The 72,089-nt window shown below is 37.5% G+C and overlaps 4 protein-coding genes across 4 annotated transcripts in view; 3 read left to right on the forward strand and 1 right to left on the reverse strand.

Moving 5' to 3' along the window:
- Positions 1-16,613: 16,613 nt before the first annotated feature.
- Positions 16,614-29,735, forward strand: LOC131992488 (nuclear receptor subfamily 5 group A member 2-like). Its single transcript, XM_059358089.1, has 6 exons — positions 16,614-16,736; positions 17,051-17,192; positions 21,029-21,669; positions 23,358-23,477; positions 25,616-25,763; positions 29,414-29,735. Exons 1-6 carry the CDS (start codon positions 16,635-16,637, stop codon positions 29,665-29,667), a joined length of 1,407 nt encoding a protein of 468 aa, XP_059214072.1. The 5' UTR covers positions 16,614-16,634; the 3' UTR covers positions 29,668-29,735.
- A 4,526-nt stretch (positions 29,736-34,261) lies between these two features.
- psmb7 (proteasome 20S subunit beta 7) lies at positions 34,262-42,695 on the reverse strand. Its single transcript, XM_059358552.1, has 8 exons — positions 42,559-42,695; positions 41,061-41,154; positions 39,993-40,090; positions 38,981-39,121; positions 38,715-38,830; positions 36,895-36,953; positions 35,941-36,092; positions 34,262-34,483 (listed from the first exon to the last, which is right to left on the reverse strand). The coding sequence occupies exons 1-8, from the start codon at positions 42,618-42,620 to the stop codon at positions 34,372-34,374; spliced, it is 834 nt and encodes a 277-aa protein (XP_059214535.1). The 5' UTR covers positions 42,621-42,695; the 3' UTR covers positions 34,262-34,371.
- A 4,462-nt stretch (positions 42,696-47,157) lies between these two features.
- Positions 47,158-57,323, forward strand: derl2 (derlin 2). Its single transcript, XM_059358627.1, has 7 exons — positions 47,158-47,325; positions 50,884-50,949; positions 51,690-51,763; positions 52,018-52,111; positions 54,057-54,252; positions 55,038-55,128; positions 56,839-57,323. Exons 1-7 carry the CDS (start codon positions 47,233-47,235, stop codon positions 56,942-56,944), a joined length of 720 nt encoding a protein of 239 aa, XP_059214610.1. The 5' UTR covers positions 47,158-47,232; the 3' UTR covers positions 56,945-57,323.
- Positions 57,324-63,041: 5,718 nt separating this feature from the next.
- LOC131992492 (SWI/SNF-related matrix-associated actin-dependent regulator of chromatin subfamily B member 1-like) overlaps positions 63,042-72,089 on the forward strand; it is a 20,362-nt gene continuing 11,314 nt past the window's right edge. Inside the window, exons 1-4 of the mRNA XM_059358095.1 lie at positions 63,042-64,514; positions 67,179-67,290; positions 68,189-68,297; positions 70,993-71,130. Coding sequence (XP_059214078.1) covers positions 64,425-64,514; positions 67,179-67,290; positions 68,189-68,297; positions 70,993-71,130 — 449 coding nt within the window. The 5' untranslated portion in view covers positions 63,042-64,424. The remainder of the gene's footprint in view (positions 64,515-67,178; positions 67,291-68,188; positions 68,298-70,992; positions 71,131-72,089) is intronic.

The following is a 72,089-nucleotide window of genomic DNA, read 5'->3' on the forward strand; positions in this document are numbered from 1 at the left end:
AATGATTTTCAAATCATTTTCACTATTTTCTGAGCCCACTAGATGGTGCTCTCTGTTCAACAAAGAGCTGAAAGCACACTCAATCACCATAGCTTCAGCCTTTTTCTTTAAACCAATAGCACCATCTAGTGGGCTCAGAGAATAATGACAATGGTTCATGAGGCTTCATTGGCACATCACTAGTATTTGGACCCTGAACTAAAATGATCACAAGGGTCACAAATGACTGGTTGGTTGAGTCTGTCGCTATTCTCAAATAATGTGAATGTTGTCACAATTATGTAATGACGCTTCCTAATTTCATAAAGTCCTTGATGTAAAAAAAGACACAAAATAAAAAATAATGACATGTCCTTTCATTAATCCTGATAGTTTCTTAAATATTTCCATTATAGTATAAGTAAGAGGCTGCCACTCATACTTTTGGCCACTATAGTAATGTAGTTGTAAATTAAAAACAGTAATTGGATGACAAATTATTTATTTCCCTAAAACCCCAAAAGCTTCTTACACCAAATTTTTTTGAAACATCTTCTAAGTTATGTACCTGAATTATACCATTGAGGTGGATCAAATATTGACTTAATGACTTCAGAAAGCTATAATAAAATATATATGTATAGCATGCCATTTATATTTGTATAGATAGATGAATTTATCTTCTAATGTGATGAATACAAGACAAGCTCTTAATTAGTGCCTTAACTTATATGCCATTTGTATAAACTTATTTCTTTGGCAGAAAGGTTACATGTCTGAAAAACCAATTTCCAAATCAGATGTTGGCTCATAATTGCAATGCTGTTTTTCTCAACTGTGGATACCTTACCATCACAAATAAAGAAATGAAGGGGAAACAAAGAAAAACTGCAAGTGGTGAAGCATTCAGTTTTTTAAATTTATTAAACATGGTTTATATGTGTCCAGTCTTGGCTGGGCTTAAAGTTAACTGAGCAATGCCTTCTATTTGGCTTTTGGGCCATTCATTGGTGGGTAAGGTGGAAAGAGGAACTTCCAAGATTCCTCCCAACCTGAAAGTGACTTGACAGGCATCTGCTTTTTCAGACCACCAGGTCGGACTGAGAACCTCCAAGATTCTGCCCACCCCTCAAAGAACTTGTCTGTGGTTTTGTCATTCATTTTTAAATTCTTCACTGGAGCAGAGCCTCTTTTTGGACGTGGTTGACTTTTACCCAATAGGTGACAGCCTGTCCACATCCTCTGTGATTGTTTCTCCTTCTCAATGTTAGAGAATAAATGCATCTTTGACTTGGTCTTATTTGTTATAATCACTCTAGGATCAACAGGTTTCTTAGAAGTAGTTTTGTTTTGAATCTGAGCACTGGCTCCCAGCAGGAACCTATGAGAGTTTTCCCAAAGCCTGAAGATTGCAGGGTTGTTGCTAAAGTTGGTGCTGATATTGTTTTGTGTGTTCTTTCCTCTTGACCACATCACTGTATAGTGACATGGGTTAGGAGGGGACTCCACCCAGGGTTGCTCTAATTGGGGCATGGGGTTGGCAAGCCTGAATGACCTTCCCCACTTAGATCCATGTCCATTTTCTGTGGTATGTTCCTGTAGAGACGTGCCACTTTTGCTTTTCTCAGGTGTCCCTGAAGATCCATAATGACTTGGGTGAAGGTTCAGAAGTGACCCAGCCCTCCATGAAATGTTCCACTCTTTCTCAGGATATCTTGCCCTGAATATCTGGTTGTCAAAAGACTGGCTCATTTTAGCTTTGGCTCTCTGCAAGGACATCTTCTCACTCTGGGGTTGGATTTCCATTACCACAGCCACATCGTTCTCTCTAGGCACTTGCTCAGTCCAGTTCTCTGTGTGGTATATGCAGCACCTCCAGGCTTCCCTCCACTGGGTAAAGGAGGGTCTGTCATGATGAAACTCAGTTTCTGAGACCATCCAGGCCTCCTGCCAATCAGAAACTGACCTAGGATGCCTCCTCTGTACCCTTGAATTGCTAGGATGGTGGGAAGCCATACTTGACCTTGCTTGACTGGTTTGTGCCGTACCATGCCCAGATTCTGGGCGCTGGTGCCTCAAGGACCTCCATGATTCTGCCCAACTGCGTTCTGCAGTTGGACCATTCTTAGGGAGTTCCACAGGTGCAAAGTGGTTCTGGTTCCTTGCACGATCAACTCGAATTTGGGGTGTAATGGACCAACCCTGCTGCCAAGATTCAGGCTCTTGATGCAGGTGCTGACTGGTGAATTTCCATGAGTCTCTCCACTCTGAGGCTGTGGGCTTCATGTTTCCTCTCTGCTCAGATGCCCCAAGCGTCCTCAAAGGGTCAGGCCTCATTCTTCTTCTCTCCATTCTCATTCTGTGTTTCAGTGTCTTCCAGGACTCCCTCCATTCTGGGGCAGACAAGACATTATCCAGTTGTTTCAGATGAAGCAGTTTAGATTGGGCAAATTCTCTCTTTGGGCGATATAGCACATCATGTTTTAGTTGCTCATAGCGAGAGTCTGCTTTCTCTGATACTGAAAAATGTCCCTTTGAGTTGTTCTCCACTTTCTGAGCCTCCGAAGCAGTCGGCATCCTTGGTGGTGCGACTTTTAGCACTTTCTGTAATTCTTCGCTTGGTTTTGAGTTGTTTTTGGTCACTTGCCAAGACTTGTTCCACTGAGATAGAGCCTCATATTCATTGTAGATATTCAAGTACAGCTCTCTGTGCTTCTGCTCATGAGACACAAGCATGATTTTGTGGAGATTTAACTCTCTCTGCTGGCTGTGATAAGCATATGTATCACTGTGATCTTGGCTCAAAGAGGGATCAGAATTCTCACTCTTGTTGAAGACCAGCATGGCTGCTCTCCATGAGTTAGCCCATTCTGGATTGTGAGAATTTTTAATTTTAGACAACTTGGATTTGTTGCAGCCAAGGTGGTTGACAAGCTTCCAACAGTCTTCCCACTTGGAGCTTATCTCTCTTTCATTATCCTGTTTTTTAGCATTTGACTCACTGATTAGACTATCATTTGGAACATTAAAATCATCTTGCTGACCTGCTGGCTTGGTGGATCTCCATGACTCACTCCACTCTAATGAGCACAAGGCTTCATTCTGATGTTGAGTTGACACCAGCAAGGCAAAGAATCTGGATATGACATTTTCTCCATTTACCAGAGATGCATCTTTCTCCTTGTTGTTTCTGCCCGAATTTTTCCAGGAAATCTGCCACTCCTCGGGGGAAAGACTGAAGTCTAGCTCTTGTGATTCCACCATCCTATAGTCCGGTTTCTTCCAGAGATGATGGCTGTGGGGTTCCACCAAGTTGGGTCCATTTAGCCAAGGCTTGCCTGGTTCAGAGTAAGGCTGCTGGGTAGCAAACATCCAGCACTGCCCCCAGTTTGATCTAGCTTCAGCACCCTCTGCTGGTAATGGCAAAGACTTGTTGTACTTCCATGACTTCCCCCATACCATAGTAGAAGGTTGAGTCTGGTTGATGTACATAAGTAACTGTAACCTTTTAAAATTGTTGTCCTGCCCCTTTTTGTCCTTGTAGTTGGGGCCAGGAGTGGAGACGCCTCTGCTTTGGCCTCCTGGTCTGCCTAGTGGACCTGACCCTGCGCCACGAGGAAGAGTAGGAGGAACCTGGGGTAACTTGCTCTTCCAGACGTTGTCGTCTGTTTGATTCTCAACAGGTTTCACTTTCCTCTCAACCCTTTTGTAGGTTCCCTGTCTGGCAGCCAAACGATTTGCCCAGTCCTCATTGATGCTGTTGGGAAAAAAAATATTTAAGAAAAAAAGGTGAAAATGCACACATAAAATCTGAATACATACAACAGCAACATATCTTAACAACATAATAATAATTCTTGCACTAACAAGGCTATCGTTTCATGTAAGTACTACATCAATAGTAAGGATTTGTAGGTGACGCAGGTTCAGAATGGTCCACTAAGGGAAAATATATGAATTTCAGGAGCTATTATCAGTCACACCTTTATACATTTTAATGTTGTGTTGAGTTACAGCTGGGCAGGTGGAGTTTGTTGATAGGCTACATAATGTGTGAGGTATTACTATCTACAACAGAACTCCCAAGTGTGAGGAGGGCAGTATGTATGACTGTACTGTTTATATTTAGACTCTGAAAAGCGTGAGGTAATGTTACTGAGTGATGCAATGATACTTTTACATTGTGGAGAATGCAATATTCCTGTTCATGCAGACAGCAATATTACTTTACTAATATATATATATATATATATATATATATATATATATATATATATACATACACACACACACATATATATATATATATAGTGAATCACATCTTAATTTGATGGCCACAAAACACAGAATCCTGGAATCTTGGTCTTTGATGTATGGACAGTAATGGGTCATGTATTTGTCTGGAAGGACAGAAATCTAGCTTTACAGAAATCTAGCTTTACAAAGTGGTTAGCAGTTGTATAAAGCAGTAAACAGGCTTAAACATGAAGAAGAAGAAAACTACTGTACTGTACAATACAGTACTGTTGGGTTTAAAATGTCTTGTGTTTACAGATTTACATTAATGTGCACAAGTCCACCAGCAAACCTTATTTGCTGTCCGATGCAGTGGTCAGTGTCAACTATACAAACACTATTTGTGTTACTCCAGCTATTAATTTATCCTCTCAGCAAATCAGCTCAGCTGCCAAAGTACATATAGCTATTGTCTGAGCTTTCTGTATGACGACAGATCACCCTCCCAAGACACCTTCATTTTCACCTCTTTCAATTCAAGGGGAAGGTTATTGAAAAGTGTATTTAGCAATAATAAAGTAATCTTTGAGATATTTCCATTCATGTATGATGATTTTGGGGAAGAGAGCACAATAATCTGTGTAGATATGTAACAATTTACAATGTCAGCTCAAGGCACTACAAATCAACAGCATAACAAACTACATCCTCCAAAATGATCTTACAGTTAAGTGAACACTTCTATAAAGCAGTTTAAACCAAACCCGAACATGAAGGAAGATTAACTGAGGCACTTCATCAGACTTCATTTTGTTTAGCTAGATACACCTGATTAACTTTCAACAGAGTGTAGACCAGAGGGCAGTACCACAAAGCAAGATTAGTTGGTTAGGGAGGAATGCTGAGTTTCCATGTCAAGAGGCTAGCTCTCTCTTCACCTGGTTGATCACCAAGGTAACTCATGCAGCAAAGCTAACCTTGTTGGAACCAGTTATGTTTTGAGTTTCAGCTTCAAAACGGCTTAATAGCGTCTTTAACTCATCAACTCCTTTGGTAGCAGCATCGCTATGTAGTCAATAGTCAATCTATGATCCACACAGATTCTCAGCTGAGAGAATAAGATGTAAATGTAAACGTGTTGAGCCGTAACATTACATTAATGTCACTGAAAGAAGCAGTGCAGTTACAGTAGAGTTTAATGTATGTATCATGTTTTTATGGAGACTTAACATTGTAGCATGCAGAAAATCAGTTTTATTTTATATGTCAGATTGTTTCTCTCACTGAACGACTGGATATTTTTGTAGTGTTCTGTGGACATTTTCCCACACAGACTCTAAAATGACTCAGGTAGCATACATTAATACTTCACTACGTTATTAGCAGGCAGCAACCTCCGTGTCTGAGCATGGAGGCAAACCAGGAAGTGCCTTAAGCTGCATTCTACAGAAAATTCCAGCAGGGGGCGCTAAGTTTGTATGCAAAAAAAATCTGTCTATTCATTTCAATGCAAAATTTTAAAACTTATTACTTGATTTATTACCTCAGAATTGTTTTCAGGACAACACTATGGTCTCAATCACTAGTAAAACATCTTCTTCAAGACAATTTGATGTTAATAGTTCAAATAATGGCCCCATTTAGAAGAAAATAGAAGATAAAGAATCGTATGATTTGGGGCGTGGCTATCTTTGATTGACAGGTCACTAACAAGGCGAACCGTCATCAGGAGAGCAGCAGAGCAATGCATATCCACGGCAACGTGTCAATTAAGTTATATTAAATGTTATATAGATATAAAAAAGGACGTTTAGCGGTTTGGTCACATAACTTTGACCCTTTCACTGTATTTTCACTTAATGACATTTAATTTGAACTTTTTTCATTAAAAAATGTCTTGTTGAGAGTTTGGTTGGACTAACAGACACTCCAAGAAGCTGCTCAGTTTTCTGAGGTCAGTAACATGCATTTTGTTTTTGTTTTTTGCTAGCCAAAACCAACATCCCAGTTAATGCTCCAGTTAATGCTAACATGAATTAGCAGTGACTTCTCTCAGTCAGGTTGAGGTGTAGAGAGGCTGTAGTCAGTGATCAGATCCCTCTCACTCTCACCTCTCACTCTCAGTCCAGATATGGTCTGCTCCCCGTATCGGAAACAAGATGGCGATGCTAGATGGTGACGAATGTAACGCTGAACTCGATGCTTCCAACGGGCCACCAAAACCAATGGGTGACGTCACGGTGACTACGTCAATTATTTATATACAGTCTATGGTTATTAGTCAATATGATGTTTACTTCACATAAAATCCAGTATAATTCTTTTAAACCATAATGTTATCACATTATCTTTTATGCCTGGTCCTGCTGAAGTTCATTTTAAACTGCCGGTATTACAGCTATATAAGGGTATCCTGCCTCATGCCGGGGCACCAAATAATGTAGGGGTTCAAAAGTGGGTTTAGATGGCTATTAGAATTATTAATAATTATAAATAATTATTCCTTATAATAAATGATACCTTGAAATGGGGCACCACTCTGTAAAACAGGTTCTGTGTCTCCTGGGAGAGACTGCAGGGGTTTGTTTGACCTTCTGTCCTTAGCAGACCCCATTGAAAAGAGCAGCTGTTGTCCCCTTGAGGGAGTGGAAATAGAAGAAAGGGTAGTAAAGGAGGCTTTTATCTTCCTTGTCAGACTTCCTGTAATTTCAGTGGTACTAAAGCCCTTGCTCAAGGGAACGTCAGTGACCCATCAGTCCTGGAATTCGAACCAGCGACTGTCTGGTTACAAGTCCAAATCCTAACCTCTAGGACATGTCTGACTGTTGTGATCCATTTGTTTGGAGAACAAAGGGAAACTCCTTTTTAGAGGGACTTTTAAGGCCTGAGAAGGAGACATCTGCATTCTCTATGAAAACCAGCTCTCAGATCTCAGATCTACAAATTAACCAAAGGTCCACTTGTGGCATACCTGTGGTCCCTACACCTAATAGACTTTCAGGTATCGGGACAATGTCAGACCTAAATGCACTTTCTGAATACCAAAGTGAAGCCATCAGGTTTGAAATAAACAGCTGGCATAGAGAGTGCATGGAGTGGTAAAATCAATATACTAAATCATGAATTCAGACTTGTAATTTTCTTACAGAATCGGTGCATGCCTTATTTGCAGCAACCCCTTATATGAGAATGTGCACATAGCCTGGAGAAGAAAGTCTGGGTTAACAAGAAAGTTGAAAAGCACCCGTTATCTCTGATCGGGACTTCAGACTTGAAGCCAGCTATCTTGCCACATTTCCTGTCACTCTAGTATTATCCAATCCTAATGAAGGCAAATGGCAAAACAGTATTAAAAATTCAGATTTCATTCATTTTAAAAAAAGCTCCTTTTGGACATGCAGACACTCTGCACAAAGACAGATTAAGAGTTTTGTCCTTACGTGAGCAGCGCACTTTTCTCCTGCCGTTCCTGCTCCATCTGCATTTTCTGTTCATACTCTCTCTCCCTGATCTCCCAGACATTCTTCATGATGGAGGCATCGCAGCCGACTACCTCCGGGTTCTTGTCATTAGACATCTTCGAACTTGCTCAAAACTCCTGCAGACACAGAGAAAAAGATGCTGAAATTATTTCCCCCACATCTGTTTTGGACAGCAGTAACATTTGTCATAGCCTGAACCCTGCAGAGGTGAATGTGATGCACCTTATAGTGATGATGATCGTTGCTGGGATGCTGCAGGCAACTCTGTCCCTATATACTGTCACTCCCGGAGTCATTAGGCTCCTGTTGGATGCCTGAGGGGCTGTCCCAACTAAAAATATAACACCCTTCAACATAACATAGAAAGGGAGGAATATCAAATGCCTTCTCTACATATACATGCATGTAACATTACTGTTAGAGGCCATTACAATCTGTGATGAAGGTGTTGTCCCTTTAAACTGACCTATATGTATTAACTATCCTATAACTCATAATACGTGACCTTACTCACATAGGTTCTATATACTAATCTGCTGAATTTTGAAAGTAAAATTGATCTTTTCCCTGGGTATTCTCTCTAAATTAAGCTTGATTTTTAAAACAGAATCTCAAACAGTGAATCACAAAATAAAATGTACTCTAATTTTCTGATTTTGTCACAGCAGTATTGTAAGCTGGCATATTAGCATGAAACATAATTAGATGAAACCACTGCAGCTGAAAAGTTGATCCAGCTTAATATTATTCATGTTGTATCCAATTAAAGTCACTTTTTAAAGTTATTTTACCACTTTACTTTAGTTATTTACCAGCTACTGATGAAAAATACATCACTGTCTATAGCTACTCAAGGCTCCACATAATAATAATAATAATAATAATAATAACTTTATTTATATAGCACCTTTCAAAAACAAGTTACAAGGTGCTATACAACAGAAATAAAACATATCAAATACAATAAACTGACAACAACAAAATAAAACCACAAAAAGAAATGACATTGGACTTAAATTAAAATTTTAAATTTAAAATCACCATTCACATACTTCTTCACCAGGATTGGTGAAAATGATCCGTGGGTTCAGAACCATTAGACACACTTTCATGCTTTAAGCGTAAACAGTATGTAATTAGGCAAACATTCTATTATAATCTTTCAGCATATTGAGATTCAAGCAGTCTGATAGAAAGACACACTCCCACAACTCCTTCTTGACTTTTCAGTCTTAACAAAATCTATTCCTAATGGCTGTTTTACAAATGCAGACACACATGCATTTGGTGAAAATCTGATTCTTTACACTGTAAAAAAAGTCTGTAGATTTTACGGTGAAAAACTGCTAAAGTAAAAGACCATAAAATGATAAATGGGTTAATTCACTTTCAGTAACAATGAAACACTGCAAATGTATATATCAGACAAAACAGTATTTTTTACATTTAAAAAATAAATAAATACATTACTCCACTGTAAAATACACTGACACCGTGTTTGAAGCAAAACATAAACTGTAATATAAATACAAGCCATCATTTTTGCATTTATTTTTTGTAAAAATACTTTTTCTCATTGTTAAATGTATTAAACACCATATCTCTAACAGAAATATATAAGTATTTCCTTGTCAATTATATGGCAGAACAGCGTTTCTTTGGATGGAAAACCTTTTTTTTTTTTTTTACAGTAAAAATTGAATAAAATGGCAATCTTAAACGTGAAACCAACAGTGCTAATATAATTTTACCGTAATATTACAAAAAGTTGCACCGTATTTATTACGGTAAAGTTCTGGCAAACACAGCTGCTGGTTTTTTACCGTAACAACAACTCTTTTTTTTTTACAGTGTAGGAAAGGCTAGACAAAAAGAGATGAGACACTTTGTTGTCATCTATCTATAGATGACTGTCTGACTCCAGTGCAGTAGAGCATACAGAGGAAGGAAGGGGTGTATAAGTCATTTTGTTGCTGTGAGATTGTGTTAGCTTCCTGCTGTGGGCTGCTGCTGTCCCCTAAACCTAAATCCGTTTAGTGTTGTCATGTGTTTGAGGTTTAAGTTTCATAGTGCATGTATCCAGCTCCTGCTGTAACTTTATAGTAAGTAGGTCATGCAGAACAGAATGCTGGGAATGTCCGCCCTACTGAAACATGGACATGAGGACGTCCACCAGTAGTGCTCTGCAAGAAGTATTTTATCTTCCTTGTGTCTCTGTGAACTTTTGTCAAGGTGCCGTGACCTTTGACCACTGACCTCTCATCATTGCTTGGATTGTCTGTCTGCTTTGAGGTGTGACCCTCTGTTCTGGTATGCAGATCTGCCATGACAATGGTATTTTGTGAATTCACAGGCCAAAAAATATTTTACAACCGCAGTCATGGAATAATGTCATATAGCTTCATCAAAATAAACCTGATTCAAGCCAAATGTTGGATTAATTAAGACTGCAAAATGAAGTAACGGCCTTTATTTATTTATTTATTTATTTTTCATTGTGCAATAATACAATACAGTGACATGGACAGACAGACAAATAGTGCAATAATACAATACAGTGACATGACCATAACGACCTTTAATATGTCATGATGTCATTGTGACGTATGTATAACATGCACCACACTAGGAGTTCAAAAAAGGTTGCAGGGCTCTTGCGGTCACTTAACATGCGCGAAAAAGGCAAAACAAATCGTGTAATTCTAAAAGCACCAGCAAAATTGCACCCCAATCTGCACTGCCAAGCCAAGTGCCCGGAGGCCTATTTGCATGCATTTAAATTAGGTGATACACATACATTTGGTGCAAAACCTGCCCTTTCCTGTGCAAATGAGCATCATAGCAAAAAAAGTCTAATTCCAAAACACCAGACAATAAGTCCAATGACGAGATAGTGAATAAATCAAAAAATGATGATGCATTAAAACTATATAGGTCATAAAAATGATATAGGGGTCAAATACATTGGACACTAAAAATAAGGGACAATAAATAACCATTTTGAAATTGCAGGTCAAAATTATGTGATATTAATATTATAATTATTTTCATCAGACTTGATTCACTAATAATGTTTTCATTTTCCTATTCATAGTTCCATTTTTTTTTTTTGAAATAGGCTTCCATTTAAAAATGTGTTAAGCCTATGGCAAATATATTTTATGAGTTTTATTAAAATATGACAAATGTTTCCACTTTGCATAAGAGGTTTTTCAATTAAACTCAATTCAATTCTGATACGAGACTTACTTAGGACCAATATCAGCAGTTTATGCTGCCTCTTTAGAAAACTGTTCATGGGTAACTTGTGCCCTCAGTGAGAGGGTGAGGGAAAAGAAACAGAAGCTTTAAAAAGAGCCTGAACAGTATGTACAAACATGACACATATTCTCATACATTATATGGGACACCCTGAGCCGTAATAAACATGACTGATATAGATATGCTAGCCGCATATGGTGGTGCTGCCGGTAATAAAAAAAAAGTGCTGCACAGTGTGTCCCTGTGTCTCATCTGAGACAGGCATGCTATCCTCCAGTCAAACCTGGTATGAGAATTGACTTCTTCACACAGAATAAATTATTCAGATGAATGCAGCACACAAGAGTTGAATTAGGCTGCTAATAAGAGAATGTGCATGGGTGTTGTTTGGACAAGATGGTAAATAAAAACTTATGAGTTTGCAAACTAAATGTATGAAATATTATCTAAATATTTTATCATAGTTTTGATTTACCAGTAGTATTATTTTTATTGTCAGCCCTGGAATAGTCTGGTGACCGGTCCAGGGTGTACCCCACCTCTCGCCCAATGTCAGCTGGGATCAGCTCCAGCACTTGCTACCCGGATAAGAATGCGGATAAGCGGTTAACCCTTATAAAATCTTGGGCTATTATGTCTGTTAAAAAAATCTGTTAAAAATCTTTACCATGCTATGTTGGTATCAGTTTTTTCAGCGTTACCTCACCTATATGTCCTGATAATTAATTTTTAACTTTGACTTACTTGATCAAAATGTTGAACCCAAAAGAAACTAGGGAAACATAAAATCTGATCTTGAAAATTGTTTCAAAACAAAGAAATTTTAAATATTGCAAATATGAATACAGGTTGCAAATATAACATATAACAGGTAAAATGAGGATAATATATAGTTCTATATTTTTAAACGAAAATTATTTGACATATCTGTCTTTACTTGGCCGAATATCATAAAAAAAAAACTGGCATGAAGGTTTTCAAGCCAGAACTTTTATCATTTTCATTTTTATGTCTTCACGTCATGAAGAAGTAATATGCAGGTGATTTCATGGACTCCAGAGGGTTAAGGATTATTTTTAATATAAATAACTCATATTTTCTTTTCACAAATGGTCTTCCATCAAAACGAATGAAACCTATGGCAATATATCTTGTATGAGTATAATTAACAACCCTTTGTTCAAATTTCCTATTTGAACAAGGGGTTTTTACAGATTCAACTCAAACTCAATTTGAATGTACAGTTTGGAATATTGTTTGACATCTACTTAAGACAAATATCAGAATATTTTGCTGGCTCTTTAGAACTTTTACCCAAAAAAGGGGGATTCCATTTAAACAGAACAGAAACAGAACAGTATGTTCAAATGTAGGACCCATATTCTCACAAATACATGGGGTCTCCTGAGCCGTGTCGGATTTACAGCACAGGCATTTATGTAATGGACCGATATACTGGCACACTGGTGGTGGTGCTTAAAAATAGAGCTGTACAGTTTGTCCCCATGCCTCATCTGACATGCACTTCACCATTCTACATGTACATAGTATACTGGACATTTGAGACACGAGCACTACTACTGGTTGACAAAAGCATTCCTTACTTTTTCTCAGATAATTTTAAATAACATTGTAATCAAGCACCAGCCCATTTAAATCGTAAAAAAAAGTGTTAGTAATGTATTTACAGTAAATACAACTAAGAACCGCAGTAGCTATGGGCAGGGCTGGGCTGAGCCTAACCAAACGTACATCTAGTCCAAGAAAGAAAACGTTCATACAATGAAAACACAGCACAGAAAATACAAGTACATTTTCTGACTATTGATTGGGTGAGCAGCCTCCTGTCTGCCTTCAGTATCGCCTACAGCCCGCACTTCCTTCTCATCATGTTCAGACAGACACACAGTGCTCTGAAGCAGAGCCATCCCCTGCACACACTGCAAAAAAGGTGTGTCTAAAAATAAGATAAAAACACTAAATCTGAGGGAAATGATCTTGCTGCATGGACATATAATTTCACTTGACAAGATTTCTTAAATTACGATTATTAAATCTAGAAATAAGCATGTTGTATGGTTAAAATAAGAAATTAACTCTTAAAACAAGATAATTTAAAGCTGCAAGGAGCGATGAACTGGCCCGAACAGAGTGCACTGTAAATTATTTGTTTCTTATAAAGATTAAAAAAACCCTTTAGATTTAGAAGTGTTAGATAATGTATCTTGTTTTCACACTTCTCCGCCTTCATGAACATGGAGTTTTCGGGGGACATTGGAGTACAGACTGGACGTGGATGATGTGCTCCTCTCGGGATTTGGAGAAGATCAGCATGTTGCCAAGGTAGACGAACACGAACCAGTTGAGGATGTCTCGGAGTACGTCATTGACCAGAGCTGGGAAGATGGCAGGGGCGTTGGTGAGGCTGAGGGGCATAACAAGGTAAGCTGGGATGTTGAACGTCGTCTTCCATTCGTCCCCTTCCCTGATAAGGACCAGGTGATAGACGTTGCGAAGATGGTGGCCCCCTGGAGCAGCTCAAAGGCAGACGAGATCAGTGGCAGTGGTTAGCGATTCTTGATGGTGATGTCATTGAGGCCTCGGTAATCAATACAGGGCCTAAGGTCTTTTTTGCCCACGAAGAAAAATCCGGCCCCCGCAGGTGAGGAAGAAGGACGAATGATGCCTGCAGCCAGTGAGTCATTGATGTAGTCCTCCTTCCTCTCGGGAGCCGACAACAAATACCAGCCTCCCTTGGGTGGACATGTGCCAGGCTGGAGATCGATGGAGCAATCATACGGCCGGTGAGGAGGACAGGGGCTGTGGTACTAGGTGGGACCCTGGAGATGTCAGGTGGTGGACTGGAAGAGGGTGACTGGAGTGGAGACAAGGCTTGCTTCAGGCAGGTATGGTGACAGGTGGTCCCCCACTCATGGATGACCCCTCGTTCCCAGTCAATGTTGGGGTTGTGCCGACGAAGCCATGGATACTCCAGTATGACAGGCTGACTGGGAGAGTTCAGGATATGAAACTGGGCCAACTCATAGTGGTTTCCTGACAGCAGCATGGGCACCTGGGCGGTCTGGTGTGTGACAGTTCCTAGGACATTACCGTCGAGAGCCAGGTTAGACAATGGCACTTGTTTGAGCCCCAACTGCTGCACCAGCCCCTCGTCGATGATGTTGGCGTCAGCCCCAGAGTCTATTAAAATGGCCAGGGTCCGGGGGCCATCAAAGAAGATCAGGCAGGCTGGAAGTCATGGCTGGAGAGGAGACGTAGTAGTAGTAGGGCTCACCCATATCTCCTCGATTACGGGCGAGCCTGGACCCTTTGCTGGACAAGTAAAATGTCCAGCCTCTCCACAGTACATGCAGAGGTTACCCTGCCTGCGTCGCTCACATTCCTCTGGCGTGAGGGAAGCATGACCCAACCCCCGCCTTGGTCTGGAAGAGGGACCGACTGTGAGGGGACCGCTGGTGTCTCTCCCAGCGACACGCCTGGAATCGCAGGTCAATCTGGATAGCCAAACCAATGATCCCGTCCAGCGTAGGTGGAGCTGTGTGGGAGAGCAGTCCATCTTAAATATAATCACTAGTCCATGGAGAAAGGTGTCTACCAGAGCCTCAGAGTTCCAACTGCTCTGGCGAGCCTCTGTGCGGACATCAATAGAGTAATCCGCCACTGTGCGGTCCGCTTGTCAATGAGTCCCCGAGCAGTCTCAGATCTGACGGCCGCCAAACCGAAAACCTTGCGTAGCTCCTCTGCAAATGCCTGGAATGAGGAGCAGGCTGGGAACTGACTCTCACACTTAGCTGTTCCCCACAGGCAATCTCTACCTGTGAGGTGGTTGATGGCGAACGCTACTCTTGCTTGTTCCGAGGCAATCGTGCGAGGCTGGAGGGAGAACAGCAGGGAACAGTTTGTCAGGAATGCGTTGCAGGTTTCTGAGTCGCCACCATAGCGGTCAAGGTTAGGGAGAAGAACTGGAGAGTGGAGGAGAAACCAGCACTGGTGGAGGAGCAGCTGCCAGGGCGTGAGCAGGAGGATTAGCTAGGTGCACCACTAGCTGTTTCATCTGCTCAGCTAATGCCGCTAGCATCTGTGCTTTAGCCTCTGCCGCCTGCCTGGCTTCCATAATGGCAGCAGACATCATGGCCTCATGCTGCTGGAGAACGCCCTCAATCATCTGGAGACGATTCAGCAAGGAGGGGTTGTGTGCTGGATCCATTCTTGGCCAGATTGTACGGTCATGAATCAGGCAGGATCAGAATGCAGTACAACCAAGATTGAGAGCGGGGTCTCTTTTATTGTTCCACACACAACAGGAAACAAAAAACACAAACACAGTATTGCAACTAGAGTCTCTGAATAACACAAAACTACCAGAGTACCGAGCACAGCTCTGAAACAGGGAAGGTGACAGGCGAGTAACCCTGTTCAGAGAAGCCGGAGCAGCAGACACCAACACAGGAACTGTGAAAATCCAACCAGGAAACTCACAGGCTGGAATCAGAGTCGAGGACAGAAGGCAGGCAGGTTTACCAGGGCAGAGATGAGGAGACGGAGTCAGGAACAGACGGGAATCGGAACTGGGAAATCAAACCAAGAGAAAGCGCTGGAAAGTTCTGCATATTACAAAGACTCTGGCATCTAGTGCAGGGCTGGTGAGGTTTAAATGCTGGAGCTTGATGAGCTCTGAATGAGCTCCAGCTGAGGGTCTTAAGTCTTTGCAGCTTTCATTTTCAAATGGTCTATGCTGGCTTGATACCCAGCATTGCAGCTCATGGATATAGATACCACAAGCAAAGTGTGATAAAGTTCCATAATTTGATCATTCAATTTGAGAGAAGGCAGACATCTCTCCAGCTGATATCTCCAACACTGGTGGTTTGCACTAAAATAATCTTCATTAAAAATAATATATTATAAAATAATATTTTTTTTAAATGTGTATTTTTGATTGGGGCTGAACTGTACCTTAAACAACAAATTGCAGAAAACTAACACAAATAATTGTGTTAATGTACATTATCAACTGTGTAACTGTCAATTTGTTTTCAAAAATTTTATTCAACAGTAGTGTTTCTCCAAAGTCACATTCAAACTATAAGGTATGTTGTCTAAAAAGACATAAAGAGGTGAGCCAATAATTAGACGTGCTCATTGGCCGAACACGAGTCAAAGATTGTCCCTCATTTCACAAGCTAATGACATAAGACCAGTGATGGTCCAATCACAGCACTCCACCCCAATTCTGATGGAAGAATATGTAGCATTTACACCAACTTTGATTTCAGTTTACTGAAAAGTAAACAGTGACAGCACTTAACCAAGGCCAAACACTTATTCTAACAGGTAAGTCAGTTAGGATTGCTATTTATGATATGATTACATTATGATACCGTAAAAAAAATATTCTATTGACTCTTTACAACTAATAACTAACTAACTAATACTCTCCAACTTGTGTCATCCAGAGTGTAACTGAATTCATTTATTTTCCTAGATTATTTTGGAGATCATTTAAAATGTGTTTATTTGTAACACACCTGCAGATTTAACTTGTCTTGCAGACTTTATAATCTGCTTTATGTTTGTAAAATCCCTGCAATATTTTTGTCCCTCTCTGTTGGTTGAGGGTGGCAAAGAGACCAGTATAATGTTGCTTTTTTCAGAATGGAGTGCAGACATTATGTGGGCTTGGAGGAGCTGTGTCCAGTGTGTGGAGATAAAGTCTCTGGTTACCACTATGGTCTGCTCACCTGTGAAAGTTGCAAGGTATAGTCCGTCCTTCCATTATATTGTTATTGTTGCACTGGGAATGTCTATTGATTAAATAACTTCTGCTATAGTTTTTATGTTTATCAACAAATTTATTTTAGATATTTTTAATCTTATCATATTTGTATATTACTGGCAAGCATGTACTGCTGTATTTGTTGGGTGTTTTCCCTTTACAAGCCTTCTGTTTTTTCATCCTAGGACTTTTTTCTTATGATGTTGTATATTTCTTTTTTGTTTAATTTGAATATGCACAGAAAAGTACTTACAATCTAAAACAGAACTACCTCCTTCCTCTTCAACACTCGCAGGGTTTTTTCAAAAGAACTGTTCAAAACAACAAGACATACATCTGTAAAGAAAAGCAGGGGTGCAAAATTGATATCAATCAAAGGAAACAGTGTCAGTTCTGCAGATTTCAAAAGTGTCTTCATGTTGGCATGCGACTGGAAGGTAAGGAAAACGGCTTTTCATACATCTGTGGTGCCTCCAAAGTTATGTGCTGGTTAATATGCCAATATTAATATGCCAGATACATTTTCCAAATGTCACACCTGCTTCATGTGGCGAAGAATGATAACATTGTTACATATATATATATATATATATATATATATATATATACATATATATATATATATATTTAATTTATTTTGGTCTTGTTACTGGAGATGAAATACAGAGACATTCGATAATTACAATTAATTCGAATTTGAAGATATTTTACTAATATTGTAACTAAAATAAAACACTGTTTCTGTGGTAGTTAAATTTATACTGCTCATTTTCTAGTAGAATGTCTGTATTTCAATTCAGACATATATATATATATATATAGTCATATATAAATAGTCATATAATTAATATAATAATAATAATTGCATATATATGTATGTATATATATATATATGTATGTATATATATATATATATATATATATATAAATATACACACACACACACACATATATATGTGTGTGTATTTATATATATATATATAGTATTTATTTATTTAAGATATGTTTATAGACATATAATTAATATAATAATAATAATAACAATAACAATAATAATAATAATTGCACTGAATTGAAATACAGACATGGTGCATAGCATTCTACTAGAAAATGAGCAGTATAAATTTAACTACCACAGAAACAGTGTTTTATTTTAGTTACAATATTAGTAAAATATCTTCAAATTCGAATTAATTGTAATTATCGAATGTCTCTGTATTTCATCTCCAGTAACAATCACAACAGCAATAACAATGATGATTAAGATTGCACCGTGCTGGTAGTTTGCAGAAACATTATTAATAAATCAGTGATACGGCCGCTACCGCCACAGGCTTCGGTAAGAACCTTATTTATACACAATTCTTAACATGCAAACAGATGTTGAAGGGCGTTTCTAGCGTCACACTGTCTTACTGCGGCACTGATGCTGGTTCTGCATTTATCGCTCGTGCAGTTTAAAGCACTTCATGCAGTTGTGTATGTAAATGTATGTATTACTTTGTTTTAATTGTAGTAAATAGCCATGACTATATTTGTTTATCCTTTTGGTGGACAGTACAGAAGGATAGGGTACACATAATATGCAATAGAAATCACTACAACAGTTCGGTAAAGTTGGAAAGATATTCACAGATTCGTTAACTCACCGTTAAACTTGATTATTTACATTTAATTACCTTGACAATTATTTTTGTTTTCCATGCTTAACTTTTGTTTCATTATTTTTGACATATTAGAGTCAAATGTGTTTACACAAGGGGAAAAATCTCATCAAATCACTCCATAAATCAGAAAACGTCAATAGCCATAAAAAAACATTTTTGCACTGTTTAGGGATAAACTGTTATATAAATCAGGCTATTAGTGATATATGAACAAATCCATTTGAGAAAAAACCCTTGAGAATATGGACAGGTATGAAACTGAAAGGTTTGGTGTACGTCAGTGCTACCGATGTGGAGGTTACATATATGTAACTACACTGTAAAAAATGTCGATTTTACGGTGAAAAACTGCTAAACCATGACAGTAAAAGACCGTAAAATGATTAATGGGTTAATTCAGTTTCAGTAACAATGAAACACTGTAAATATATATCAGCCAACACACTAGCCTATTTTTACAGGTTTTTAAACATTTTTTTAAAATATATTACTCCACTGTAAAATACACTGGCACTGTGTTTGTAACAAAAATATACTGTAATATATACAAGCCATCATTGTAATTTTCTGCATTTATTTTTTGTAAAAATACTTTTCCTCACTGTTAAATGTGCTAAACATCATATCTCCAACAGAAATATACTGTAATATTTAATGGTAATATCTTTAATTCATGCGGCATTTATAAAATATTTTCTTGTCAAATAAATGGCAGAACAGCGTTTCTTTTGATGGAAAAACGTTTTATTTTTTTAACAGTAAAATATGGAATAAAATGGCAATCTTAAACGTGAATTCAAAAGTGCTAATATCATTCTGAAAAAGTTGCACCTTATTTATTATGGTATAGTTCTGGCAACCACAGCTGCCGGTTTTTTACCGTAAAAACAACATTTTTTTTACAGTGTATATTTTGTTAGGCATAGAGACGAGAGTGAATTGTGTCATTTGTGGCAGCACAATATATAATGCTTCAGCTTAACTTATAGAAATATAGTTAGGCTAAAACTGACATTTGGATATTCGACTTATGGCAAAATGTTTGCTGCACATTAAACATAATGTTCGGCAACATTACTGAGTGTTAGGTTTCCTTAGGTTTCCCATTCATACTAATGATGCCTGAATATGTCTATCATCATTCCATATGATTCCTTTATTCTGTCGGTGTGCACCACTTTTCTGTTGTTGTTCTGTTGTATTCACACAATACAAAGTCAATGGAGGGCCATGAACTCTTTTCCAGCAACCTGCTCCCAGCAGCAATAATAGTTTGTACGATATTAACCCTTTAACATTCTGCCCACTATTATCAAAAATGGATGAACTAACTAACTTACTAACTAACTAACTAACTAACTAACTAACTAACTAACTAACTAACTAACTTACTCATTTATTATGAAGTACATTTCCATGCTCAATTATGTTTCATAAGATGTTGCTGCAAGTTTTGGGTTGACACCATTTATTACACAAATTTGATGATAAATTTGCCACTTTTTTAGACTCAAGAGTTGATAAAATAAAATAAAAGGTCAAAAATCCATTACAAATATCACAATAATGTCAAATGTAAGTCAGACTGTGATAAACCAATCTCTAAAGTGGAAATATTTGAAGCGGTGAACAAAATGAAAAAAAGAAAAAAAAAAGAACATTTCCAGGAATGGATGGTCCCCCCATCTAGTTTGAAGCCAGTCATAAACACATTGCTTCCCAAATAGACAAAGATCACCTTTTGATAACTGGAGACCAGTATCATTACTCAGTGTTGAATATAAAATACTCTCACTTATCTCTTCCAGACTTAAGAAAAGGCCTCACTCAAACATGCATCATGCATCATGGCTTATCAACACATACTGTATGTTGCAGTATTAGACTTATTCTTGATCTAATAGACTACTCTGAATTTGCAGAATCAGACGCTCTGATATTTGGTCTTTCCATATAGTAGAGCATGAATTCCTGTTAAGATCACTTCAAACTTTTGGCTTTGGAAAAACATTAATCTCCAATGTGAGAATGTTTTATAAAGACATCAGTAGCTGTCATGCTGTTCCCAAATACCACCACAAGTTTTAGGTTATTAGGTTTTACCCAGCGGAACCTAAAGATGAGAAATATTATGCATGTGAATCAAAATATTGTCTCACCCATAAATGTTTTCTGCCCATTAGGACAGTATATATTATAGTTATATTATGTGCTAATTTAATATTAGTATTATTATGTGCTTATTTAATTATTATTATTATTATTATTATTATTATTATTATTATGTGCTTATTTAATTACTACATTTAGTTACTTCATTTGGGCTTTTCAAGCCACAATTGCTCAAAATAAGTATATTTGGATTTATTTCAAGCTATCATTGGTTTTTCCAGTTTCTAGATATATTTTTTTTACTTATTAAAAGAATTCTTACAAAGAAAAATTACTTACCGCACTGGCATATCATTTTACTTGTTTCGAGCATGTATTTGCTTAATTCTTAGTTATTTATTTCTTATTTTTTGCCAGTTGGTTTTTGCAGTGTGTGCACAGCTTAGTAAAATCAGGTTGGAAAACTGTTTCAACAGAACAACTGTTCTCCGCAGCTGTTCGTGCAGATCGGATGCGAGGAGGTAGAAACATGTTTGGCCCCATGTACAGGCGTGACCGAGCCCTCAAGCAGCAGAGGAAGGCTTTGATTCCATCTAGTGGATTCCGAAGAGACCACAGCCCCCCTTTGGGCTCCTCAACCCACCACAGGGACTTGAACTTTAGTGATGGCCTCAATCCAGTTACCATCCTTCACAGCACCTTGCTACCTACAACACAGAATGATTTGATCAGCTGCCAGCCTCCATCACTGAGTCCCCTCCTGCCATCCAACACACCGGGGGCCACACACTACCAGTGTGCATCCTTCTCATACTGGGCCATCAGGTCAGAGTACACCAACAACTGTGCAAGCTCACTAGCCTCTGCTGCAAGAATCAACTCATACGAGCTAGTCTCAAGACCTTCCTTAGCACAAGGCCCCAGGATGCCCCAGCTGGTAATGGAGCTCTTGAGCTGTGATCCAGATGAGCTACAGTTGCAGGACAAGATCACTGCTCATCTCCTACAGGAGCACATGGGCTGGGAGAACCACAGGAACCCCAGCACCTTTAGAATGATGTGCCTCATGGCTGACCAGATGCTGTTCTTTATTGTAGAGTGGGCTCGTGCATCCATCTTCTTCAAACAGCTTAAGGTGAGGTCACATCTGTTCATTTTGGTTTACACACATACAAAGCAACACCTCCAGATCACCTCCAGAATGGTGTAGTGGAAATGTACTACCTCTCTGAGGGAGAAGATCAATCAAAGATAAAGTCAAAGTTCCTTTTAGTTTTCTTTATTATCAGACATCAGGATACACTGCCTAGGTACAGCGGAGGAGAACTTTGTCCAATCTCAAAGGCTTCTGAAAAAACGTCCTTCTCTAATCAAGCCTGAAGTCTCTCTGCCTTTTTCTGTCTGTGTCAGATCATTTAATTCAACTGTTCCATCCCATACCCAACGTATGGGCACGTTGGGTATGGGCATGCTGCTAAGTCTACTTTTTAACCTTAAAAGGAATTCAACTTATACTGTTAATATTCAAATTCCACAGCCTCGAATGTCTGAAAAATCCCAGATCCTACAGTTCATTATTTTGGTTTAAACCGACATGGAGACTCTGGCTGGGTGCTGACTGTTATACACCCAGATAGTCACAATGGGCCTTTAACTAAAGCAGAAGACTTACATCAAAAGTAACAATAAAATATACCACTTGTAACATGAAATATACTACAATGGAATGTTGGGTTGTTGATTTATTTTTATTAAAAGAAAGATTCAAATCCTGCAAGCAGTCACTCTTTTAATCAAACTTGTTACAATTGAGCAAATGCATGATTTGCTCAACTCCTAAAACAAGATAAATTATCTAACGCGTCAAAATCTAAAAAAATTTTTTTATCTTGATAAGACACAAATAATTGTCAGTGCACTCTGCTTGAGACAATTCATCGCTGCTTGCAGCTTTAATTTATCTTGTTTTAAGAGTTAATTTCTTATTTTAAGTGTTCAAAATGCTTATTTCTAGATTTAACAATCTTAATTAAAGAAATCTTGTCGAGTGAAATTATCTGTCCATGCAGCAAGATCATTTCCCTCAGATTTAGTGTTTTTATCTTGTTTTTAGACACACCTTTTTTGCAGTGTAATGATAATTTGTCGTGTGCCATCATCAGGTCAAAGCTTTAAAAGAGTCCTATACTTTGGTGTCCCTTTGTTGACCAAATGCTATGTGCAATAAGTATGGAATTTCAATCCGCCTCCCCGATACGTTATACCTGCTTAACATTAAATCATTGTGAACTTCCTAACATGTATTGCATGTTTTTGTTTCAGCTACCTCAGATGAGATGAAAAGGTTTCTTTTAAAATTCAGCTAGGTGATTATCTAGATCAGGGATGGGCAACAGGAGGCCCGGGGGCCACATACGGCCCGCACCCTCACTTGAAGTGGCCCTCAGTACAACTACATGCATTTGAGCATGAAATCTTAAATTGCAGTGTAATGCACAAAATTACTTCTTGCAATTAATGTTGGTCTGCTGTTCTTGCACTGAAAAAGAAATCACAGTAAGTGGTTATTTTTATTTGCTTCAAACCTTTTGTATTCTTATCTATACTGTTATACATGCATTTGAGCATGAAATATGTGAAGTTACTGCACTGTAAACATTTAAAATTGCAGTTTCATCATATCTGGTTAAGTGCACGGTCCTATATGTGGCCCTATGGTTGTGTCCATGAAAAATTGTGGCCCCTTGCAGCATTTAAGTTGCCCATCCCTGAACTAGATATAACCTGTGCTTGAATGTTTTTAACCCTTTTTTCTGCTCCAAGGTGAATGACCAAATGCAGGTGCTGCACAGCTGCTGGAGCGAACTGTTGCTCCTGGACATCATCTCCAGACAGGTCCTGTATGGTAAAGAGGGCAGCCTGCTTTTGGTCAGTGGGCAGGAGGTAATTCATCTCTACTTCTCTTCTCTGTTTTTGTCATTTTTATTTCTCACAATGAAATATATTTGACCAACAAAAAAAAGAGTGTAAAATTAGCTACAATGCAAGGGAACCAAGTGGAGTATATTTATGTCTACTGTCTTTACTGTGTTTACTGTCTGTTGTTAAGTCCCCAATTTGTCAAGGGTTAGTAACCATTGATGTTAAGTAACCTACACTGTAAAAAGAAATCCTGTTGTTTTTACAGTAAAAAAACGTCAGCTGTGGTTACTCCTAACTGTTTTTTTTGTTTGTTTTTTATGTTTTTCCATCAAAAGAAATGCTGTTTTGCTATATAATTGACAAAAAAATACTTTATAAATGAAAATGCATAAATTTAAGATTTTACCATTAAATATTACAGTATATTTTTGTTAGAGATATGCTGTTTAGTACATTTAATGGTGTAATGTATTTTTCAAAAAGCAAAACTGTAAAAAATACTGTTTTGGCTGATTTATACATTTACGGAGTTTCAATGTTACTGAAACTGAATTAACCCATTTATCATTTTATGGTCTTTTACTGTCATGGTTTAGCAGTTTTTCACCGTAAAATCTACAGACATTTTTTTACAGTGTAGGGTAAAAAGGAGTATCAGCAAAAATAATGATTTATTAACAAAGGAAAAATTGAACAGAACAGAAACAGAAAGCAACAGTATTAAATGAACCCATGTTAACTTAACAGACACAAAATGCACAACATTGGGCAGAAAATATTACACCCTCCCTCTGGACGAGAGTGAAAACCAGCAACTCCAGGCAGCTCTCAAAATCACAACCAATGCATATTTGTTGCTGTCGAGTGGCCCACTGGCCTCATCTGCTCCTGCCTCCACTCTATTTAATCATCACGTCCTTGATAAGTGAGTGAGCACCAGTGTGCAATCAAGGTTATTATAGTTAACGAAAACTAGAATTGAAAAAACATTTTCGTTCACTGAAATAAAAATGAAAACGAGAGTTTAAAAAAAAAAAGATAACTGAAACTGTATTTTGTGGTTACAAATCAAACTAAAATTATAGTGAAAATGTCCTTTGTTTTCGTCTTTGTCAACTTTTTTCATACGTAAACCTTTTTGGTTGATATGAAATCTATTTCATCTATCTGGTTTTATGACTTAATAAACTTATTGGGGCTGAGATGGATCAGACAAAGGAAATAAAGAAATAAACATTTATTGTGACTTTTTTTTATTATCTTGCACCCAACAAATACCCCATTACAAAAAAAAACTAAAACTAACACTAAAACTAATAAAAACTCAACCAAAGCATTTTCTAAAAAATAAAAACGAATTAAAACTAGCAAACTCACTCTAAAAACGAATTAAAACTAACTGAATTTGAAAACAAAAAATCACAACAAAATTCATACTAAAACTAATGAAAAATCCAAAACTATTATAACCTTGACAGCAACCAGGGAGGAGGTGCAAGAGACAATGAAAAAGGAAATATAATCAAAATATAATTTATTTATTTAGTTACAAGTCACTTCTTATTATGACTTCTTATGCTATCAATCTAAGATACGATATCTTACCCTTCTTACAAATCTCATAACCTAAAATCTGTTTTGAGGATAAACATAAAAACCTTAAATACATCATACCTATGTTAGTCTTTTTATGTGACCATTCATGTGACAACACAGTCTCTAACCAACGTGGTCTCACAGGAATCCATGAAATAGCGAGGATCAGGGAGATTTCAAAATAAAACACAGCGGATCATGTTTTTCTGGCGAGATCTTCACCACAAAGTGATTATGTACACTCACTGAGTGAATATTTAGAAAATGAAACATATATTTCTCGCTAGAAATGTAATCAAAATCCATTTTTATGCAGACACTCAGTCAAAATATTGATTTTTTCAGTAAAATGAGAGAACTGTCCGGCATGTTTTTATATGATGGAATAGCCACTGGATATGTCATTAACTTGCATTGTAGCGAAATCCGTGTCAGTTTCACAGAAATTTGAGTGATTCCCTGGCTATTCCACGGATTATGAGTTAAACAAATTCGTGGCTATTTCACGGATTCCTGTGAGACCAGGTTGCTCTAACACTGCTGTTGTTGCTGCTCTGGTTCAGATGGAGTTTCCTGATGTACCTGCTCATGCTGATCTCACCCTTGCCAGCCTTGTCCAGGGAGGACAGGAGCTGATTAAAAAGCTCCAAATCCTAAATGTGGACCGCCAAGAGTTTGCCTGCATCAAGTTTCTCATCCTCTTTAACCCAGGTTAGTGACAACTAATGCTTTGCATTCATAAATTCTCATGATCAAAAACATTGTTTTATACAGATTTGATACTTAATACTTTATTTTGTTTGGATAGGGACAGTGCACATGAAAAACATCTTTGTAAATATGCCGGATTATAGCAAAGCTGCTAGTTTGCATCCATAGTCCCTAAAAAAATAAAAATAAATACAAATATAAAAGTACATAGGTAAGGTACAAATAGAAGAGACAACACACACACACACACACACACACACACACAACACAGCACAACACACACACAACACAACACATACCAGACCCAGACAGGATATAACAATGCAATAACAAGTAGGGCCGGGACTCGATTAAAAAAAATTAATCTAATTAATAAGAGGCTTTGTAATTAATTAATCAAAATTAATCGTATTTTAATCGCATATAAATATTTGACCTGAGAACAGTGAGAAGTATTTTTTTTAGTATACCATTGAATAATGACTGAATACATAAGCTTAAGCAACAAAAATATTGTTTATTTTTGTTCAAGTCCAACAGACCAGTGGAATTTTTGCCATTAAGTGTGGCAATAGCATATTTAGAAATATAGTACACTTCAGAAATTCAGGTAGCCTATAGGTAGGTAGACCTTCTGTAAACTATAATGTAAACTATGCTATATGTTTTGCATTGAGGTGATACTTGAGGCATACGTAGTGTATGAGGGGAATCTCACAGTCTCCTCTTACACGGGCCCTGGTGCTCACAGTCATTTTCTTTATAAATTCATTCAGTGGCGGTGGAGCTAGACCATGGAGACTCTTCTATACAAAACAGGCAAATCTAAAAGTTTTAAAATTATGGAAACTTAAAAAATTATGTTTTTTAAGGGTCTTGCAGATAAGGAAGGAGAAGGGTTTTTTATCCAGAGTCTTTAGGGCTTTTTTATTGAGCGATTCTATGGGTTTGAGTGCTGTCGTACATGCCAGTGACTAGCTTGTTAACCCTCTGGAGTCCATCTATTTATTGAAAATACATGTTTTATTTACAGTAGTAACTTTATTTATATATGATATGTAGACAAGCTGAGAAAGCCAGTTGAAAGTGCATCATAGGAGCTTTCACAGTGTGCCATTTATGTTTCTAGACCATTTTCAAAATGTGAATTTTCTTTCTACCATGAAAACTATTACTGTTTTTAATTTACATGTAAATAGACTGTTTTGTAGTTTTATACTTTATAATTTTTTTCTGCTGTTTTGTGTGTATAAAAGGTAAAAAAAATTGGTACATTTCCATAGACACCTGTATCTTTTGTTTGTATTTTAGGTTTATGGCAGCTTTATACTTTGTTAATTAAAATAAAATGAAAAATCTGACTGATAGCCAAGTGTCGTGGCAATTTTGACAACTGCACTAAGTTAGTGGGTGAGCTGGCCAAACACAAAGCACTCAATACTCTGTTCAGCAAGTTTTATTAGCACATTCGTATTCCATACACCGCACAATCCCGAATGGCTCTTTTACAGTACAACAAAGCCCCATACACCGCTCGACTTATACCTGTTGTAGTTCCCAGCATTGATTCTTCAGCAAGACTCAATGCGGTCCTATCTTCCTGCCCTATACATCACATCAGGACAGAGACCCCTGATCTACATGTTCCCCTCAATCATGGTGTAATCAGAGTTAAGTTCACAGTGAGTTCCCACAAGGCCTTGCATTTTGAATATCAAGTAGGTTGCCGCCTACTTCATGTCCCACCATGACAGGAAGTACCAAATTTCCTTCACACAAGTTATTGTGGAGAAAAAGGAGCCATGCATGTGATGCAAGGACAGACTAAAAGATGTTAAACAGACAAAAACAAAATGCATAGGAAGTTGACAAATTTGAACCAAAATCTCCTGGACTTTTAAACAGTTTAAACAGAGGTTTAAACAGTAGTCTATGTGTGAGAAGATCATACAGTGTAAAAACATCAAAGCTGCACTGGCTGTTAATGAATTCCTGACCTGTCTGAAATTTTCCAGATTGTATTTGACAGAGTTAGACACTTTTGATGTGTTTCCTGAATGAGAGTGTCGAGTCCAGGATGACTCCCAAGTACCTGAACTTGCTCACCAAAGCGAGTTTCTCCCCTCCCAGATGATGGATTCTTGGTGAAATATACTGGATTTTATAGTGATGTGTGCATCTCAACATCTAATAATACAAACATCTGTACAATTATAGAATGTTTCCAATGCAAGAGCTTTTCTAGGGTGCAGAAATCATTTAAGGAGCTGTACTTGTGTTTGAATCAGAAGAACCAGAATATAAATGTTGCTCTTCAGCCACAGTTCCTGTTGTCCAAAAAGACCCTCTACTGAGGGTAGGCCCAGAAAACATAAAGGAGGAATTTGCAGTACTGAATGTTGTTCACTGATTAAACGCAGATGGCTGCCTCAATTTCTTTATAACTTAATATACAATGAAAACTTACACTCAGTTCTATAGATCCAACAAGTCAATGAGACAGCATGCTATTTGTTCAAAGATAAACTATTTATTTTGGAAGAAGTTTATTTATTTATTTATTTATTTATTTATTCATTCATTCATTCATTCATTCATTCATTCATTCATTCATTCATTCATTGGATCTCCATTAGCACCAGCACATTAGCATAGCTATTCTTCCTGGAGTCCAAACATTAAATCAAATTGTCCATTCTCCGAGATCATCAACAAAACAAAAACAAAAACAACAACAACAACAACAACAACAACAACCGTCAATACAGTCACAACACATATACAATCACAAACGTTAACAAACATGAACCACAAGACATGACGCAACACTTGTACAGTAAAAAAGAGTCCATACACAACATACAAACACCATAGCATAACATACATAGTTTTAAAACATAATTTTACTGCAAAAATATTTTTAAAAATCATGTAAAATTAATGGAGAAAAACAATATTGTCACAAGGACACAATTACCATAAAATAAAGGCACTACTCAGTCTAAATTACAGTTTTTGCTGATATATTTGATGGTATTTTTTTACAGTAAAGTTCTGGTAACCACAGCTGCTGGTATTTTACCGTAAATTTAACAGATTGTTTTTTTTTCAGTGTAGACGTAAAATTAAAAATTGAATATCACTGTTGTAGGTGCTTTTAATTACCGTAAATTAAGGAATAATACAATACTTTTAAACTGTAGAAAACACAAAGTATCTTTAATGTAAAATTAAAGGGGAAATACCATATTTTCACTTGGACACAATTGCCCTAAAAATGATGGGAATATTTAGTCAAAATTACAGTTTTGATAAAATTTACATTTAAATAGAGTAAACAGTAGAAAACCCACTCACTGTATTTTTTACAGGAAGTCAGGCCAAATTTAAATTCAGTCACAAAAAGGATATGTCACATGATTTTTTTCACATTATGCAAATTAATTTTTCAAAATCCGTCATTGATTTGTAGATGTATATTCTCCATATTTCTGGAAACCACAGCTGCCGCTATTTTACCGTAAATTTAACAAAACATTTTTTCACAGTGTACAGTTTCCATTACATCACTCCATGATATGAAACAGTATGACAACCTTATGTCTATGTACATCCATTGCTTATTGCTCTCCCTTTGCCCCACTGACCAGATGTAAAGCAGCTTGAAGACCATCAGTTCATAGAGAATGTGCAGGGGCAGGTTAGAGGAGCCCTGCTGGAGTACACACTGTGCACTTCTTCACACCTACTCGGGCGCTTTGCTCATCTGCAACTTTGTTTGTCTGAGTTACGCTTTCTCAGCAACCTTGCAGAGGACTACCTGTACTGCAAACACCTGAACGGTGAGGTGCCCTGCAACAACCTCCTCAGTGAGATGCTCCATGCCAGGCACAGCTGCTCATGAAAACTCAGAGGCTCTGTGATTATCTGCATGTATGTTAGCATACTAAAGCATTGAGCTGTGATGAATGTCTTTTCAGGAGTGACACCAATCACGCTGCAAAAAAGTGTTGTCTAAAAACAAGATAAAAACACTAAATCTGAGGGAAATGATCTTGCTGCATGGACAGATAATTTACCTTGACAAGATTTCTTAAATTAAGATTATTAAATCTAGAAAAAGGCCTTTTGAAAGCTTAAAATAAGAAATTAACTCTTAAAACAAGATAAATTATACAACACTTCGAAAGTTTTTTTGTTTTGTTTTTGTCTTGGGACGATATTCTTCTTATTTTAAGCGTATAAGATGCTTAATGATCTAGTCTCCTTGGAAAATGTAAAGCCATGTTAAAAGTCCATGTAACTGAGAAATGCAACTGTTTTATTTGAGCTGGATTTATTTGTTTCCTTGTGTGCTTGATGATTGTATTTCCTGTCTGTTGTGTTTTATTTCTGGAACTGGTATTCTGTCATGGCGAGGTCTCCAATCTCAAGGGACTTCCTGGTAAAATAAAGGTTAAATTAATAGAATAATGTAATTGAACATGAAGGAAGTAGTCAGGCGGCTTTGGACCAGATTTGAGAAGAAAGGGGACACGCCAGACAAAAGCTCCAATTTTTTTCCATATGCTATCTATCATAGGTTTCAATTTTTGATGGGAGCCTCTTCATCAAGATTGTGGATCGGAGATGGCACCCATATAAAGTCTATGAGAACCAGTAGATCTTCCAAGCCACTTAGAAGGTCAATCTTGGTGTCAAAATCTACATTTTCTGGGTCAAGGAATCATTTAAAGCTATTGAGAATATCACTAGATGACTCACTGTAAATCATTTGTTGATCAAGATCTGACATAAAATGAAAGCGTACCCTTGATTTTTTTGAGCAGTGTACACGGCAGTTTATCCGCACTCTCCAGTGAACATTGATTCCAAACATTTTCAACTCAGGATTCCCTGCTGCAGCACTTGAAGCAAGCTGCCTACCAGTCTGGGTGAAAGTGAACATATCTATTTGAACAATTTATTTATTGAAATTTTCAAACAAAGTACCACATTTCAGAATCAGTACAATTAACTATACTAGAAATAATCATCTAGTGATATTCTCAATAGCTTTAAATGATTCCTTGACCCAGAAAATGTAGATTTTGACACCAAGATTGACCTTCTGAGTGGCTTGGAAGATTAATTGTTTCTCATAGACTTTATATGGCTGCCATCTCCAATCCGCAATCTTGATGAAGTGGCTCCTACCAAAAATTGAAACCTATGGTGATAGAGAGCATGTGGAAAAAATCTGGTGCTTTTGTCCGGCGTGTCCCCTTTATTTAGCTAAGCCGCCTGACTAAAGTGTGTGATGACCAAACAGACAATTCCTGCAGGTGAAGTAGGTGCACATTAAACCTTTGTTATCATTCACCAAGATCCCATAGATTACATCTTTAATCGCCTGTTTTTGTTACGCTGCTTTAACAAAAGGTTTAATCAACATAATGCACTCATCTTGTGGAGGCGCACTATCTGATCTTCACTGGAGCCCATGATCTAGTCAACCTTGACATCCAGCTGGCATCAAGTTGGCACCCATCCTGCTTAAGGGCAAAACATGGTAGCATGATTAAATAGGCAATGTTACAGACCCACAACAGGTCATTTCATGAGACTATTCTGCCCTACAAAGTCTAACTGCAGTAACTACGCGAAACTGAGAAAAACTGCTTTAAAGTTTTTTTAACAGGCCGGCAAAATGGGTTATATGTAGGTAAGTGATATGACACTTATTTCTAAATCAAATCAAATCAAACTTTGTTTATATAGCGCTTTTCATACATAAAAATGCAACACAAAGTGCTTTACAAAAAATAAGAATAAAAACAGACAATAAAAATGACAAAACCCACCCCTCCCTCCCCCACATACACATCTGTATGTATACATACACAAACATGCACACACACGCATTTAGTCATGCACACACACAAACATACACTCAGACTCACAGACAGCACATAATGATTGATGATTCTACATGTATTGATGATGTCATTTTTATACTCAAAAATCATGATTTATTTGACCTTTGACCCGAAAAATGTAGTTACGGCACTCTGGTTATGCTGTAAAAGGTTCTAATAATAATGCAAAAACAGAGTGCAGTAACTACAATGTTGTCGTCTTCTTTCAGCTTTTATATTTTGTTTTCAATGAATAAACATTTTCAAATTGATTTTCAAGTGTATTCAAGTGTTTAACAACTCTATTTAAAGATTTGTGTATTTTAGACTTATAAGAATATTATAAAGTACTGTTATATTTTAGTCTTAATACACTTTACAATAACCATAATTTATAAATGGTAAACAGATAGTTTATTAATATTTAATCATAATTTATAAACCGTATATAGGCCATTTAGAATGGTAAATACATAATTTAATAATGTTTAACTAACTAAATAATTTATAAATGACAAATAGATGGTATGCTAATGTAAGTTTACAGTTACTTTACTCTAAACAAACAAATTATAATGAATAGTTTATTCATAGTTTTAGTTGCACTCATACCCTTTTTAACCCCATATAAAGTATGTTAATGATTTTGAAATGATTCATATACTTTTAAGAAATTGGCTGAAAACATTTAAAGATTAAATATGTATAGCACTTTGTAAATGGTTAATAGTTTATAAACCATCTATAAACATTACTTAGTTGGTTATTGTAAAGTGTTACCATTTTTACTGGGTTACTTTATAAAACATTACACAGTGGGTTTATCTTTTTGCAAGTTTATCAAAAAAAAAAAAAGAAAGAAAGGTACAAATAGAAAATGAGTAAACTTGCTTTAAAAACAACTGACTACCTTGATGTGTGGGCTTGCATGGTAGAGTGGCCTGTCTGCTTGACCCGACCAGCTAGAGCTTTGTGTCTGAAAACACTTTTGCAGATTGTAGTATTGCCAGGCCACTCTTTGTGACCTCATGTGTACAGCAGATGCCTCTCTCATTCAGCAGCCTTGTTGTGTTTGCGCACACCATGTTGATGGCCAGAAGCTCGCTTGCCTCACAGCTGTGCTACCAGGCGGCAACCTCCGTGTCTGAGCATGGAGGCAAACCAGGAAGTGCCTTAAGCTGCATTCTACCGAAAATTCCAGCAGGGGGCGCTAAGTTTGGCTGCAAAAAACTTCTGTCCATTCATTTAAATGCAAAATGAGAAAACTTCTCACTTGATTTATTACCTCAGAAATTTTTTTAGGACAACACTATGGTCTCAATCACTAGTAAAAAATCTTCTTCAAGACAATCTGATGTTAATAGTGTAAATAATGTCCCCATTTAGAAGAAAATAGAACAAAAAGAATTGTATGATTTGGGGCATGGCTACCTTTGATTGACAGGTCACTAACAAGGCGAGCCGTCATCAGGAAAGAAGCAGACCAATGCGTATCCACGGCAACGTGTCAATAAAGTTATATAACATTATATAGATATAAAAAAGGACGTTTAGCGGATTGGTCTCATAACTTTTACCCTTTCACTGTATTTTCACTTAATGACAGTTTATTTGAACGTTTTGTTCAGTAAAAATGTCTTGTTCAGCGTTTGGTTGGACTAACAGACACTCCAAGGAGTCGCTGTTCAGTTTTCCGAGGTCAGTAACATACATTTTGTTTTTTGCTAGCCAAAACTAACATCCAGTTAATGCTAACATGAATTAGCAGCAGCTTCTCTCAGTCAGGTTGAGGTGTAGAGAGGCTGTAGTCAGTGATCAGATCCCTCTCGCTCCGCCACAGTGCAGATGTGGTCTGCTCCCCGTATCGGAAACAAGATGGCGACGAGTGTAACGATGAACTCGATGCTTCCAACTGGCCACAAACCAATGGGTGACGTCACGGTGACTACGTCCATTATTTATATACAGTCTGTTTGCTACATACAGTAGTGTTCAATATAATAGCAGTCCAATGTGACTAACCAGATTAATCCAGGTTTTTAGTATATATGTTATTGCTACATTACAAACAAGGTACCAGTAGGTGCAGTAGATTCTCAGAAAACCATCAAGACCCAGCATTCATGATATGCAGCTCTTAAGGCTGTGCAATTAGTTAAAAGGGGTGTGTTAAAAAATATAGCAGTGTGGCATTCAATCAGTGAGGTCATCAGTTTTGTGAAAAAACAGGTGTGAATCAGGTGGCCTCTATTTAAGGATGAAGCAGCACTTGTTGAACCTACTGGTACCTTGTTTGCCATGTAGCAATAAAAAAAATATACTAAAAACCTGGATTAATCTGGTTAGTCACATTGGACTGCTATTATTTTGAACACTACTGTATTAATGATGTTCAAATCATCAATCGTCCTCTGTAGAGATCACCAGAATTCCACAGATAACTGCCTTTAGTAGTGTACCTTTGATTTTTTAACTGGAAAATGAATCACTTTCCTTAACCTCAAAATGGCAGACTGGACTTTGGATTCTCATTTCCTTGGATCTGGGAACAGGTTCCTGATGTGAAAGCCCCCTTCAACAAAAACAACTTTAAGATAGTCATGAACATGAATCAACTTTTATTTTTATTGAAAATCATGAAAATCATGAAAAACATGCCATTTGTGTAAGGAATTTGAACAAGTTACATGAAGATATACATTGTAAGTATTTTAGGAAGTATCCATAGTTTGTACAGTTTCCTCCACAACCTCCAGGTTCAGCGGAGCCACCACCTTCGTCAAAACACCAGTGGTTCCTCTTTTGTACTTGTAGTCACCAGTTCTACAGAGAAAAAGCAAACATTTCAATTAAATCAAGGGTTGAGCAGTAACATTATGTCTAAAGACATGTTTAATGTGTTCCAACTCATCTGACAGACTATCAGCACAGCATGCCAATTTAGACAAACATCCAACAGACATATTAGTTAAGCAAAATCAAACTGAGAAGACCAAGTAGCTACAGTAGATTACAAAAAAAAAGTTGGTTAGTAGCAAATTCAGATGGGTGTGAGAGGTGACGGCTGTTAAGTCTGCACTCTACCACAACACTCTCCATATGTACTCACATCTGCATGACTTCAAGAGCATTTACTCTTCAAGCAGAACAAGCAAAAGGACAACAATCATCCACCAGTTCATCAAGTGATGCAAAGCTAATGATTTAACATGCTCTGTAGTGATAAAAGATGACATGATGCAGTGGACACACAATAGCACTTCTTTCTGCACTGTACTACCTCTTTACAGCAGCTATTCTCAACCTTGGGGTCCCGACCCCAATTGGGGTCGCGAGATGATTTTTGGGGGTTGCCAAATCATTTTGGAGGTCAACTCTGTCTCCACTGTGTTAAAGTGTTCATGTGTTAATGTGTTTTAGTCTTTTTGGTCATTTCATGTCTTTTTTTGGGGTCATTTTCTGTTTGTTTTTTTGGTAATTTTGTGTCTTTTCTGGTCATTTTATGTCTTTTCTGGTCATTTTATGTCTTTTTTGGGCCATTTTGTGTCTTTTTTTGGTCATTTTGTGGTCAATTTGATTCTTTTTTGGGTAATTTTGTGTCTTTTTCTGACAAATCCCAAAGTAGCAAGTTATTACTTTCCAAGGGGTCTCTGGCTAGAAGCTGACTGTTACACACTCATGAGGTCAGAATGGACCTTTAAACTTATAGCAAAGGACTAAGATTAAAAGTAACAATAAAATATAAAAAAAAAATATATATATAAATGCACAGACAGAGAGATGTTTTAGTTGTTGTCTGCTTCATTATTTGTCCAAAATTCGTCATATCAACTGAGTTTGTATGATCTGAGCTGTGCGTCTGAGGTTCTATTCAGCGGGGGTCGCGGACAACTTGCATGTTAAATTGGGGGTCGCGACTCAAAAAGGTTGAGAACTCCTGCTTTACAGGACTGCATAAAGAGTATAACCTAATAGTTTCAGGTTCATAAAAAGTATCAAAATTAGGGATGGGTGTTTGGAAGAAACCTGCCAACTAGTTTATCTATAACGTTAACTAATTAATCGATTAATCGCTGCATGCAATCATGCACAAAATAAAAGATATATTTTGTTATGTTTCATAACCAGTTTTAAACTTTGTTGTAGTAACTTTTAAGTCAATAAAATGTTATACCAAACAGAAACGATGACCAACTACTACTACTACCACCTACTGTGGGTGAATAGATCCAGGAATTCAAACTACTGATAAAATGTCACATCACTGGAACAGTTCTCACCTGACCCCCTTCTTGTTGGCCTCATCATGGGGCCGGATGTAGTCCACCTTGCCCTTGGTGATGACACACAGGTCTATGTTGCTGCCAGAGCCCAGGTCGTTAAATATACCGGCAGCAATGGCATCACGCACCAGTCGCTTAGCCTCCTCCTCCTTTGAAGAGACAAACAACATTGATGCTCAAATGAAAACCAACATGCTACTGCAGGATGTGGATTGTGTGTGTTGTGTTACACTTACTCTGTCATATGTACTTATTTTTTGACTTCACTCTATAAAATTACTTATTGTGACCTCTAGGACGGTCAAAGCCTAATGAAACTTTACAACCGCAAACAAGAGACCTAGAGCATTTGGGTGATTGTCATGAAGCCAGTCTGAGTTATGTCTGTGAAGATTATAAGGATATACTTTATTAAACTAAATATATTTCACTTTTATATGAATGAACAATATAGCCATATTGAGGCACAATTCATTGTTTTGTGCTAAAATAATATTTTCTATATTTTTGATTCACAAATTCATTACTGTAATGCGTCCAGATAAAAAGGTCATGGTTGAACAAAGAGCTGAAAGCACACTCAATTACCATAGCTTCAGGCTTTTCCTTTAAACCAACAGCACCATCTAGTGGGCTCAGAGAATAATGAAAATGGTTCATGAGGCTTCATTGGCACATCACTACTGTGGCTGTTCCAATTCATAATTCCATTATGGAGGAATACTGAAATCAATGTACCAATTCCTAATATAAGAGACGAAAAAAACCAAGTTATTTTTAAAATATCCTTTACTTAGTGGTGTAGCCTTCTTAAAAGTATTTCTGACTATCACTTTTTCAGTAAATACTATATAATTTTGACAATTATTTTTACTGGAGTACTTTTAAAAAAAAGTGTTGTTACTTTGAAAACAGCTTGTAGCTACTCTACCTGTAGGGTTATCTACTCACCTCCATGTCAGGCTTGTAGCGGTCCTCAAACACTGCCATGGCAGCCAGGGACCCAGATCCTAAGCAAAGGCAAAAAAAAAAGCAGCTTAAGTGGATCATGACCTGACATCATCTGTTAAAAGGCTCAGACATTCACTGTGTTTTTCCCCCTTTCTCCCTGTCGATGTCCACGCTCTGTGAACGCGTGATGACGTATGCACTTTGTTAAAGTTTGTACATGGACATGTTCACAGTGTGTTTAGTTGGACATGTGAGCAAGTGACTGCAGCGGTTGCCGTGTACCGCCCTTCGTCTGCCGGTATTTGCCGTCTTTAAGAGCATTAAGTCCGTGAAGGAATGTAAGTGACCTCATTGTCTATTGTTGTAAGTAACTTAAGACTTATCTCTTTAATTTGGCTTTTACCTGAACCATATATATATATATATATTATTTATTTATTTATTGTTTTATCTATGTTTTTTTAAACTTTTTATTGTTATTATTAATTACTTTTATTTTTTTATTTTATCTTAACCTACTTTATGTTTTATCTAATTAATTTCTAAGCTGCCTGAAGTGTTTCCTCAGTTTGTGTTTTGTTTTTAATAGAATGGGTGGGGTTGAGGGTTGGGGATGGGCGGAGGGGGTTGGCTTGTTTCTATGATTTCTTATTTGTATTATTATCACTTTCTCCTTTTTTATGTAAAGCACTTTGTGCATGTCTCTTGTATGAAAAGTGCTATAAAAATAAAGTCTGATTGATTGATTGAAGAGTTTTATATCCATATAATCGCTGATGACGATGTCGCACTGTTTGCATGTTCATATACAGAAAAAAATAGCCTGTTATGTGTGTGACAGCATATACCTTGTTTAACCTGTAGGCATTGTACTGTGTCCTAAGCTAATGATAGCTTGCACGTTAAAGCTGTTTAAACTATTAGTATTATCATTTGGGTACTGGTGACTGCCTGCCTTGTGATATTCCTACATACATATGTGATTTAAATGCAGCTTGACCTGTTATTACATTCCTATGTGTGCAGATATTCCTTTGTTTATATTTGAGATGGTTATGGCCATCTTGGTGGTTATGGTAATTATTTCTTGAATGAATGCTTATATAATGCTAGAATAACAACAACCTGTATGTAATACACTAAATCTACACATAAAATCCAAAAAGCCAAGTAGAGGGAACGTGTCAAAAAATAAATAAAATTGGATCCTAAACAAATACTGGCTCTTGTGTTTACTGGCCCCACATATTTTTGTCTCCGTTGCAGGACGGAGAGATTCAAAAGATCCTCCTCTCCTACAGCCATCAGGCTGTCTCATGCTTCAAGAGATTCTACCAGACTAACAGAATTTCCCCTTGGGGATAAATAAAGTAATTTTGATTTGATTTGATATGTTGGAACCACGTCATGGTAAATGGTAAATGGACAGCACTTATATAGTGCTTTTATCTAAAGCGCTTTACACTGCAGGCATAGCTCATTTCCATGTTCACTTCGCTCATTCACTCGTTCTTCACCTCGGCAAGTTTCAGTTCAGTTGTTATAGTTACAGAACAGTGAATTAAATTTTTTTATAATCCACACAATATACAGCCCTGCTGAAAAGAGGATTTTGGAAACTGTTTGTGTGTGTTGGGTGGGAGGGCTGTTAAAGTTAGGTTTTTGTTTTTGCATCATTTGATTAAAAAAAAGTAAATATTATATTATAGTTATAATGTAAAAAATAACCAAATGGAGGTGAAGCTCTCTACAATTCATCTAGGGGTCAAGCTGCAACAACAATATAAAACAACAGTGGTATTTTAGTGTTTGATACTGACCCATGGTGACGTAGGGCAGCTTGTCAGTGGAGCCGTGTGGGTAGATGCTGTAAAGGTGAGGACCATTACAGTCTACTCCACCCAGGACCAGAGCAGCCCCGATGTAGCCCTGATACCTGAACACACACAAGAAGGAGCAAACTCACATGTCAGACACCTAGTAATTCAAGTATCCAAAGAGTATAGTAAAAAACATTAGAGACTGATTTAATTGTATGGCTTTAAAATCCATCTATGTGATGATGTGTTTATATTTGGGAGTGTACCTGAAGAGCATCTGTTTGAGCATGCGGTTAGCAGTGGCAACACGTGGCAGCCTGCCTGTGGAGAGGGAATGCAGCTCCAGGTTGGAGGAGATGATCTGAGTGGTCATCTCTGTATCTGCTGCTGTTCCTGCTCCACAGCAGCTGGACAACAACACAATTACACAGCAACCTGTCAGTCAGCTTCATTACATAAAGCCTGAGAAAATTAAAACTATAAATCTAGAGCTGCAACAATTGTTCGATTAACCGAATAATAACCGATTATTCAATCAATTGTCAACTATTTTGATAATCGAATAGTTGGTTTGAGCAGTTTCTTAAAGTCCAAATTATCTGATTTCAGCTTCTTCAATGAGAATATTTCTGGTTTCTTTGTTCCTTTATGACAATAAACTGAATATCTCTTTGCTTTGTGGACAAAACAAGAGATTTGAGGACGTCATCTTGTGGTTTGGGAAACACTGATTGATATTTTTCAACATTTTATTGACCAAACAACTAATCAATTAATCGTTTAAATAATCGCCAGATTAATGGATAATGAAAATAATTGTTAGCTGCAGCCCTATATAAATCAGAGATTTTCTCAAACCCAAGTTTTTCAACCCAAGATGTGCACAGAAACAATTTAGACACTACTCTAAATGTATAACACATATAACCAAAGTCTATCCATGTTGAGATGGAGCAGTGAGGAAACACTGGAGGCAGCTTAGAAATTAAATAGATAAAACAAAGTAAGTTAAGATAAAATAAAAGTAATTGATAACAATAAAAAGTAAAAAAAAAAAAAAGCGAGATAAAAAAGATAAAACAACAAATAATTAAGAAGTAATGCATGATACAAATATGTATTCATATATAAAAATAGACTAATAAAATAAAAGAGAAGATGTCTATAAATAAACCTTGCATTGACAAACAATCCAAGGCCAATATGGGTCATGAGCAAAAAAACTCTAAAACTCTGACATAAACATTGTAGTTGACAACCTGAGCCTCAGTCACTTACTAAATGTTGGGGGAGATGTAGTGTATCTTGGAGCAGTTCTTGTCTGCCACTATCATGCCCTCAGTGGCTCGGGTGTCAGCTCCAAGAACAATACCATCCTTTATAAAGGAAAGACAAATTCTAATTTCAATCATTAGTAAACCCACACTCAGTAAGGCTGCTTCCTTGAGTGCCTTTACCAGCAAAGTGAAACAAAATCTCTTAGAACAATTAGCCCATCTGCTGTAGGGATGACCCCGATCGATTGGCAACTGATTGGATCGATATGATAAAAAAATTAAAAAATAAATCGATCGAATAATCAGATCAAAGGTTAAATCGATCTGATCGCATTATACATACATGTGCTTTACAAGTGTTTGTTATGGTGTGATATACATTCCGGATGGAATATGAAGGAATATTAAAGTTACTGCTATGCAATAAATAAAGGTCAATCTAGGTAATCTAGTAGTATCTAGTAAATAAATGATTACAAGGTTAACATAAATGAAAGACTATAGGCCTGTGCACGAGTGGATGAATTTATGGGGGGAAAGAAAGAGTAAAATATAAATATTAATATCGTCCCATGTGATCGATCGGTTCTGATCAGTAATCAGATCGGTGAGGCTTTAGGTGATCGGTATCGGCCCCAAAAAACCTGATCGGACCAGCTCTAATCTGCTGTCCTTCTGGTTTATTTCTCTTGGAGCACACTATGCCCTGGTGACAGACTTACAGGCAGGTTGAAGTGATGGGTTTGGGAGGAGAGAGGGGTTATATTTTGTGTAGAATGTTCTAAATGAATAAATGTTGTAAACATAAAATAACAGTGTTAAAATTGTAAAGTTTGGACTTAGACCAAGGTTATGTTACATCAAAGCCTTTGATTATTGGATTGTTGTATTCATCCACCACATGTTTATCATTTTTCTAATGACAAAACATGCTTAAATCATAAAACACAGATTTCTGAAAAAATAACAAACACCAAACGCAGCATTTAGGGAACAAATAAAACAGAATATGGAAACATAGGACTTTTTATAAGCCCAACTTTTGAGCAGACAGGTTTCTTTCACTTACCTTAAAAACAACACCACAGATGGTAGTTCCTGTTTTCCGTGCAGCAGGCAAGCTACTTCCTAATTTCTTAGAATCGACTTCCAAAACCGCATTCCTGAAAATATTAAATAAAAAAAACTATTAATGTCAAAACAAATGCTGCTAAGCCTAATAAATGCAAAGTTTGGTTAAATGACTACAGTGTCAGCTTTTCACTGACACTTAAGTGATTTTTTTTTTTAAACTGTAGGCTGTAAATGCAGTTTTGGGATGTTTTGGAGGTTTACACCATCTACCAGCAGTCACAATAGCCTCCAACAGGTCTGGACTTGGAGCATAGAGCGCATAACTTTCAGCCCAGACATGAAGCACATCTCCAGCCACAAGGTAGATACAGAGTATTACCAGTAAAGCATCCTGACGGTGTTGTTGCTTTAACCCTCCTGTACTCTTGGGCTCCTTTTTGACCCCAAATCATTTTCAACATATGATTAATATAGGTTAACTTTCATAGAATTTCTTGAAATTTTCAGCATATGTGCCCCTCTGCCTCATTTATGGATAATATAAATTTCAACTTTTTACATTTTCACGTGGTTTATACATTTTTATTGCTGTCATCTATAAATGAACAATTCTTTCAAAACATAAGTTTCACTAAAAGTTGACATAACCTACTCTGTGCATTCCCACCAAGAAATTATTATTTCACTATATCTATTAAAATATTCAGGTTTTATTACTTCTTTTTCCTCTTGAAACGAGGTCTAATTTTGTGTATTTTACTAAAATTGACCAATAATAATGAAAATTATATATACATTTTTGGTCATGAGTTGCCTTAAAAGGTGAAAAAAAAAGTAATAATTTTGCTCTACATGTCCTAAAGGACATGTTAGGAATCGGGCTTGTAACTGGAGAGTTGCCGGTTCGAATCCCGGTACTGACAGGTCTAGGACTGAAGTGCCCTTGAGCAAGGCACCTAACATAATAATAATACACAACAGCTCCCCGGACGCAGTAATGTGCTGCCCACTGCTCCTTGCATGGTGTGTTCACTTGTGTGTAAAAAAGGATGGGTTAAATGCAGAGGTTGAATTTCCCCATTGTGGGATTAATAAAGTAATCTTTTTCTTCTTCTTAAGAACAGTTAGCTGATGACTTTAACTATATTAACTAACGTAGAGGTAACCGTAGAGGATTCATTATCTGACGGTTGGTTAAAGGAAAACCTTTCACTCATTTACTGTTGCATAGAACACAAGTTATATAGTTGGCAAACCAAAAACAGTGTAGTTTATGATGCTCAAACACAGTTGATAGGTGAAGGCTGAGGTTAATACCGGCGTGGAGAAATGCCTGAGTCACTGTATGGTAGCCAAGTTAACATTAGCATCACATGGAAAACCATTGAAAACACGTCCATTCTACAATATATTAGAATACAAAATGTAACAATTTATTAAACACAGTAATATGTTTATTCTGATCGGATTTCCATCCATTTAAAAGCCCTTACCTCTTGCAGTTTTCGAAACTGAAACCCCCAAGCGGGGACTGGTTAACTACCAATGTCGCCATCTTGATCAATGAACTGAAGGATTTTCTTCTTCCGCTTTTTCTTCTTCTTCATTAATACATTTCCGGCTAGGCTGTCCGCTAGTAGGCGTAATGCTGCATGCTGCCCCCCACCGGTGTTTAAATGAACTTGTTCACTTCAGTCCGGTGGTTCGCAAGAAATTCTAAATAGTCCTTCCGACTAGCTAGTATATTAACCCATAAGAACTCAGACCCAGTAATCCTTAAAGGAACATTATCGGGGATATACAACTGTGATGTGACATATATGTCACAGCGTTTATGGTATTTATGTTTATATTTCTCATTTTAAAATAAAAAACTAGACACATTTTCTGCTTACAGGAACACAAATTTGCCTTTTTCTTTGCATCTCCACAACATTTACCAAAATTGTGACATTAATAGTGCTGTTTAACAATAAATTATTAAATTATTATTATTATTTCAGATTTGTTTTTAAGTAACAAAATAATTATAAATCAATAATAAATAAAAACAAATAACCATTTGCCTTTTTGTTTGCATCTCCATAAAATAAATCAAAATTGTGACTTTAATTTGTTCAGGAAATCTGGTCAGAACAAGTTAAATGCAATACAAGACATACTATTAATGGATTAGAATGGTTAAATTGGTTTAAACTTAGCCTAGTAACAAAAATAAGCTTTTTGAAATTAGCTCCCTTTTCACATTTCTGTGTCCAGTCACAGCCACATTTTTGGAGAAGTCACTTCTTGTCAAAGTCACATGACCACCACACCAGAGTGTTGAGTATGTGTCACTTAGGGATTTAATGAGTTAAGAAGAATCTAGAAGAGTCTAGAAGATTTAAAGTGTTTGTTACACGGGTCACCATGGGTTCTCATGGGTTAGCTTCAAAAAGACAACACTGACTTCAGCAAAAATGAGTCTGAAAGCTGTTTAACCCTCCTGTACTCTTTGGGTCCTTTTTGACCCCAAATTCATTGATTCATTCAAATTCATTGACCACATTTTCAACATGAACTTGAAAATAAGGCCCTAATTTTGTATATTTGACTAAAACTGACCAATAATAATTTAAAAAAAACATGAAAATTATATATCAATGTGTTGGTCATGATTTGCCTTAACAGGTGAAAAAAAAGTTGTCCTTAAACCAGTCTGATGTCATGGGGCCCTTTTTGACCCCTGAGGGCCGTGGGTGTTATATATTTTTTTTATTTTTGATGACCAAAAATGAACAATGTTTTCAAAACATAAGTTTCACTAAAAGTTAACATAACCTACTCTGTTCATTCCCATCAAGAAATTATTAATTCACTACAACTATTTTTTTTTTAAAATCAGGTTTTGTTACTTTTTTTCCTCGAGGTGAGGTCTAATTTTTTTATATTTGACTCAAACTGACAATAATAATGAAAACAAATATGAAAAATATATATCTATGTGTTGGTCATGAGTTGCCTTAAAAGATGAAAAAAAAGTTGGTAATAATTTTTGTTCTACATGTCCTAAAACCAGTCTAATGTCATGGGGTCCTTTTTGCCCCCTAAGGAGCTGTTATACCTTTTTTAGGAGTACACAAGGGTTAAGCCATTGTTCCCTATCACTGCTGTTCTTCTGGCAAGCACAGAAAATATGATACACAGTTTCCAAATTCCCACAAGAACATAACCCATCCGGATGTTTGCCTATTATACTCAAATAGCTTGCTAGGCCACAGTGACCCAAGCGTAATCATATTAAAGTTGTCTTTCCTGTTATTACCAACCTCTCCCCTTTCACAAATTCTTGCAAAGAAAAATAGGACCTTCCCCTTGCTTCTCCTCTCCACTCCTCTTGCCAATCATTAGTTACATATTCTTGAATAACAATAAAACATTCTGGTCTTCTAAGTAATATGTCTCGGTCTATGTTTTCCTTTTAAAGAGACTATTTTGCTATGGTATCAACTTTTTCATTACCCTCCACACCTGAATGACCCAGGACCCATATAAAAACATTATTTCCTGTCCTTTCTAGTTTACACAATAAAACCAACATCTCAAATATCAGATCCGCGCCCTCCATGTCCCAGTTGAAACACATCTAAAGCCACTGCCGAGTCAGAACAAATGGCACGTTCAGTAACAGTAGTAAACACACTGTGACATACTATGTTGAAATTTGGGGAAATGCATATAAAACAAACCTTGATCAAATAATTAAACAGCAGAGAATTGCTATTAGGATAATAAATGAAGTTGAATACCGTGATTCTACAAATCAGCTTTTTATAAGATCACACACATTCAAATTTTTGGACATTGTATGCTCAAAAACATGAGAAATTATGTTTCGAGTGGTAAACATGTCAATTCCTGTTTGTATTTAAAAATGTTTATTATTTATTATTTATTAAAGTGTTATTTATAACTTAAGGGGGTTGCTAATGTTTGAAACTCACAAAGTCAGAACTAATCTCAAGTACAGATGTGTGTCAGTTTTGGGTGTAAAATTATGGAATTATGGACTAAATGATGGAATAAAGATGTGTAATTCTCTGTTAGTTTTCAAGAAGACTTTAAAGTCTAAAATTATCAAGGTTACAATGAAATTTGATATTCGATCCAGGGAGCCATCAGTGAATATCTGTATGTGATTCCCAATCCTACTTACTTGCTTTACATGTTGTTTAACCCTTAACCCTTTATCAGGCAAAGAACCATGTTTGCTAACTTGAGCTTCAGTAAATCACACAAGATTCAAGCTTTCCTTTATTGTCATTGTATTAAAAAAGTATACAACTAAATTTACGTGTGCTTCTCATATATAAGGTGCTTTAAAAAAGACATTCAGACATTACAAATATGTAATAAGTAGTCTAAAAAGATAATAAATTGTTTAAAGGTAAAATATAAAGTGGTGATGGATGCAAATTATGTGTTATTGTCTATTTAGGGTTGCTGTGGGAAAGAGACTATAATGAATATAATAATAATAAAGACTCCATTGACCTCTATTTGCAATATAAAAATGAAACATTTTGCAAAAAGTCTTGTAATGTCCTCCAATAACACTTCAGGGTTGACATTTTCAATTTCCAGGAGTGCCCTATAAAGGTTACTCATTGAAATACTTGCAAATTCCAAATTTCAACCCTAGAGAATATTGGAGGATATTACATACAGCCAGAATGTGTAAAAAAAACATACGGACTCAGGGAAGGTTGGTAATATTGTGAGAAAAAAGTTGTGGCAACATGTGGCAAATCTACGAGAAAAAAATGTGCAGATTTATGAGATTTAAAGGATGAATCTGCGAGAGAACGTTTTTTTTCTTCACTTTTTTCTCGTAAATCTGCAACTTTTTTCGCACAGATTTGCCACTTTAAATCTCTGAAATCTGCAACTTTTTTTTCTTGTAGATTTGCAACTTTAATCTCGTAAATTTGCAACTTTTTTCTCGAAATACAAACCCCTGCTCGGGTTTGTATTTTAATTCATATTTGGCCCTAATATGCCGTCATAGTCAAGTTCTCCCTGCACAAGTCATTGAAGAATAACTCTGTTTGTACAACTGTTTCCTGCAGATTTTTTAAATTATTATATTATTATCATACTGATTGGTCAGATGTCATGGTGTCACTGTCTGTGACGTAGCCTGATCTTTGCTAATTAGCTGGAAGAAATCCATGTGGTTCTACGACCAAACAGAGAGACATGGAGACCTCATTTTGATATCCACTGAAGTTACCAAATATAGTTCTTCACCCTATAAAGGGTTAATAGTATCACCTGAGAGGCTAGAATCCTTTTCATGGTTAAGATCTAGCAGAGTGAGATCTACCTGAGGCTGAGAAACAGCTTCTTCCCCCTGGCAATCAGACTGATGAATGACAAATTACCTGCTATTCTGTTATGAGTGCAATATTTTAAAACAAAAACAAAATAATTCATCAATCAATAAAGTATTTGTCCAAAACAAAGCCAGTTTTTAGAGTCTTCTTGCTCTTAAGTCCTTTAATAGAAGTGCAGTATTGCTCCAGTTCCTGTAGAAAATGAACACAACTGGGTTTGAAAGCAACTTTCCTACAAACAGAAGTAGCTGTACAAAAAACTCCTTTCCCTCTGATTTTCTTCAAAACAAATAATATCTTTTTTCTTAAAGTGGATTGCTTGTCCAGTTTTCCTGTTGACAAAATTTTGCACATACCTCCAGAATATTCGAGCATATACACAGTCAATCAATATCAAGCTTAAATCTCTCTAAGGTTTTTTTTTGCTGGATATATGTTATGCATTATTTTAAAGGAGACCTCTTTAAACTTTATTATTCAAGACAAATGTATCCCCATATAGACAAATTTGCCTCCAGTCAATATCCCCATATAACGCAGTCCAAAAATATTTTGCTGAGGGTCCAGTTACAGTCAGCATGAGGCTCCTGGTGAATTTATTCGAATGATACAATAGATTGGAGCGACGTGGCTCGGTGTATGACGTCTTGTCTCTAAGGAAGCGATGGTGTTTGTATTTTTTGAAGTAGTGGTTGTTGTTTTTGCAGATTTGTCGAATGTGCTTGAACGCATCATCCTTCCCTTGTTGAATGACGTGTCAACAAAGTGCCGGAAGCTTCCAGTGTGTCCAAAATGGCTTACCAGACACTTCAACAGGAGTATTTACAGATTCCCATTGTTACCAGGGCATATACAACCGCCTGTGTCCTCACAACTGCTGCAGTGGTAAGAAATATTCTCATATTAATGTTGTTGTCTCGGGCTCAGCTCTGTGCCGCCTTTACTCTGCTGCTAGCCTAATGGTTTAGCAGTAGCACCTGAGCAGGAGACGTGTCCGGGTCTGGTTACCCGGGATGTTAACTCTCTAATTCAAGTCACTAAAAGCTGAAGACATTGCTTTGTTGCCTCTGAGCGGAGGCTTGTTTTAATTTAACCAGTGAATTAAAACTGTAAAGACACGCTAACTTGCATTTCCATCGTGTGGCGTTCATGGAAGCGACAGCTGTCCTGTCCTTTGCGGTTAATGCGGATATTTATGACGTTATGAAATTATGCTGTTCTTCTGAACTTTTAGAAAACTCTATAAGCTTTATGGCAGAACGCGTCTCTATAAGTCAAATGGCAACCAATGGTAATTAGAGAAAAACAAGCCATCATCTTTGCAACAAGAGACTTCTGTTAATGTATCAGAATAAATCCAGTGATACCCGATTTGATGTTCTTTTATAAAGTGCGTTACGTTGTATTTTGGCTTTTGAAAGGACAATGCAGGCTGATTTTCGTGATAACTCTGGTCTCATAAGCATAACATTGAAGATTTGAGTGTTTCCAAATAATGCCTAAAGCAAGCATATATAAGGTGAATATAAGTGGTTCAAGCACAGAACCTTGTGGAACGCCAGGACTAACATTGTTAAACATGGAGGATTCAAGCAATTAAATGTTCCAGACCCTGTAATAGGATGCGATGAGTATTGGTGTTGACTACAGCACTAAGATCAAACAAGATTAGTACAGAGACAAGTCTGAAACAATTTCAAGATCATTTGTAATTTTCACCAGTACTCTTTCTGTGCTGTGATGCACCCTAAATCCTGACTGGAAATCCTCATAAACTATTGATAAGTTGTCTGGCTGTCTTGGAAGGATACATTTTATTCTTCCAGTCGTGGATCTAACTTCCTTTGTTTATTTTATATATATTTTTTTGAGGGGCAATAGAGTTGAAAACTCTGGCTAAACCAGACTTGTGTAACGTTATGTGCTTGTACACATTATCCGGTACTGCAAACTTATTATCTGTTAATGGATCAAACAGTCCATTATGTAGTTACCTTACTATCTCTGACAATAACAGCTGGAAGAAGTACTGAGATCCTTTAACAAGTAGAATCCGTAAAACAACAACAAAACTGATTTACAGTTAAAAGTCCTGCATTCAAAATCTGTCTTTAAACAGGTTCATTTTCGATTAATCAATCTTAAATAAGTAATACCTGAAAATTGTTCTAAAGTTTAGTGTTAAGTTAAAGGGACAGTTCACCCCATCTGAAATATGTACAATATATACATATATATATATACATACATACAAAAAAATACTAATAGTAATACTAATACTAATAATACTATACTAATATTTATCCCCGAGGGTAAATTCAGTTAGTCTGGTAGAATCTCTGTTAGAATGAGACAGCCTGATGGCTGTAGGAGAGAAGGATCTTTTGAATCTCTCCGTCCTGCGACGGAGAGAGAGGAGCCGTCCACTTCTTTTTTTTGGTCCATAAAGGTTTTGTGTAGCGGAGGATCTGGGTATTTCAGGATGGACTCCAACATGTTGACAGGTCATCTCTCCACCACCTCCTCCAGTGTCCAACCTGGCTCCAACCACAGAACCAGCTCTTTAGACCAGTCTGTCCAACCGCCTTGCATCTCTGTGTCTGGTGCTGCCTCCCCAGCAGACTGCAGCATAAAACAACACACTACCACCACAGACTGATAAAACATCTGCAGCATCTTACTACAGATGTCAAGAGATCTGAGCTTCAAGAAGAAAAAGAGGCGGCTCTGCCCCTTTTTGTAGAGAGCGTCTGTGTTTAGGGACCAGTCCAACCTCCATGTCCACCCCACAGGTATTCACTGGCTGAAGAGGGGGCTTGAACCTGCGGAAATCTATGATAATTTCCTTAGTCTTTGAGGTGTTCAGTAGGAGAAAGTCTCTTTGACTCCAGTCACTGAAGGCTTTTATCAGAGCCCTATATTCAGATTCCTGTCCATTCCTGATACCTGCCACAATAGCAGTGTCGTCGGAGTACTTCTGGATGTGGCAGGACTCAGAGTTGTATTTGAAGTCTGCTCTGTACAGTGTGAACAGGAGTGGAGCCAGAACAGTGCCTTGTGGAGCCCCTGTGCTGCTCATTAATGTCCCAGAAACACAGTTCCCCAAACTGACATACTGTGGTCTTACTGTCAGGTAATCTGTGATCCAGGAGATGAAGGAAAGATCCCATCTCTGTGAGCTTGTTTTTGAGTATGTTGGGTTGGATGGTGTTGAATGCGCTTGAAAAATCAAAGAACCTGATTCTCACATAAGCACCAGTTTCCTCCACATGAGCAAGGGCACGGTGAAGCATGTAGAGGACAGCATCGTTCACTCCAGCGTGTTGTTTGTATGCAAACTGCAGGGGGTCGAGTTTGAAGTGAGGGCTACTGGTCTGTAGTCATTAAGTTCAGCTGAACATTTTATTTTTGGAACACAAGAAATCTTCCACAGTGCCGGCACTCGCCCCAACTGTAGACTGAGGTTTCTAAGTAGGCTGATCACTATCTGTGGCAGTCATGTTCTCAGTGGACATAGTCACTGTGATGTCACCCACTGGTTTGTGGACTGCACGTTTGAAGCATTGATTATTGTGTTAAGGCTGTCACCATCTTGCTTTACATCTGTTGCTATTTTATTTTATTTTTTTAACCAGGAGAGACCATATTTGGACTGGGGAGGCATGTGGATTGCAATAATAAAATAGCATTTTTTTCTATACAAAAGTGAGAAATAAATGTAATTCGTCATAATTGACATAATACCTAAAATAGTACAATTTATAAAGCAAGAAATGTGTATTTGTCTGTGTTTCCTTTCCTAAGTCTGTATTTTAGCAAGGGGTAATGAGTCTCCCCTTTACACATGATGATGATTATAATAATCCTATGGAGTTTAAGGCAAACACACAGTTTTTCTAATGCATTTAAATGTGTTATTTCCACCTGTTGTATTTGAATATTTCTGCATACTGGGGTATCTAAACAGTTTTGTCAATTCCATAAATTAAATATCACTGGAAAGCGGAGACTCTTGTGGGTCCATTGAAGCCACTTTAATGTACTGTAACTGTGATGTTAGTCTCCCTGGTCCCCGTTACATTGTAATAATTATTTAACCTCGCTGTATCAAGTGATCTGTTGGGACTTCAATGACAAATGTGTAATAAATGTGTCTAAAAATGGTATTAACCCAAAAATTGCTGCATCTTATGGGACATAATTGAGAATGGGAGTGGACTTCATGTATTTGTATAAGTATGTTATAAACCCTTATACACTAATCATTTAAATTAATTGATTAATTAATAATTTTTCATTACAGATTTATGACAAAAAAAAACTTCACAGGCTCATTCAACAAAATCATCAGCAATGTAATGGGAGAGTACTTTAACACTAGGTTTTATTTGTGTCGGATGTGTCTTAATGTTTGTCAAAGCATTTTTTTGTCTTCTCTCACAGCAACTAGAGATCATCACACCATTTCAGCTATACTTCAATCCAGATTTGATTCTTAGGAATTACCAGGTGAGTTATCTGACCCACTGCTTCTCTTCATCTTCAACCTCCTCCTCATCCTCAGGAGGATTCATGACATATACTACAAGATTTCATACACTTCACAACCTCAAAGGGGACATATGCCTATTTTAAGCTCCATACTTAGACAGAAATGTTTCTTTTTTTAGTTAGTTTGTCTGTATCTGTAGTCAGAATCTTTTTGACCTGTTCTTTTTACCGACTGTCTGTCTAAGCCCAGTCTCCTCTTATTGATCAGTGTTACTGGAAGAAGTTTTGTATGGGCTGAAATATGTACCACGAGAAACTGAATTTGAATTACTAATATTTGAATTTGAATTGCTTAACTTGAATAATTGCATTAAGAAACTGAATTTGAATCACATAATTTGAATTTCTATTGTTCAATAATATGAATCATTGCATTGAAAAACTGAATCTGAATTGTAATTTGAAATTTAATTTATTAGTTTGGAACTGAACACTCAGTTCTCACAATTCAAATTCAGTTTGCAAAATTCAATTTCAATTTTCTGGAGTAGTTGAGGCAGAGCAATCAAGCGCAGATACACAGAGCGCCTGTTGGGCCAATCAGCACCTACGTTTTCGCAGAAAATCAAAATTGAATTTTGTGAACTGAATTTGAATTATGTTATGTTATGTATGTAATGTTCAGTGGTCTATAATGTTTTATCTTACTCAATTTGTCTATGTTATGTACAGCTAAATGTTCCATTTTCTTTTTGTAGGTATGGCGACTAATAACCAACTTCCTCTTTTTTGGTCCAGTTGGCTTCAATTTCCTGTTCAATATGATTTTTCTGTATCCTTTTCAGTTCCATGTCTCAGTTCATTTTGCATGAAAAGTGTTTGTATATTTTCTGTTTCACAGGGGAAGAACAGCTGAAGGTAGTTTCAGAGATAATATGATGATGACACTTAACACAACAATTATGTCAATAGAAATGTATAATGTAAGATAATTTAAACCAATGACAAAAAGTAGGATGTGACAGTTCGTAGATACTTCGATGCTGATGAATTTAGGTGTAGATTTCCTTAACTATTTTCCTTCAGGTACAGATACTGTCGTATGCTAGAGGAGGGCTCTTTCAGGGGACGCACGGCTGACTTTGTCTTCATGTTCCTCTTCGGTGGGCTTCTGATGACTGTATCCTTCCCAAAAATATGTCATTAAAGAAAATGTTTAATGTAGAGATAATGAGGTCTGGTGGCAGACTGTGCTCTTTCACTTGGTAGAGCTTGCACCCCAGGTACAAAGGCTCAGTCCCTATAGCTGTGGGTGCTACTCTGACCTTAGGTTGTCGCAATACTAAAATTTTCAACTCGATACCGATACTCGGGAAAATATTCGATACTCGATACCACAAGGATAAAAACAAAGACCCCAAAATTTAACAGAAATATTTTTATTAACAAGAAAAATGCAACAGAACCACAGGTTAAATATTTATAATAAAAAACAGTTGTGCAAAAAGAAACTGCAACTATTATAACAAGCTTCAGGTCTGAGGTAGTGCAAAAAATAAATAAATACAATAAACAATAACAATTAGGACAATATTTTGAGGTTGTATGCTGTGCACAATGTTAGGCAAGCTTGATAAGTCGATTTTTCTCTGCTTCATTCTGGGACTTCAAGAGAGAAAATAACACTTCAGTCACAACATTTATGTAAACTTATTAACTCTATGCTTATGTATACTGACACTGTGTCAATTAACGTAATATGGACATACTACATGCCTGATTTATTTATTTATTTACGTTGTTTATAATCATTAACGTGACGTCAGCCTTTAATTGCTAGCTGCGGCTAATGGCTAATAATAACACAATACTTTTGAAAATGAGTATCGTATCCGGATACAACGTTTAGTATCGATACTTTTTTGAGTATCGATTCTTTTGACAACCCTACTCTGACCTGCAGACCTTTGCTGCCTGTCATCCATCTCTTCTTTTTCTCCCACATTCATATCTACCTACAGCTGCCCTTTTGAAAAAAAAGTAAAATATTTATTTATTGTCCATGGGACAGTCTGTAAACCTCTGGGTAGCCCTGCACTAAAATATTTAACTTCTACACATATATGATGGACTGATATTTACAATATTGGTTGTTCCTCATCACATGACATGCAGTACAGGTACTGAAGTGTTGTATCTCAGGGGCAGGCAGTAAACCCTGTAAAAAACGCCTTGGAACCTGCAAGCTGTAATGGTTTTGCTATTGCTCAAGCTTGTGAGATATGTTGCACCTGCATCTTTGATGTATGCTACATTAATAGTGAGTGAGCCGGGGTCTCAAAGTGGTAGAATCCGTGTATCATTCGTTCTTTCCATTTTCAATTGGCAATCAAAAATCAAAAATTGACTGGTTATTTTGTTTTTGCTTTTTGTTATAACACAAATACGAAATGGAAAAACTGACTGAATTTGATTTTAATATTTAATCGGTCGGGTTTACGTGACCCGGAAGTTTGACTGCCGTCAAGTGAGCTGTCATTCGCTTCTCCGTAGTCAAACCAGCCGTCCCTATATAATAATAATAATAGTATTATTAATATATAATGTAGTGACCCGTATTGTGATATTTACAGTAAATTCATTGCTCAGAGCGAGCTGACATGAAGGATAAACACTTTACTGTCATTCTTTTTCCACCTTTTTTCAGTATAAAACTCCTACCAATATAATATAATAATAATTAAATTGCATCGTGCCGAAAATGTATTTGTTGTGTCGATGTGCAGTTTTCAGTTTTCAGAATAAAGTGTTACCCAACCAGGCTAAAAAACAGATAAATATGGAAAGAAGATTAAGTGCATGATATGACATATCACTTGGTGCATTCCTTTTCACTCAGCTGTAGCGTGACAGTAAGAAGGGATAATTTTCCAGATCCATTATGTGATATCTGTCAATGGAATGGATCAAGTCACAGGCAGAGTGGAGTCTAAGTAACTGGCCTAAAACACATCACTTTATGTTAGAACCTGTTAAACAGGTTTGCCACCAGCATGGTTCAGTCCTCACAATAACCATTTTGTCCAGCTATTTATTTTATGTTATGTCCTTTAATAAGGTTTCAGATATTTGGCACTTTTGTAAGTCTGGTTTTCCTGGGCCAAGCCTTCACTATCATGCTGGTGTACGTGTGGAGTCGGAGAAACCCAAATGTTCGCATGAATTTCTTTGGCCTGCTGAATTTCCAGGCACCCTTTCTCCCCTGGGTGCTGATGGGATTCTCACTTCTGCTGGGCAACTCCATCATTGTGGATCTTTTAGGTACCTACCATTGTCATCTGTAGTCATTGCTCTTATAGTCAGGCGGCTTAGCTAAATGAAGACACACCGGACAAATGCACCACTTTTTTTCCACATACTCTCTATCACCATAGGTTTCAATTTTTGGCAGGAGCAATGTTGTGGATCGGAGATGGCAGCCATATAAAGTCTATGAGAATCAATACATCTTCCAGACACTTAGAAGGTCAATCTTGGTGTCAAAATCTACATTTTCTGGGTCAAGGAATCATTTAAAACTATTGAGAATATCACTAGATGATTATTTGATCAAATACATATGTTAATTTTCACCCAGACTGGTAGGGCTTCAAGTGCTGCAGAAGGGAATCCTGAGTTGAAAATGTTTGGAATCTATGTTCACGGGAAAGTGCGGATTAGCTGCCATGTACACTGCTAAATAAGATCAAGGGAAAGCTTTAATCTCATGTCAGATCTTGTATATACATTTTCCCCAACAGAAAATGTATATTTTGACACCAAGATTGACCTTCTAAGTGGCTCGGAAGACATATTGGTTCTCATAGACTTTATATGGCTGCCATCTCCGATCCACTATCTTGATGAAATGGCTCCTACCAAAAATTGAAACATATAGTGATAGAGAGCATGTGGAAAAAATGTGGTGCTTTTGTCCGACATGTCCCCTCCGTTCTTAAATCTGGTCCCAAGCCGCCTGACTATTAGTACTGATATGCTAAGAGCCAAAGACAACTGGCTTGGTAGGTGGTTTACAGTGTAAATAATGCTTATGGCTTTTTTTTGAGGTATCGCTGTTGGTCATGTGTACTTCTTTCTGGAGGATGTTTTCCCCAACCAGCCTGGTGGTGGAAGGTGGCTCAAGACCCCATCCATCATGTGAGTCTCTTATTTCTACCAAAATTGTTATAACTTCACACCAGTGGCCCCTGCGGCTGGAGGCATTCTCTTTTCAGGTTTCCATCCATCCGTCACTTGGTCTTTCCATGCCATTAGACTTGTTGGTGACTGGGACCTCACAAAACATGTTTGGCCATGATTTAAGAATTCATACGCTTAATATGACAATGAAGAAATTACATTTTGTATTCAAAAAGACAAGAGTCGAATGACAAATATTAACTGAAAATGGGACAGAACTGCAGGTTGTTTACACAGTGCAAGAAAAGACAAGTGGTTGTATGTGTAACTAGTTCAACATGGATAGTATTTGGAGCCCCCATTTTTTTCAACATTTGAGACACTTGTGAGCACTTGGGAAAATGTGTATATATGTTTTATATACTTTGATTTTTTTTTTTAAATTGAAGAAATTCAACTTGCCCTTTCAGACTTGATGAGCAGTCTTCTGCCATTCCTTTTCACTTTTAATTTCTGTCTTATTACTCAACAGTAATATTAACAGTAACATTTTTTCTTTTAGAATTGTTCTCTTTTGTTAGGCATATTTATTCATTACATTCAGTGTCACTATTATAAAAAATAGATATTAAAAAAACTGCAGGACTTGTATATTGTAGTGTAGGGCTGGGCGATATGGACCAAAAGTCATATCCCGATATATTTAGGCTGAATATCAATATACAATGTATATCTCAATGTTTTTATGGCAAAGTGAGAGTAAATGTTCAGTCAAAGTCAAATCCAAATATGACATGTCACAAGATGTGACATTAAGCTCCATTAAGTGTGCCTACAAATAAAAATACATCTTAAATAAAAATAGCCTATGAAATAAAATAGGCCAATCTATTTCGTAAATAAATACATTTATATGAGAAAAGAATAAGGAACATTACAAAAGAACTAAATATGACAAACCCTAGTAAGGGCAGCATTTATATAGAAAGAAAGGGAGGAAAAAAAAGAACTATATCGATATATGCAATATGGTCTAATTCCATATTACATTTTAAAATATATCTTGTATATTGATATATCGCCCAGCCCTATTGTAGTGCAAAATGAAGCCACAGTTAGCTAAATGTGATGAGGAAAATGCCCTTAAAGTGCTCAGTTTTCAGAGCTGAATTTGTTTTCTGTTGCATTTGAAGTTAAGAAAATGAAATATTGAGGCGGAAAAAATATATACATTAATCATAATTTAACTGCTTGTTGCTTTTAAATCAAATGTATTATTTTTTTATTTATGCAGGGGGACCGTATGATTTAGAATAACCTTAGTGAAGATTATTTTCTGTAATGCAATAAAATATTTGTTCCTACTAAAATAGTAACAGTATATTATGATAATTATTGGGATACAATACAATACAATAAATCTTTATTATCCACCATGGTGGAAATTTGCCTTTGGCTCACCGTAAAGATACAGAATTTCATTAAAAACATACAGCAGTTGAGAATGCAGTTAAAACATAGAGAAAGAAAAGAAAAGAAAAGAAAAAAAACAATTAAGAGCAGTTAGTGTTAGTGTCAGTTAGTGCATTAATACAGTGAATTACAGTTATTTTGGACGAGAAAATCATGACATGACTTGTTCATATTATCTGCCTATCTGACAGTTGGCCTCCCTTTAATAATCTTTAAAAAATTCCTTTATTCTGCTTCTCTGTGTGTCTCCTACAGAAAGATGCTGTTTGACACACCAGAGGAAGATGCCAACTACAACCCCCTGCCTGAGGAACGCCCGGGGGGGTTTGCCTGGGGAGAGGGACAGCGCCTTGGAGGTTAAATGTTGCTCCCTCATCGTCCCTGATTGTCAGGTCACTTCCAAGGACATTCCCTTAGAGAGATGAAGGGGACAAACATGGTCTTTGTTTTTGACGTGTTTGTTTAGTTCTGGATGAAGAATGCCAAACAACCAGAGCTGGTTTGGAGATAACCGTCTGTCTTTGTATATGGGCTTAAATCATCCCCAGAAACTCTTCTCGATGCAAGATTGTTTCTCTAAGACTATTTGAGAGAACACATTCTTCGGATGGAACTCTGGTTGGTTTGTCTTCATCTAAAAAAAGAAAAAACAAGCAAAATTGATATAAAACTGTCATATGGAAGGAAAAAAAATGACCGCAGTAAAATGGCAAAAACAAATTTCTTCAGATGTGCATTTTTTTTCTTTTTGCGATCAATTATTTTTATTTTCAAAAGAGAAGGGCATGAAACAAGATAAATACAGTAATACAACAAGTAATATTCACTTCCCTTTACCCACCCAACCCTCCCAGGTTAGCGACATCCCCCCTCCCTCGATATCCCAAAAAGATCATCTACATTAGATACAGCATACATCACATAGTACATAAGTCATATCAATGTCCTATATGCCAAAGTAAGTATATGAAAATAAACAAAAAATTACATATATTTCAAGTAAAGATGTCTTTCTCAACTCAGTAAATTTTTAACCATTGCCACTGCAGAGGTCCAGGTTTGGATTGTTTTCTGACTAGCTCCATGCATTTTTGCCACAGACAACTCCATATAGAGTATGTTCAAAAATGATTGTAACCACTGGGTGCGTGTGAGTGTGTGTGGGGGCTTCCAGCGCAAGGCCAGCATTTTCTTAGCTGCAGTCAGCCCCGCTAATAGAGTGCGGGTCCGAGCAGAGGACAGGTTCAAAGATGAGGTGTCATTTAGAAGTAGTATTTTAGGAGAACATGGTATGTCTACCTCCAATAGGCCTGATAAAGTGGAAGATACCAACTTCCAAAAAATCGCCACATCAGAACACTCCCAGTACATATGCAAGAATGATCCTACATGACCCAGAGAACATAGATCACAAATAGGCGAATGTATGATCTTCATGAAGTACCTCTTTCTTGGTGTTAGATACATTCTATGTATGAGTTTGAAGTGTATAAGTTTATGATTAAGATTCTTTGATGTTTCGTCTAAATTGTTCCAGACAGTCAACCAACACATTTCATCACTGGTTAGATTAAGGTCGCCTGTCCATACCCGATGAACAGCCAGGGGTCCACAAGAGGATGCTAGTAAAAAAGAATAAAGAGCAGAAACTAGGCCTCTCGACCTTACTCCTACATCTACTAACTTGTGCAGCTTGTGAGTGGGGAGGAGAGTACCCCAGGGCACACCGTACGCTCGCATCGCGGACCTTAGGCGCAAATAGAGGAAAAAAGATGTACCCGGTATATCATAAATGGCTCGTAGATCAGTAAACGATCTCAGACCCCCACCATCACAGACATCAGACAAAATGTTAACCCCTCTGTCACTCCACTCCCTGAAAAAGAAGGGCACCCCGCCAGTAAGTAGAGAGTAGTTATGGAAAATAGGGCTTTGTGCGTGCCACTTCAACATACAGCCAGTCACCTTCTCTACTGAGCGCCACACAGTCAAAAGAAACGACATAATGGGACCTAGTTTTAATTTGGAACGCTTAATGGAGAGGCCTGAGTGTATTAAATCTTGAAGGCGGTGAGGGGAGGCTAAATGTTCTTCTATAGGTCTCCATGATAGTTGTACCTGGGGGTCCAGCCAATTGGAAAGTGGGCGTAGCACGTAAGACCAAGAATAAAATTTAAAGTTAGGGACAGCAAGCCCCCCATTCCGTTTATTGCGTTGAAGAGTAGTTAGCTTAATACGTGGACGTCTCCCACCCCAGATAAACTTCGATATTATATTATGCATCTTGTCCCAATAGCCTTTAGGTGGGGGAAGAGGTATCATATTCGAATAAAAATTTACTCTAGGAAGGACGTCCATTTTAATTATGGACACACGCGTTTGTAAGGAGTTTGGGAGACGCGTCCACCTCTCCAAGTCCCCCTCCACTCGTTTCATAATACCCTGGAAATTTTTGTTAGAGATGGAAAACAAGGAGGGAAAGATATCCACGCCCAAGTATTTGAAGTTCCCAACCACTGGTATGTGTGTTGGTAGTGTGGAAGTGTCGAGAGATGAGTTAAGGGGCATCAGCGAAGATTTAGTCCAGTTAATTTTATAACCGGAGATGGAGCTAAATTCCTCAAACACCTCTAACACTATCGGAATACACGCTGGCGCATTATTTACGTATAATAGAATGTCGTCTGCGAATAATGATATATGATGTGAAGTATTACAGAAGGATATGGGCGAGAGAGAAGGGTGCCGCCTAATCGTTTGCGCCAGGGGTTCAAGGGAGAGAGCGAACAAAAGAGGGGATAGAGGGCAGCCTTGGCGGGAGCCTCTTGATACTGGGAAGGAGGAGGAATACATGTTGCCCGAAAATACCATAGCTGAAGGATTAGAGTAGAGTGCCTTAATCATCTTAATGTAGTTATTACCAAGACCAAAAGCTTCCAAGACCAGCCAGAGATAGTTCCATTCAAGTCTATCAAAGGCTTTTTCGGCATCTAATGATAGAACAGCACATGGGGTCTCAATATCCTTAGAAAAATAGATTGTGTGGAGAAGTCTACGCAAGTTATCAGCTGCGTGGCGCGTTTTTATAAACCCAGTCTGGTCGTGATGTACTAATTTGGTCATGAGTGTCTCAATCCGTGAAGCCAGGACTTTAGCATATATTTTTATTTCTGAATTCAAAAGTGATAGGGGTCTGTAATTGCCACAGAGGGAGGGATCCTTATTTGGTTTAGGGAGAACAGTGAGAATAGCAGAATTGGTGTCCCGGTCGAATGAGCCCTTCTCCACAGCTGTATAGATCATATCCAGCATGAATTGACCTAGCTCATCCCAGAAAAACAAGTAGAATTCAGGGGGTATTCCGTCCCACCCCGGGGATTTTCCCTTTTTCATCCTCTGAATGGCCCCTTTTAGCTCTATCAGTGAAATAGGCCTTTGTAGGTTATCTGATTCCTCTTGGTTTAGGATTGGAAGATTTGCCTCCCGTATAAAATTTTTACATCTGTCACTGTCCAAATTAACCTCCGAAGTGTAAAGGTTACAGTAAAAGTCACGAAACTCTGTGTTAATAGCTTTTGGCTCAGTTAAAATGTTCTGTGATGACTCAGAGCGGATGGTTGTTATGTTGGCGAATTTCTCACTTTGCTTAAGCCTGAGCGACAGAAGGTGACTCGGTCTAGGGCCGTGGAAATAGTATGTCCTTCTGGTCTTGTGAATCAAAAATTCGGCCCTTTGTCTGAGCAAAGAATTTAGTTCAATTTTTGTCACATCAATGATTTGTTTCCTGGCTTCGGAGAAAGAGAGTTGCTGTTGGTGCTCTAGAGAAGTAAGTTTAGATTCAAGATTATTTATTTTGGCCAACCGAGTCTTACTGAGATGTGAGGCAAAAGCTATCGAGCTGTTCCTGATACATCCTTTTAGAGCGTACCAGAATATTCGAGGGTCATTAACGGAACCAGTATTTTCAGCCACAAATCTGCTCAACTCTCTCCGGAAGTAGACACAATATTCTTCATTTTTGAGCAGGGTCGTGTTAAAACGCCAGCGAGCTGCTCTGGTGGGTGTGTTCAGCAAGGTAAGCTTGACCAAAATGATGCTATGGTCAGATAGTGAAGTAGGAGAAAGCACTGCATTATGGATTTCGGAGATTGAGCTAGAGGTTAAAATGTAGTCAATGCGAGAGTAGGTTTTATGTCTACCAGAAAAGAAACTATATTGCCTGACTGTAGGGTTTATAGTACGAAATACATCAATTAGGCTGAAATCAGATATAAATTTGGCCAGTGAGGCTGAAATAGAGCTTTGAGAGTGAGAACAGTGTCCAGCTGGGTTTGAGGAGTCTAAGGCTGGGCTTATAACCGCATTCATATCTGCACCCATAATTATAGCAAAGTCATACAACTCGGACAAAATTTCAGATAGTGTGGTGAAAAATATAGGATCGAATTGGTTAGGTGCATAGACTGACATAAATGCTAGTTTACGACCAGCAATGATAGTTTTTATGTAAGAAATGCGGCCATCTCCACTGCCAAATTTATCAAGTATGGTTATGGACAGAGATCGCTTCAAAACGACGAGAGAGCCACGAGTTTTAGAATCAACAGACGCTGATGCTGCCACATAATATTGTCTATTAGCAAACCGCTGTACATCAGTTGCTCTAAGGTGGGACTCCTGAATGAATGCGATATCAATATGGTTTCTACGGAGTAAATCCAAGCAAGCCGCACGCTTAGCTGGTCCGTTCAGTCCGTTAGTGTTCCAACTAGCAAACTGTAAAGTTGTCATGGTTCAGTTATAGGGCTTGAGTGTGTGCAGTGAATTAAGTAATTGTATACATGTAGTAAATAGGACTGTACTATGGACATACATATAGGTGATGATAGCTGTGTTACAATAAGGATAAGAAGATCTAGTCTGCACCCCGCCCCCCCCGGTACCCTGTCGCCAACAACCCCAAAACTCACATCAGAACCTGGTGATGTAAGGACCAAAAAGAACACAGAAAAACAAAACAAAACAAAAGCAACTCTCCCAAAAAACATCAGGCACTTGGCACTGAGAGAGCGGGCAACTGCCTGTCGAATCTGCCCGTCCCCCCTTAAAGGAAATAGCTGTCAAATACTGACAGTTTAAAATGAACTACCTTAAATTATAAAAGCTATAAAGGCCGTAGATATTTTACAAAGTTATCAATGAACTTAGATAAAATATTTAGCTTCATCTTCAAAGTCAAGTTGCATAACGATGTCAAATAGAAAAAAGTTTACTTTCTGTATGCACTGTAGACTGGCAGTGAAAAGGCTATACCACTAAATAGAAAAAGCAACAAACTACAGAGCGAAGGTTATATCAAATATTATGCTCCAGTGTTCATGAACTTACACTCTGATAGATGATCCAATTAAAATTGGACAGGTGGGATCTGCCATCAGTCCTGACTATGTTCATCCAGCAAGCTATTGTCCAGCGATTGCTCCATCGTATCCATTCGCCCGATCCATATTGAGAAAATCCTCGGCTTCGGTGTTTGAGTTAAAGATGTGTTGATCCTGTCCGCGGATAAGCTTCAGTCTGGCCGGGTAAAGTAGGAAGGCTTGGAGACCTTGCTTCCTCGCTTCCTCCATAGCCGGCGAGAAAGTCCGCCGCCGCGTTACAGTGTAGCTGCTGAAGTCAGCGGAGAAGCGAATCTCTCGGTCCTGAATCTTGACAGGCGTTTTCCGTGAAGCTTGGAGTATTTTGTCCCGGTCTGTGAAGCGGAGCATTTTGCATATTAGCGTACGAGGACCTCGGTTACCTGTAGCCGGAGGGCCGACGCGGTGCGCTCGCATGATTTCCATCCGTTGTTCACTCAGGTTAGGGAACCATTTCAGGAGATTTGTGGAGATATACTGCGAAGCATTGGGTCCCTCCGCGCCCTCGGGGATGCCCAAAATACGCACGTTGTCCCTCCGGTTTCTATCCTCTAAGTCCGCCAGCTTAGCCTCATAGTCCGTTAATTTAGCTTTGTTGCTCTTGGTGGTATTCTCCGTCTTGTCGACTCTTTTGCAAAGGTCGCTGTAGTCAGTACGGAGCTTAGCAACATCCCTAGTGCAACGAGACATCTCTGTTTTTATTTCGTCGAGTCTTCCATTTAATCCTGCGAATTGCGTCACCATAAACTCACGTTGTTTTTCCAAGGCCGTCTCTAGCATAGTGGTTAGCTTGTTTCCCTGCTCACCCTCGTCTTCCTCAGACGACTCGTGGTTGGGGTCAAGAGGTCTGGCGGATTTTCTAGGCTTCGGCATCTCGCAGGGTGGATGTTTAATTCTCACAGCCTGCTCAAAAGTAAATGCTAAGTCAAATAAAAAGGTAGTTTTCATTTAAATGGGGGGGATAAGAGCAGGAGCGAAAGCGCTACGCAGCCATCCTCTCTGCAGGTCACGTGACCTGTGCATTTTTTTTCTCATTTCACTTTTTTAAGAAATAAATGTGTGTGGCAAATGGTGCTTTGATTTAATCTCTTTTAACAATAGCAGTATTGCTTGAAACCAAAGACATCTTAACAAATGAGATGAATTGATTCATCTTTTTATAACAACTTCAGTTTTCACAGCTATACACCTTTTCCATTTTAATTGATGCAATCCGCCTAAATTCCAATACTTGCAGGTATGTCCTTCAGAAAAGGAGTTGGTCTTGACTATTATTTGTATGTGACAATACTTTTGGCTTATTTGATATATTTTGCCTATGATTCATATGTCTAATTAAGAACAGGATTATTAATTGGGCTGAAATGAGTAGTGGACTGCAATTTAGTCCTTTAAAAAAAATACTGCTTATAGTTTTATTCAGTTGCATTTTAGACTTCTTAACAATCTTTAGATAACTGCAGGGCTGCAACTAACGATTATTTTCATTATCGATTATTTTTGTTGATTATTTAAACGAGTAATCGATTGGTTGTTTGGTCAATACAATTTTGAAAAATATCAATCAGTGTTTCCCAAACCACAAGATGATGTTTCAAATCTCTTGTTTTGTCCACAAAGGAAAGAGATATTCAGTTTATTGTCATAAAGGACCAAAGAAACCATAAATATTCACATTGAAGAAGCGGAAATCAGAGAATTTGGACTTATTGTCTTTAAAAAACTACTCAAACCAATTATTTGATTATCAAAATAGTTATATTTAATAGTTATTATTAATTTAATAATTGATTATTGTACCATTAATCAAATAATTGTTGCAGCTGTAGAGAACTGACAGACAAATGGTGTTGGATTTTATTATAACATGTATAGATTACCCCTACCCACCCTTATTATGAGATTCTAGGGAAGTTATTGACATAATGCATGTTATTTTTCTATCATGTTTACATTCATACGTCTAATTCCTACCTATTTACTTCACATATTTTGATTTAATTACGTTTTATTGTAATGTAGCACATTTAATTAAATGGAATCAAACTTTAGATCACTAGGGGGCGGTAATGGACTTTAGAAATTGTTCCTCTACCTTGAACGTAGAGGAAGGCTAAGGCAGTGTTCGCGGTTGTCGGGGAGAAAGAATCCAAAAATACGTGAAACGTCAAAACAAATATGTTCACTTGACATACTTTCTAAAGCGGGACGATTCCAGCATTGGTCCTAGTTCCAGTTAGTTTTGCTCTCTCTTATGCTTTTAAACTCTTTTTGGACCGACATGTTACTAGCTGGTGTCTTTTTTAAAGCAGAAAGTGAACGCTCAAGGAGGACACCCTGATTTCCCATCTTTATCGTGGGTCCCAAACACATCTGCAGAAGAGACGGCTGCTCATTTAGTTAGCTGTTAGCGACTGCAGAAAGATGCAATTGGCTCTAAGCAAAACGTTTGGCCAGAAACCAGTTAAATTTCAATTGGACCAAGATGGGGACTTTTACATGGTTGGGTCAGAGGTATGTTACTATTTATTTATTAACGTTCAATGCTTCGCTCGATAATGTTAGTCTCCGTTATCTATTCTTCTGGCTAGTTAGTGCTAGCATGCTAACCAGCCCCATTGGTGGATTCAAATAAGGTTATAGAGAAATGCCTCAAATGAAGAACAGGATATAAGAGCCTGCATTCATGCATATAACCGGCAAATTAAACAGCATTTATGCCGTTTAAACCCGAATAAATACCAGCTAGCCGAGCAGCTTTTGTTCTGCAGTAACTTGTGAATAGGAAGGTAGAAGGTGACGATCAAGTTAGTTGTGCTGGTGTTGTGTCCTTACTGGTTTCCACACTAACTGGTTGCCGTGCTCGTGTGTGCAGCTGTTTTCTGCCTCAGTTAGCAGATTTGTCACATATTTAATAAACATTTAACTGGCGATTTCCAGGTCGCATCTCCTTTCCACTGTGGATAATATTGTTGTAAAAGTGAACACTACATCACAGCCACCTATGCATGGACAATATTTAGATTTCAGAGGTGGGGGGGGCACAAGTATCTTTAATAAAACTCAAACTCTTTCAGTTCACTGTGTTTTCTAGTAGTTCGTCTAGTTTTCTATGGTTACTTTTAAGTTTACTGTTGTCCTGTATCTCCTCCAGCCTCTCCTCCTGTATCTCCTCTAGCCTCCTCCTGTATCTACTCCAGCCTCTCCTCCTGTATCTCCTCGAGCCTCTCCTTCTGTATCTCCTCCTGTATCTCCTCCAGCCTCTCCTCCTGTATCTCCTTCTGCATCTCTACTATCCATCACCTCACAAAAATATATTGATCCATGACATGAACAGTGTGACAATTTGTGGTGTAACAATAATCAATTTTGATGATAGAGGATAAAAACTTAGTTTCACAATTATCATGAGTATGGATGTATAAAATCACATTTGTAATCTGAGGTTTTATTGTATTTTTCCTAAATATTTAATTGTTGGTGTTTTTTAAACAGTTGCTGCCTTTCATCACACATGGAAATAAAAATAATCCAAAGTGTATCTCTTTGGCATTAAATATAAGCTTTTTAAAAATCTCTGCATTGTTGAGGTTCTACAGTTATAATAATACTATATTTCTAAATATGCTATTGCTACACTTGATGGCAAAAATTGCACTGGTCTGTTGGACTTGAACAAAAATAAACAATATTTTTGTTGCTTAAGCTTATGTATTCAGTCATTATTCAATGGTATACTAAAAATCCATGTGAAAAAAATTACTTCTCACTGTTCTCAGGTCAAATATTTATATGCGATTAAAATGCGATTAATTTCGATTAATTAATTACAAAGCCTCTAATTAATTAGATTATTTTTTTTAATCGAGTCCCAGCCCTAATAAAAATAAAAAAGAACAAGGAACATAGAATCATACAGAGCAAGAAACTAGAAAAACAAAACAAGACTGGTTAGAGATGATAGAAAGGCAACAGGAACTCAACAATAACTCGTTACAACTAAAGTATGTAGAAGAGCATCTCTGACCACACCGGGTGCCACTCCTGTCACCTAAGAACAAGAAACCGAGGATACAGTTCACTGGTCTGAATTGCCCTTTTATTGTCTAATGTCTAAAACCCAGGTTGAACATAGATGTTACCTGAGGAAGTAAGCAAAGAACAGTGCCGGCTGTTAACATAGGCTGTACTAACTACACTGTAAAAAATGTCTGCAAATTTTACGGTGAAAAACTGCTAAACCACGACAGTAAAAGACCGTAAAATGATAAATGGGTTGATTCAGTTTCAGGAACAATGAAACACCGTAAATGTATATATCAGCCAAAATAGTATTTTTTACGGTTTTGTTTACTCCACTGTAAAATACACTGTAATATGTATTTAATGTAATATAAATACAAGCCACCACTGTCATTTTTGCATTTATCTTTTGTAAAAAAATATATTTGTCACTGTTAAATGCACCATATCTCTCACAAAAATATACTGTAATATTTAATGGTAAAATCTTTAATTTATGCTTTTTCATTTACAAAGTATTTTCTTTATTATAATGGCAAAACAGCGTTTCTTTTGATGGAAAAACCTTTTATTTATGGGTCGGTGACAAATAAGGGTCGGCAAGATGTCAAATGGTGTAACCACAAAAAAATTATAAATATTAAGTACTTCATCCACCTACATTGTATTTAAGTGGACTTATACATATAATTACTGAATTCAATTGTTTTTTAAAAATATTTCTACATTTACACATTTCGTCAATATTGAGCAGAACATATTCTAAATACAACAATTATTTTAAAAAGTTTTGACAAATTATGTAAAAATTTGTCATATACCATAATGTTGCAATGTAAACGTGGATTGTATTTTCTCTCATTTCAGTTGACATTTATTTCCCTGTATATAATCAGATTTTTATGGGAAAAAATGTACTGGTTACACCAACTGACTCATTTATCAATCAATAAATGAAGGCCAATTTTAAATTTCCTAACTTTATTGAAGATCCCTTTAGCCTTCCATACAGTTTGTGGTGTCTTGACAATAAAAACTGGTTGATTTGTTTGTTGACTTGTGTGCAAATGTTTGTGCGTACATGTAAAACAGTTTCTACAGAATGTTTTTTCCATGTGTTTTGGTTTACCAAAAGCTCTGCTTTATACTCTGCAGGTTGGAAACTATCTGCGCATGTTTAGAGGCTCTCTGTATAAAAGATATCCATCTTTATGGAGGAGGCTGGCCTCAGTGGAGGAGAGGAAGAAAATTGTAGCATCATCACATGGTTAGTTTGGTGACTGTTTTTTTTTTTTACACTAGATAGTTATAGGTAATTTATGGAAAGGTCAGTAGGTTGTATGTAATGTTTGTATTTATTTGGTTTAATTTGTATCTGCTGTTATAAACAAGTCTAGTATTGAAGATTAAATAAAATTCAATATTTATATCTAGATCAGGGATGGGCAACTTAAATGCTGGAGGAGGCCATTTTTAATGGACACTACCAAAGGGCCCAACATGGTCTCACAGGAATCGGTGAAATAGCCACGGATTTTGCTTAACTCAAAATCCGTGGAATAGTCACGGAATCACTAAAATTTCCGTGAAACTGACACGGATTTCTTTACAATGCAAGTTAATGACTTGTCATATCCCGTGGCTATTCCAACATACAAAGTGATTATGTACATTCACTGAGTGAATATTTAGAAAATAAAACATATATTTCTCGCAAGAAATGTAATCAAAATCCATTTTTAAAAGCTTTGTGACCTGATTCAGTTCTCACTCTTGGCACCAGCATCTGTACAATATTTTGTGAGCGTAGACCATGTTTAGTTTGGTTTCATTTAATATTAATTTTTGTGCATTTATTTTTCCCCCAAAATGATTTGGCGAACCCCAGAAATCATCTCGCGACCCTAATTGGGGTCGGGACCCCAAGGTTGAGAATGACTGGTAACGAGTGAACTGGTGGTTAACATGGCCAGTAAGCTCCCACAGTCAACCCAACTGACAGAAAATCCCAAAACATTTTATCATAGTACAAGTGACAATGGTGAACTGGTGCATAATTTACAGCAGCTTAGCAATTGTAGCCATTATATATTTAAGATTTACAGGTGAATATATGAGTAAAAGCTGACATGTGTCTGTGTTTCCTTGCCTTTGTCTATCTATAGCCACGAGCGTTACTCTGCTGAAGGCATCAGAATGTGAAGAGATCTTCGAGGGTAATGATGAAAAATACAAAGCTGTATCCATCAGCACCGAGCCCCCAGCTTACCTCAGGTAATTCCTATGAGATGATAGCTGATGTGCAGCATCATTTCATCATATCACAACAAAGTTCACAAATCAGCCAACTTACATTACCTTAGCCCTTAATAGGACACTCATTGAAATACTTGCAAATTCCAAATTTCAACCCTAGAGAATATTGGAGGATATTACATACAGCCAGAATGTGTAAAAAAAAAAATACATTCGGACCCGGGGGAGGGGGGTAATATTTTGAGATAAAAGTTTACAAGAATGCGCAGATTTATGAGATTTAAAGTGATGAATCTGCAAGAAAAAAAGTTGCTTTTTTTCACTTTTTTCTCTTAAATCTGTGACTTCTTTCTTGTAGATTTGCCACTTTAATTTAGTAAATTTGCAGCATTTTTTCCTCAAAATATTAACTTAACTGACACATTTGTAGAACGATGTTGTACAAACAAAGATATCTTCAAACCAGGTTTATAAATGGCTCTCTGGCTCTCCTCAGCTGCAGGCTGCAACAGCTGATCACTCAGAAAAACTGCAAACGCTGAAGTGGTATAGTGTATAGTGTCTCTGGGTCCACCCTGCTTTAGTTCCTCAGTCTGTCCTGATCCTTAGTTCAGGAATCTGAAGCACTATAATAATGTTAGCCTATTACACGTAGGCTAGACTGATCTATGAAAACAATAAGGAAATTGAGGGAAACAGAAGAGTTTCAGGGGTAATGATGTCTGGCTGTGTTGTAATATGTCAGAACATGAATAGTAAAAGGAGGTCGCTAAGTGAACACGAGCTGCAGCAGCACAGACATAGGGGGTCTGTGGCTCAGTTGGTAGAATGGTCACCAACTGATCTCATGGTCGGTGGTTCGATCCTTGACCATGGCAGCCTACATGTCAAAGTATCCTTGAGCAAGATACTGAACCCCAAATAGCTCCTGATGCTGCGTTCATCAGTGTGTGAATGAATTCCCAATGGTGGCAGGTGGCACCGTTTAGGGTAGCCTCTGCCACCAGTATGAATGTGTATGTGAATGGGTGAATGAGCGCAGTCTGTAGTGTAAAGCGATTTCAGTGGTCGCAAATCGACTAGAAAAGCGTTATGAGTGCTGGTCCATTTACCATACACACAGTACTGCTACAGAGCTAACTGTGTAGCCTATTAGCACTGTGCTACTGTGCAGCACTGTTGCTGCTCTGTCGCACATCAGTGTCGTCTCCTCCCACCTTGTTCCGTGTGTGCCGGACTGCACTATGAAAGGGCAGAATATCACGCCTTCGTGGAATCACTATGAACGCCCTAAGGCGAAAAGCTGGCACAGATCTTTTCGGCAATATAGCAGGACCGCGCCACGAAAGGGGCTTTGAAGCTGGATGGAGACGTTTATGGTTGCAAGACATTAAACGGACGGACTGGACCGATGAAATAATCTGAAATTCTCATTTTTTTTTTTTTTTACATTACATATTGGTCATTTCATACATACACACAGCTCAACTTTTAATAGCAGTGTGGCTGCAATCTGTGATGATTAGCCTACATTAGAGCATGACGTTTAGGTCAACAATGGCTCAAGACAATCACACATGTAATTAATAATACATATATATCGGAGAATTTTTGGATGATTTCAGTGGTCCAGTCCGTCTGTTTAATGGCGTGCAATCCTAAACGTCTCTGTCTAGCTTAAAAGGGCATCTTTGAAGAAAGTAATCAATAAGAATGAACGCCAGGTTTTTTTTTTACTATTTCTGTTCTAACAACACATAGCAAGACATTGTTACCCCTAAAACTCGTCTGTTTTCTGTTTCCTTATTATTTTCGTATTGTTATCGTATTATTGTAAGACTTAGGCGGGACACTGATCAAGCTGAATGAACAATATTTCCTGTTCATTCAGCTTGATCAGTGTCCCGCCTAAGTCTTATAATAGTAGAGGAAAACCCTGTCTTTATATACCTTTCCAAACAAAAGTATTTTTCCTTTCAAAGAGACAATAGAAGGGCACTGATAATAAAAATATTATATTGAACATAGTGTAGCACAATCAACAATAACAAAATCCAACATGCAATGTCTCTGGGTCCACCCTGCTTTAGTTCCAGTCTGTCCTGATCCTTAGTTCAGGAAGCTGAAGCACTATAATAATCTAAGCTTATTACACGTAGGCTGCCCTGTTATAGTTTGGTACAACAATACAATATGATGTATGGTCTTTGAATGGCAAATATAAATGTTACTGTCAAATAAATAACACAAGTGTTGGGAAAAAAACTTCCTAGAGCCTGCAAGCTACAATGACAAAAACTACCATAACAGCCCAAACTCAGTTGGAGCAGACATAATATTTGTTTTGCTCCTCCATTTCATGTGTCAATCACTGTAATGTTACAGATGGTGAAGTTGGAGCTCATTTTAATTACTTTATACACTGCTTACACGAATAAGTGCCTGGTCGTAAAAATGGGAGCCACCCGACTGGCAGCCGAAAGGCCTTTTGATTGGAGGGGAAATTCCAGGATCCCACATTAAGATTAATGGTTATTAATTGGAATCTCTGAATTAGTTGTAGAAAAAGTTGGAGCATGACCTGCCACGCCAATGATTAAGCTATATGTCTGGAAGCTGTATTGTGACAGCCCTACCCTCAACTTCATAGAGGCACAGTACTTAATTGCTTATGTTTCTTGTCATCACTATGTTGTTTGCTTTATTTTCTAAGGGAGCAGAAAGCAAAGAGAAGCAGTCAGTGGGTCCCCACACTGCCTAACAGCTCTCATCATCTGGATGCTGTGCCTTGCTCCACCACCATCAACCGCAACAGAATGGGCCGTGACAAGAAGAGGACCTTCCCCCTGTGGTGAGAAAGCTGTACAGACAGTGCAACAGTATGGCACAAGTTCTGTATCTCTGTTTTGACTATTTCTGTTGTACATTTGTTGCCTTTACTGATTGCTTGATTGTAATGTACTTTGTTTGCCCAACTCATTTATACATTTTATGGAACACGGATATTATAATAATATGATGCAGTCTAGTTCTACACATATTCAAGTCTTCAGCCCTGAAAACTGCCTGACCGTCACCAGGCCAATCCGTGGGTTTGATAGGACTACTTACATGCAGCGCACTTAACGAATGTCACATCAAACTAGGCAGCGCTGATCAAATATGAATCAAGATTCTGTTCCTAAATTTCTGTTACTAATACACACTAGCAAATGGCTAGGGATGCACGATATTGGCTTTTTTGCCGATATCCGATATGCCGATTTTTTACAACTCATTTAGCCGATTACTAGGGCCAGGACTCGATTAAAAAAATTAATCGAATTAATTAGAGGCTTTGTAATTAATTAAACGAAATTAATCGCATTTTAATCGCATATAAATATTTGACCTGAGAACAGTGAGAAGTAATTTTTTTCACATGGATTTTTAGTATACTATTGAATAATGACTGAATACATAAGCTTAAGCAACAAAAATATTATTTATTTTTGTTCAAGTCCAACAGACCAGTGCAATTTTTGCCATTAAGTGTAGCAATAGCATATTTAGAAATATAGTACATTTCAGAAATTCAGGTAGCCTATAGGTAGGTAGACCTTCTGTAAACTAGAATACTTTGGTTTTATATGTAAAACACAATCCACGCTAGCTACCACACTAGCCGCTAGCTGCTATATGTTTTGCATTGAGGTGATACTTGAGGCTGGATGTGCTGCGGTGATGAATTCCTTCTTGCATAGCAACACAACCATGCTCTTATCGACGCTTCCATCCGTTGGTTTTTTGTAACAAAATGTCCCATCATCC

The sequence above is a fragment of the Centropristis striata genome, chromosome 19, assembly GCF_030273125.1.
Source record: "Centropristis striata isolate RG_2023a ecotype Rhode Island chromosome 19, C.striata_1.0, whole genome shotgun sequence".
Taxonomy (NCBI): Eukaryota; Metazoa; Chordata; class Actinopteri; order Perciformes; family Serranidae; genus Centropristis; species Centropristis striata.

Excerpts from the sequence above, each read along its gene's own strand:
- LOC131992488 (XM_059358089.1), top strand. The coding sequence starts at position 16,635 with ATGGAGTGCAGACATTATGTGGGCTTGGAGGAGCTGTGTCCAGTGTGT. Across the intron at positions 16,737-17,050 it reads TCACCTGTGAAAGTTGCAAG|GGTTTTTTCAAAAGAACTGT; the intron begins GTATAGTCCGTC and ends CAACACTCGCAG. Across the intron at positions 23,478-25,615 it reads TTTTGGTCAGTGGGCAGGAG|ATGGAGTTTCCTGATGTACC; the intron begins GTAATTCATCTC and ends GCTCTGGTTCAG.
- psmb7 (XM_059358552.1), bottom strand. The coding sequence starts at position 42,620 with ATGGCGACATTGGTAGTTAACCAGTCCCCGCTTGGGGGTTTCAGTTTC. Across the intron at positions 40,091-41,060 it reads TCTGTGGTGTTGTTTTTAAG|GATGGTATTGTTCTTGGAGC; the intron begins GTAAGTGAAAGA and ends TCCTTTATAAAG. Across the intron at positions 38,831-38,980 it reads CTCAAACAGATGCTCTTCAG|GTATCAGGGCTACATCGGGG; the intron begins GTACACTCCCAA and ends GTGTGTGTTCAG.
- derl2 (XM_059358627.1), top strand. The coding sequence starts at position 47,233 with ATGGCTTACCAGACACTTCAACAGGAGTATTTACAGATTCCCATTGTT. Across the intron at positions 47,326-50,883 it reads TCCTCACAACTGCTGCAGTG|CAACTAGAGATCATCACACC; the intron begins GTAAGAAATATT and ends CTTCTCTCACAG. Across the intron at positions 55,129-56,838 it reads CTCAAGACCCCATCCATCAT|AAAGATGCTGTTTGACACAC; the intron begins GTGAGTCTCTTA and ends TGTCTCCTACAG.